The sequence below is a fragment of the Salvelinus alpinus genome, chromosome 3 (assembly GCF_045679555.1).
Source record: "Salvelinus alpinus chromosome 3, SLU_Salpinus.1, whole genome shotgun sequence".
Taxonomy (NCBI): Eukaryota; Metazoa; Chordata; class Actinopteri; order Salmoniformes; family Salmonidae; genus Salvelinus; species Salvelinus alpinus.
The window spans coordinates 16,528,412-16,583,263 of record NC_092088.1 but is presented as its reverse complement, the minus strand read 5'-3'; the positions used below and the strand labels follow the sequence as shown (position 1 = coordinate 16,583,263).

Here is a 54,852-nt window from a genome sequence, read left to right as displayed (position 1 = left end):
ACGGATCTACACAAGCATTTAGTTTCACCCGCAATAATATCTGGTAAATATGTGTATGTGACCAATACATTTGATTTTGATTTGTATTTTTTAGCTACTTCACATTTTCAAAGAGAAATTTGAAATTTTCTGAAATTAATAAAAAACGAAGAAGTCTTGATTGGAAAGATCTTCACACCCCTTCCTACACATATAAAATACTTTTAGTAGCAAATACTTTAATGAAAAAAATGACAATTTGTTGAATGAGATCCATCTGTTTGCAAAAGTAGTGGTTCTCGTGATTGAATAACAACTCCCCCTGTCTGTGTATGGTCCCTCAGTTGGATAGTGAATGTCAAACAATGATTGAACCTCAGCGCTACCGATGAGATTTATGAGCATGTCTGGGATACATTTTTATACAGGCATAATGTAACCTTTATTTAACTAGGCAAGTCAGTTAAGAACAAATTCTTATTTACAATGACGGCCTAGGAACAGTGGGTTAACTGCCTTGTTCAGGGGCAGAACGACATATTTTTACCTTGTCAGCATGGGGATTTGATCTAGCAACCTTGCTAGGTTACTGGCCTAACGCTGTAACCACTAGGCTACCTGCCGGGGGAGGTTAAGAAATAACTCCAAGCCACCTTATGATTACACCCTAGATCAGGCAAGAGTGTGCAAGGCGGTATTGAAGGTGTCACTGCTGTCACTTTGACTACTCCAATTTGTTTCTTGACATGCACACACACCTACATTATAAACGTTCATTCGTAGGCTAGGTTGAAGCAACCTCATGATGGGTATAGGGAATGGTCGAGAATGGGAATATCACCGACAGTGACTGGGGAGTTCGTAAGGATCAAAGAAACTTGAAACACTAGAATGGTTTTCCAAGAGTTGTGTGCTTCTGAGTGGTCCAGTCTCAATGCTGCCTTAAATATGTTTGAAAATCAGAGTTTGTCAGGATCAAAAGAAATATGAAAGGAGCAAAGCCCAGGTAAAAAGTTAGAGGAAAACCTACCTCAGTCTTTTGAAAACCCTGGGATAGAGTTTTATTTTTAGGGACAGTTGCACAAATCTGTATGCAAAAGACACACCAGAATGGCTTTCCAAGAGGTGCTGGGTGTTCCTTAATGGTCTAGTCTCAGTGCTGACTTAAATCTGCTTAAATATCGCTGTCCATCAATGACCATGTCCATCAATGACTCCCATCAAAACTGACTGAGCTTGAGCAATATTGACAAAAACAATGGAAATACATGTATGTTGCCCTAACAGTTGTGCAAAGTTGGTGGAATCTAATTCAAACTGATTCACTGTAATTGCTGCTAAAAGTGCTTCCACCAATTATGAAATCTGGAGTGTGAAGACCTACGCAGTCAAGAGACCTTTGTTTTCTTATTTAGTATTAATTTAGAAAATTGTATATATTTTTTGTGGAGTAGGTTGTGTAAAAATGTGGAGTAGGTTGTGTAGATCAGTAGGGGAAAATCTAATTGAATAATTTTTTACATAAAAATTGAAGGCAGCTAAATTTAAAAACTGTTCAAGGGGTGTGTAGACTTTCACTAGGCTCTGTATATTGCTACGTATAGCGTACTCACTGAACTGTATATCAGAGACTTGCAGATGGACTTTGGCATTCCTGTACGACCACTTTAACTTCCAAATGTCATGGGATGCCTTTGATTATAGAGACTAGGCATAACCTCTGATTGACCACTGAAACCTCTGGTAGTCCAGCCTCCATTTTGTTCTGACTTCACTTTGTTATGTTATGGAGTGAGTGGTTCAGGGTTCTTTTGGGTGTGGCACGTTATGAAAACAGTGTTTTATGATGTGTGTGTGCGCCCGTGGGGTTGGGGAGTAACTGATTACATGCAATCAGTTACATGTAATCTGATTGGGTGTGGCAAATTATGAAAACTGAGTGTTTTATGTTGTTTGTGTGTGTGTGTGCGTGCGCCTGCAGGGTTGGGGAGTAACTGATTACATGCAATCAGTTACATGTAATCTGATTACAAACAAATCTGTCACTGTAATCAGTTACGTTACCAGCAAAAATATTGTAATCAGATTACAGATACTTTTGAGAAACTGGATGATTACTTCTTGGATTACTTTTAAATTCAGAAAGGAGTTTTGCAAAAAAAAAAAGTTTAGTTTAAGTTTGCTCCACCTGAGTGAGTCTGACCACAAGTCAGAGACCACTATAATAACACACCAAATGCTTTTGATGGATCCTTTTTGTCTTCTTCTAATGCCTACTAAGGGGAAAGTAATCCAAAAGTACCTGAAAGTAATCAGATACCGTTACTGAGTTTGGGTAACTAGTAACTAGAAAGTAACCTTCCCAAGCCTGTGTGTGCGCACGTGTATGCAGGTGTGTGTTTTTGTGTTGGAGAGGTCTGCATGTGCCTGAGAGCTCCTTGAAACCTTTTTTTGTTGAGCATTTGCACACCCATTGTGTAATAAAGTATTTACTAAAAGAAGAACGTTTCCTTTCATTTTTTCCAATATGTCAAAACATGACTATTACAGCCCCCTCCCTTCAGGAATTTGGGGGCTAAGGAATGTGCTATCTTATTGTTTGTAACAAGTACAAAGACGAATTAAGGTGTTATACAGTATGTGGGGTTGTTTGTGAATGGAAATTTGAACGGGTTAACTCTGTTTCAGCTATGAGTATTTAGAGAATGTATCTGTCCTCGTCTGTCCCCTATCTGTTTTGCAATCCATCTTGACATACCATGCAGATAGCCTACATTGGTAAAGACACTCCTCCTATGATTTCACGTTACATACGTATTGTGGCTCTGTTGATTAAAGAAAACATCTGGAAAAAATAATGTTTGAATTATGCAAAATGTAAATCAATATGAGCCCTTATTGTTTGTTTTCATTTAAGGAGATTATTCTGTTCCACAAAATGATGTATATAAAATGGCGTAATTTATTCACATGATTTCGAAATAAATCTAACCATTAATGTTCCTAAAGACATATTAGGAGGATATAACCATACCGGTTGCTTGTACATAATGTTAACTCGCAGGCCTTACAAAATGTGAGCGGTGGCTGTATTAAATTCAAATAAGAGCTCTATAGGAACAAGCAAATAAAATTATTCAAAAGTTTAAATGTTGACTGAGTAGTGTTAGCGATAAAGTGGTCTTACTGAATATTGTTACACCTGGAGAAAACAGAACCAATTCCTTTGAAATTATTCCCAGTTCAATACATAATAACTTTAAATACGTCAACACCAGTGAAGGCTCCGCAGAGGAGGACCATCCTACTCAGTGAATTTCATGCAAATTAAACTAGAAAAATATTTAAAAAGTAATCCTTTTTAAATAAAAATATACTAAATATATACATATGTCACCAAACAATATACTAAAACACACTGTTTTGCAATGAAGGACTACAGTATCCTCAACTGCACTCTCTGGGGAGGCACCATGGTGTAGCTGGAGGACAGCTAGTTTCCATCCTCCTCTGGTCACATTGACTTCAATGCATAACCTAGGAGGCTCATGGTTCTCACCCCCTTCCATAGACTTACACAGTAATTATGACAACTTCCGGAGGATGTCCTCCAATCTATCAGAGCTCTTGCAGCATGAACTGAGATGTTGTCCACCCAATCAAAGGATCTGAGAATGAATCTATTTCTGAAAGCATAAACTCCAGTTAGCTAGCAATGCAGTGCATACAATGTGGTGAGTGGTAAACTCCAAGAGAGATTTCTAGTAGCTATGTTTACTATGATATTAGCTAATATGGTGATAATGATGTAGGCTATGTGTAGCAGTTAGCGGTTATGGTATAAAGGTTTAGCTTTTAGAGGTGTTTTTGCCTGGTCACAGACAGTTGTTGTATTGTGCATTGAAGTACACAAGCAAATGCAAAAGGTGAGAGGAGGAATTATACAAGGAGCAAAGTGATGATGCTGTTTGCATGTGGCTGCTATGAAAGTAAACTGTGTGTGTGGGTGATCAGGGGTGTATTCATTCCGCCGATTCAGTTGATTTTTTTTTCTTAAACGGAAGCAAAAGGAACGAATCCGGGATAGACCTATCTGAATTTGTCCAATAGAAACTCTCCTCAAAATGGAACATTTTGCAACTGTTTGGACTAATGATTACACCCCAGATCAGCTAGATGCAGGCAAGAGTGTGCAAGGCGGTATTGAATGTGTTACTGCTGTCACCTTGATCACTCCAACTTGTCTCTTGACATGTGCACCTACATTATAAACTTTAATTTGTAGGCTAGGTTGAAGCAACCTCATGATGGGTAAAGGGAAAATTTGAGTATCATGTACACACAGTGCAGTGCTATTGAATTTGACATATGAAATGATCACCAGTAAACTATTGATCTTACAGTATCCGGTATTCATCGATGTACAGTCGGATATTCATCACCACTTACATTTGGTTTACCAAGCGTTGTGGACATGGTGTTTAGAGAGTATAACTGCATAATTTATTCTCACGTGTTGAGAGGAGTGCAGGAGGAGGGGGGCATCCAGCCAGGGTGGAGGTTAACAAGTTCCTCCTGTTCGCGCACATGAGTCTGGGGTCTGTCCCAAGCCTGCACACCCCCCCATCTGCGCAGACTTTTCACTTATCCCTAAACGTTTTTGATGCCAGAATACATGCAGGATCAAAGGTTCTGTAGTGGATTGTGAGGTCACTTAATGGCACAGAACAGATACTGTGTACGTTTTGATTAATGAACAGGGAGCTGCAAACGACTTGACCGAACTATGCAACTGAACAACAGCTGGATGTGTGTGACTTAAAGGTAAGAAGCTTATTATTGCTGAATCTTAGAAACTGTGGGGGAAATTATGTTTAAAAATATATATTTTTTCGAAGCTTTTTACTGTGTGTATTAATTCCCATTGATTGTTTTTCAAACATTTGTAGCGACGCAGCCAAGAGCCTTTGATGTTCAAGTAGCCTATTGGAGCTTTCACTGATGATGATGAGAACGAAACGTATTCTATCAGAACAAAATGTAACAGTCTCCAAAATGGTTGATTCTGCTGAACCGTTGCATGCTTACTGATTCACAAGTGTTGTATTATATAAACTGTAGATTATTGCAGTCTTTAAGATAACACAAATAACAAAAAGAGAAAGGAACTACATGGGTCAGTGTGTTTTACACGTTTCCCCTCTCCACGTTTTTCACAACTGTTGCATCTCGTCATGAAGAAATGTGGCGAACATTTCTACACTCATTTAACTTGCAGATGTAAGGCTAACTGGTTTTCAAAAGAAGGTGCATGTAATTCAAGAGACGTAAAAGTAGCAACTTTTTTTAGGGGGATATTTCATTACGGACCCAGTCCAAATTGTCGACATTTCAGCCGCGTGATCCACCATAGAATGTCAGCCCTCTGTGACCTATCCATTGCCATATTGTCATATTTTGTCTATATTGTGCTAGATGTCCTTGTGTGATATTATATTTTCTGCAGCCTTAATTATACGAGTCTCAAACATATTGTTGGATAACATACACTACCGGTCAAAGGTTTTAGAACGCTTACTCATTCAAGGTTTTTAAAATGTTATTACTATTTTCTACATTGTAGAATAATAGTGAAGACATCACAACTATGAAATAACACGTATGGAATTATGTACTAACCAAAAAAGTGTAAAACAAATCAAAATAAATGTTATATTTGTAGTTCTTCAAATAGCCACCCTTTGCCTTGATGACAGCTTTGCACACTCTTGGTACTGAGCACTGAGATGCAGTGCCTTAGACTGCCGTGCCACTTGAGAGTCCAGGAAGGATTGTGATGAAGTGCTGCATCAAATGACCTGGCCTCCACAATCCCCCGACCTCAACCAAATTGGGATGGTTTGGGATGAGTTGGACCGCAGAGTGAGGGAAAAGCAGCCAACAAGTGCTCACCATATGTGGGAACTCCTTCAAGACTGTTGGAAACACATTCCTGTTGAAGTTGGTTGAGAGAATGCCAAGAGTGTGCAAAGCTGTCATCAAGGCAAAGGGTGGCTATTTGAAGAATCTCAAATATAAAATATATTTTGATTTGTTTAACACTTTTTTGGTTACTACATGATTCTATGTGTTATTTCATAGTGTTGATGTCTTCACTTTTATTCTACAATGTAGAAAATAGTAAAAAAAGAAAGAAAAACCCTTAAATGAGAAGGTGTTCTAAAACTTTTGACCGGTAGTGTGTATTCACGTATACATTTCAAGCGCAATATTGAATGTTCAGACATCTCCTGAACTTGATATCCTACTCAAAACTTTGCTGACTACATGTCTTAAGGTCAACAAAACAATGATAAACAAACAAGGCATGAAATTATCGTATTTTTTTATCAAATCAGCTAAATTTAGATGGACAGTTTCTCCACAGTAGGCTATGTAAGATCTAGTTATAGTTGGGATTTAATGAACTCAAAGGGATATCGGATTTTAATCTCTGCTGTGCAATAATGTAGAGGTGGTCTTGGTGAACCAGCAGCCTGGTCTCATAGACTAGATGTAACATGGTAAACGTAATTCTGAGATACTCAAATTAGTATGATATATTACGTTTGGTATCATGCGAACGTCTGGCAACTCAAAGATTGTGTACTCGAATCTCATCATGGACAACTTCAGCATTTTAGCTAATTAACAACTTTGGAATTACTTACTACTTTTGAGCTACTTTTCAACTACTTACCATATTAGCTAAACCTTCCACTAACATTAACCCTTTAACCTAACTCCTAACACTAACCTTAACCCCTAACCCTAATATCTGGCCTAGCTAACGTTAGACACCTAGCTAACGTTAGCATTAGCCACCTAGCTAACGTTAGCCTCAACAAATTGTAATGTGTAACATATCATACATTTTGCAAATTGTAACATATTTTATGAATTTCAATTCATAACATATTGTACGAATTACAATTCCTAACGTACTATAATATTAATTGTAATTTGTAACATATCATACAAAATGGATGATGGATATCCACAAATTAATACATACTATACGAAATGTCACATAGCATACTTACATTTAATATCTTACGTTTACCCCTTAGTCCAGTTTGGAACCAGACATGTGGCTGACATAGGCTCAGCAGCTGGAACAATGAAACTATACAATTAGCCTTTATGGAGTCAAAAAATGATGCAACTTTATATCCTCCACATTCTTAGTTTAAAAAGTTATTTATTTAGTTTCCATACAAAGATATCATAGATATAGTGTGTTTGGTATCAGACTGAAATTCTGATTTAATTAAAGGAAAATACCACTGGTATTTTTTTCATTATTACATTGTTGATACAGTCGCAAAATGTTTTGCATGTCAGCAGTCCAGTTTTCAAGATATAGAATTCTCAAGATGCAAAGTGATGATGAAGCATTTTGCATCATGTGATTGGTGACCAAAAAAAAACAAAAAAACAAAACAACCGAAATATAATTTGAGTGGATTTTTCCTTTACGTATTGACATTAACTGACATTCATCAATCAAAACATGATTGTCGTTTGTTGCTACATGCTTAAGTACATTTCAGAGAATTGCTGTTAAACTAATGGAGGGTAGCCAAGTCAAGTTCCTAATGGAACCAAAGCTGAAGAGATGTGTTTCTATAGGAAGTGTTTTAGAGCAGCACATGCCACGAGCTCAGAGAGGTCACAATAGCAGAAGGCAGCTAGGGTCTGAAGTTAATATTGTAATCGCCCCGAGTTATCCCTGACACCCTGGCAGTAAACACATCCTCTCATGGACTCCTATGTCAATAAACCTGTCACCTCACTGTTCTGCTTGGGCTGGGGGAGTAAAGTATTTCAACATGCACATCAACAGTGACTCGTCTTGTTTGTAGGCTGAGTCCTCAACAAATGCTGAATGGGCTGGACACGTTTCAGACCCAGACCCAGAGAAGATGTCTGAGGTGTTTTTGTTGATGCCTGTTAATGATTCCGAGCCGCCTTTTGACCTATTCATAGAGTCTTAGCTAGTATATGTGCTTCTCCCTGTGTTCTACAACAGTGTAACTGAAGTGAACTGAACAGCCTCTTCAACAACCAGTGCAATCCCATGCTGGGTGTGACTGTGTGAGGCTGTCTGTCTGCGAGGTGTCCCTGGGTCTTGACTGAGAACAGGAGAAAAACAGAGGGAACCGAAAAAGGATCTGAGCATGGTTCATGCTGTGGCTATGGCTCAGGGGAAAAAGAGGCCAGCGGTCCCCTCTCCTGATGGGGGCTGGGGCTGGATGATTGTGGCCGGCTGCTTCTTGGTCACTGTCTGCACACGTGCCGTCACCAGGTAAGTCTGGCAGGAAGAGAGGGTCATGGAGTTCCCCTGGCTTGGTCCTGACACAACTCTGAGAACTGTGGAATGATAAACCTGTGTGTTTATTTTACAGTATAAGTGGGCGTCCCATCAAATCAGACTATTAGCTTATTTTTTTACGTGTTTGAGTACAGTTAAGTTTGTGGGGCACGTTATAATATCAAACAAAACTTAACCATACTATCAGGTATGAAGGTAAGATGCAGATGCAGACCATGTTGAATAATCAATAGTTTAATATTCCAACAGGGGCAGGAAATAGACAGGACAAGGCAGGCAGGTAGGGGTCAGTAAACCAGAGGTGGGGCAACGGTACCGGACGGCAGGCAGGGTCAGGGTAAAGCAGAGGTCGGTAATCCAGAGGGGGGTACAGGTCGGCAGGCAGGATCAGGGGCAGGCAGAGTGGTCAGGCAGATGGGCTCTGAATCAGGACAGGCAAGGGTCAAAATCAGGAGGGCGAGAAAAGAGAGACTGAAAAAAGCAGGAGCTGAGACACAAAACGCTGGTTGACTTGAACACACAAGACAAACTGGCAACAGACAAACAGAGAACACAGGTATAAATACACAGGGGATAATGGGGAAGATGGGCGACACCTGGAGGGGGGTGGGGACAATCACAAAGACAGGTGAAACAGATCAGGGTGTGACAGTACCACCACCTGGGGTCCTACCTGGGCACATACCTGGATGACCGGGGTGTAGCGCTGAAAATCCGCAATGAGGCCTGTGTCCAGGATGTCCCTGGCGGGGACCCAGCACCTCTCTTTCGGGCCATAACCCTCCAGGTCAACAAGATACTGGAACCCCCAGCCCTGATGACGAACCTTCAGGAGACGCCTCACCGTGTAAGCCGGTTGGCCGTCGATGAGATGGGGGAGAAGGTTGGACCTGGAAACGGGAGACAAAGGGCTGTGAGACATGGGTTTGACTCTGAACATATGAAATGTGGGATGTACACAAAGGGTACGGGGCAACAGAAGATGAACAGCAGAGGGGCTAATGATCTTGGAGATGGGGAACGGGCCGATAAACCGGGGGGAGAGTTTGCGGGATTCCACCCGGAGGAGCAAATCCCGGATGGATAGCCTTACCTTCTGCCCGAGACGATACCGGGGATCCGATGGCGATCCGCTTGTTGTCTATACCTGGAGGTGGTCTTGAGGAGGGCCGACCGGGCTCTCCTCCAGGCATGACGACAGTGGCGGACAAACATCTGGGCAGAAGGTATGCCGACCTCCTCTTCTTGCTCAGGGAAGAGCGGAGGCTGATACCCCAGGGAACACTCAAATTATGATATGCCCGTGGCAGACCAGGGAAGGGTGTTGCGGGCGTGTTCCACCCACACCAGCTGCTGGCTCCAGGTGGTGGGGTTTGGTGGACACCAGGCAGCTCAGGGTGGTCTCGAGGTCCTGGTTGGCTCGCTCCGACTGGCCGTTAGACTGGGGGTGGACCCCGGAGGACAGGCTGGCCAACGACCCAATGAGGGTGCAGAACGCCTTCCAGAACCGGGATGAGAACTGAGGGCTGCGGTCGGAGACCATGTCCATGGATCCGGAAGATGTGCCGCACCATGTCCTGGGCCGTCTCCTTGGCAGAGGTAACATGGAGAGAGGAATGAAGTGGATGGCCTTGGAAAAGCGATCCACCACGGTCAGGATGGTGATGTGCCATCAGACGGGGGGAGACCTGTGACAAAGTCCAGGGAGATGTGAGACCAGGGAGCTTGTCGAGGGGTCTTGTTCCGTGCACAGACCATGCAGGTGGTGACAAAGGCGGTGACGTCCGGAAACATGGTAGGCCACCAAAAGCGTCCGCCGGGAGCCCGGGTGGCAGGCAAGCCTGGAGGAATGGGCCCACTTCAGGACCGCGGAGTGGAGAGCATCAGGCACGAACATCCGGTTATCTGGGCCTCCTCCAGGGTTCGGCTGGGACCGCTGCGCTTCCCGAACCTGTTTCCCAATACCCCAGCTGAGTGCCATCACCAGGCACGAGGAGGGAAGGATGGTCTCGGGCTCCGGGGTGGTAGCCGTGGGGTTATAGCGGCGAGACAGGGCATCCAGCTTGACGTTCCTGGACCCCGGCCGGTAGGAGATGGAAAAGTTGAACCGGGAAAACAGCACGGCCCATCTCGCCTGCCTGGAGTTTTTGTGGTTGGTCCAAACATCGTAATTCATCTCCGTGCAGGTGAGGCAGTGGGAAAAGAAGGTGCAGGGATGCAGCTTAAGTTCCAGGGTAGAACGTTGAGACAGAACAGCCCCCACTCCGACATCCGAAGCGTCGGCATCCACCACTAACTGATGGGAAAGGGTCTGGATGAAGCAGGACCGGAGCCGTGTTGAAGCGGTGTTTAAGGTCCCGGAACGCCCAGTCCGCGGCCGTAGACCACGTGAACGGAACCTTGGTAGAGGTGAGGGCAGGGGGAGGCCAGGGCTCTGTAACCCCGGATAAAGCAGTGATAAAAGTTGGTGAACCCCAGGAAGCATTGCAGATGCACACTGGACGTAGGCTGAGGCCAATCCACCATCGCTTTCACCTTCTCGTGGCGCTCCCAGCAGAGATGATGTAGCCCAGAAAGGGAATGGTGGAGCCATGGAACTCGCACCTTCCGCCTTAACAAACAACTGTTTCACCAGAAGGCGCTGGAGAACCTGCCAGACATGGAGCACGTGTTCTTCGGGGGAGCGGGAGAAGACAAGTATGTCATCAATGTAGACGAAGAGGAACCTGTTCAGCATGTCGCGGAGAACATCATTCACCAGAACCTGGAACACGGCAGGGGCGTTGGTGAGGCCAACGGGCATGACCAGATATTCGTAGTGGCCGCTGGCCGTGTTGAAAGTGGTCATCTACTTGTCCCGCTCTCGTATCCACACCAGGTGGTAGGTGTTACGTAGATCCAGTTTGGAGAACACAGTGGCCCCCTGGAGCGGCTCAAAGGCCGAAGAAATAAGTGGTAGCGGATAACAGTTCTTTACAGTGATGTCATTGAGTCCCCGGTAATCAATGCATGGGCGCAGGGTCTTGTCCTTCTTCTCCACATAGAAGAACCCTGCGCCAGCTGGAGAGGAGAAGGGATGGATAAATCCAGTAGCTAGGGAGTCCCCAATGTAGTCCTCAATAGCCTTGGTTTCAGGTCCCGACAGCGAGTACAGACGCCCCCGGGGCGGTGTGGTGTTAGGGAGAAGGTCAATCCCCCAGTCATAGGGGCGGTGTGGTGGACGGGAAGTAGCCCGGGACTTGCTGAACACCTCCCGGAGATCCTGGTACTCCGCGGGAACGGAAGAAAGACCTGGAACTACCTCCGAGGACCCAGGAAGATGTCCCGGGGCAGGTAGCGCCAACTTCAGACAATGGGTTTGGCAGCCCATGATGGCACCCGTAGACCAGTTGATGAGTAGGTTGTATAGCTGGAGCCAGGAGAATCCCAAAACCACGGGATCTGGGGGGACTTGATGAGCAGGAACTGAATGGTCTTGCTGTGATTCCCTGACACACGTAGGTTGATGGGAGTGGTGTTATAGGTGACCTGACCTAAAGAGTGCCCGTCCAACGCTCTAACATCCAAGGGGATGCAGAGGGGCTGAGTGGGGATGTTCAGCTCGGAAGCCAGTGTGGTGTCCAAAAAGCTCTCATCGGCCTCAGAGTCAATGAGGACACGGAGAAATTTGGACTGGTTTCCCCACAGCAGAATGGCATGAAAAGGGGTGTGAGTAAGGGAAGCAGAAAAGTTCCCCATATGGCCCACCAGAGTACTCACTCCTACCGGTGAGCCTGGTCTTTGACTGGACACGAGGACACAAAATGTCCAAAAGTCCTGCAATACAGACAGCTCCTTGTGCTGATCCAGTGTTGCCATTCCACTGGCGACAGCCCAGCTCTGCCTAGTTGCATGGGCTCAGGAAACAGTGCCTCGGCCCTCCTCGGTGACTCTTGAGGACGGTCGGGAAATCTCGGGTGCTCTCGGCCACGGGACCGTCGAGGTCTTCCAGGATGACTCGGAGGAGAGAGTGAAATCGAATTTCCTCTCCATCCGTCGTTCCCGCAATCGCCCATCGATGCGAATGGTCAAAGCGATGAGGGAGTCAAAATCTGTGGGTAACTCCCGAGCTGCAAGCTTGTCCTTAACATCCTCTGAGACGCCATGCAGGAACATGTCGAATAGTGCTTCCGGGTTCCACGTACTCTTCGCTGCCTACGTACGGAAATCCACCGCATAGTCGGCCACAGTGTGGGAATCCTACCGGAGCTGGATTAGCTTCCGGGCAGCTTCTCTCTCGGAGACCGAGGCATCAAAGTCCTTCCTCACCTCTCCCATGAACCCCTCCATGCTCGCGCATATGGCCGGCTGCTGTTCCCATACAGCGGTAGCCCAGGTGAGAGCCCTTCCAGACATCAGCGTGATGAGGTAGGCTATTTTGGAGTGATCAGAGGGGAAGGAGGAGGGCTGAAGCTTGAAAATGAGGGTACACTGAGCTATAAACGCCCGACACGTGCTCGGCTCTCCATTAAAGCATTCCGGATCCCGGGAAGGTGAAGTGGCCAGTGGGACGGCACTGCTATCTGCCGAGTTGCTGAGGGGTATGAAGTGTGGTAGGCTGCCCCCCAGACGACCCGCGGAATTGCTCCAGCAGCATGTCCAAATCAAATCAAATTGTATTAGTCACATGCACCGAATACAGCAGGTGTAGACCTTACAGTGAAATGCTTACTTACCCCTAACCGACAGTGCAGTTTAAAAAATATGGATAAGAATAAGAGATAAAGTAACAAGTAATTAAAGAGGAGCAGTAAAAAATAACAATATATCCAGGGGGTGCCGGTACAGAGTCAATGTGCGGGGGCACCGGTTAGCTGAGGTAGTATGTACATGTAGATAGAGTTAATTAAAGTGACTATGCATAGATGAGAGGGGCAATGTGAATAGTCTGGGTAGCCATTTCACAAGATGTTCAGGAGTCTTATGGCTTGGGGGTAGGAGCTGTTTAGAAGCCTCTTGGACCTAGACTTGGCTCTCCGGTACCGCTTGCCATGTGGTAACAGAGAGAACAGTCTATGACTGGGGTGGCTGGAGTCTTTGACAATTTTCAGGGCCTTCCTCTGACACCGCCTGGTATAGAGGTCCTGAATGACAGGAAGCTTGGCCCCAGAGATGTACTGGGCCGTTCGCACTACCCTCTGTAGTGCCTTGCGGTCGGAGGCCGAGCAGTTGCCATGCCAGGCAGTGATGCAACCAGTCAGGATGCTCTCGATGTTGCAGCTGGAGAACGTTTTGAGGATCTGAGGACCCATGCCAAATCTTTTCAGTCTCCTGATGTGGAATAGGTTTTGTCGTGCCCACTTCACACCTGTCATGGTGTGTTCGGACCATGTTAGTTTGTTGGTGATGTGGACACCAAGGAACTTGAAGCTCTCAACCTGCTCCACTACAGCCCCATCGATGAGAATGGAGGTGTGCTCGGTCATCCTTTTCCTGTAATCACAATCATCTCCTTTGTCTTGATCACGTTGAGGGAGAGGTTGTTGTCCTGGCAATACACACGGCCAGGTCTCTGACCTCCTCCCTATAGGCTGTCTCTTTGTTGTCGGTGATCAGGCCTACTACTGTTGTGTCATCGGCAAATTGAATGATGGTGTTGGGAGTCGTGCCTGGCCGTGCTGTCATGAGTGAACAGGGCATACAGGAGGGGACTAAGCACGCACCCCTGAGGGGCCCCTGTGTTGAGGATCAGCGTGGCGGATGTGTTGTTACCTACCCTTACTACCTGGGGGCGGCCCGTCAGGAAGTCCAGGATCCAGTTGCAGAGGGAGGTGTTGAGTACCAGGGTCCTTAGCTTATTTTTGAGCTTTGAGGGCACTATTGTGTTGAACGCTGAGCTGTAGTCAATGAAGAGCATTCTCACATAGGTGTTTGTTCAGTCCAGGTGGGAAAGGGCAGTGTGGAGTGCAATAGAGACTGCATCATCTGTGGATCTGTTGGGGCGGTATGCAAATTGGAGTGGGTCTAGGGCTTCTGGGATGATCGTGTTGATGTGAGCCATGACCAGCATTTCAAAGCACTTCATGGCTACAGATGTGAGTGCTACAGGTCTGTATTCATTTAGGCAGGTTACCTTAGTGTTCTTGGGCACAGGCACTATGGTGGTCTGCTTAAAACATGTTGGTATTACAGACTCGAACAGGGAGAGGTTGAAAATGTCAGCGAAGACACTTGCTAGTTGGTCAGCGCATGCTCGCAGTACACGTCCTGGTAATCCGTCTGACCCTGCAGCCTTGTGAATGTTGACGTTTCTAAAGGTCTTCCTGTACAGCTGGTGCTGTGTTATTTGCCTCGAAGCGAGCATAGAAGTAGTTTAGCTCGTCCGGTAGGCTCGTGTCACTGGGCAGTTCTCGGCTGTGCTTCCCTTTGTAGTCTGTAATGGTTTTCAGGCCCTGCCACATCCGACGAGCGTCAGAGCCGGTGTAGTACAACTCGATCTTAGTCCTATATTGACGCTATGCCTGTTTGATGGTTCGTCGGAGGGCATAGCGGGATTTCTTATAAGCTTATAAGGTTTAGAGTCCTGCTCCTTGAAAGCGGCAGCTCTAGCCTTTAGCTCAGTGAGGATGCTGCCTGTAATCCATGGTTTCTGGTTGGGGTATGTATGTACGGTCACTGTGGGGACGACGTCATCAATGCACTTATTGATCAAGTCAATGACAGATGTGGTGTACTCCTCAATGCCATTGGAGGAATCCCGGAACATATTCCAGTCTGTGCTAGCAAAACAGTCCTGTAGCTTAGCATCTGCTTCATCTGACCACTTTTTTATTGATCTAGTCACTGGTGCTTCCTGCTTTAATTTTTGCTTGTAAGCAGGAATCAGTAGGATATAATTATGGTCAGATTTGCCAAATAGAGGGTGAGGGAGAGCTTTGTATGCATCTCTGTGTGTGGAGTATAGGTGGTCCAGCGTAATTTTCCCTCTGGTTGCAAATTTAACATGTTGATAGAAATTAGGTTAAACTGATTTAAGTTTCCCTGCATTAAAGTCTCCGGCTACTAGGCGCGCCGTCTCTGGGTGAGCGTTTTCTTGTTTGCTTATGGCGGAATACAGCTCATTCAATGCTATCTTGGTGCCAGCCTCTGACTGTGGTGAGATGTAAACAGCTACAAAGAATATAGACGAAAACTCTCTCGGTAGGTAATGTGGTCTGCAGCTTATCATGAGACACTCTACCTCAGGCGAGCAATGGCTCAAGACTTCCTTATATATCGTGCACCAGCTGTTGTTTACAAAAATACATAGACCGCTGCCCCTTGTCTTACCAGATGCCTCTGTTCTATCCTGCCGGTACATCGTATAACCAGCCAGCTGTATGTTGATATTGTTATTGTTCAGCCACGACTCCGTGAAGCATAAGATGTTACCGTTTTTAACGTCCCATTGGTAGTTTAATCTTCCTAATAACTCATCCATTTTATTGTCCAAAGATTGCATGTTTGCGAGCAGAATTGAGGAGAGTGGAGGTTTATTCGATCACCTCCTACTCCTCAGAAGGCAGCCTGCCTTCCGGCCTATCTTTCTCCGCATCCTCTTCACGCAGATCACTGGGGTTGGGGCCTGTTCCCAAGGGAGCCGTATATCCTCGGACTCGTCAGAGTCGTGAAAGAAGAAAAAGGATTCTGCTAGTCCGTGGTGAGTAATCGCAGTCCTGATGTCTAGAAGTTATTTTCGGCCATAAGAGAAGGTACATTATGTGCAAAAATACAAAAAAAATGAGTTACAAACAACGCAGATAAATGAACAAAAAAACACAATCAGACACGTAAAACGTCTGCCTTCTGCTCCGGTGTCCGGTCATGGTGCTCAGCCAACGTTTGGACCCCCTCCATCAGCCCACTAAGCAATTCCTCATGCCTACCAATGGAGGCTCCTTGGGAGGAGATGGCGTTGCGCAACTGGTCCGGGTCTGCTGGGTCAGTCATGGCCAGTTCGTACTCTCAGGTATGAAGGTAAGACCCAGATGCAGACCGCGTCGAATAAACAATGGTTTAATATTGCAACAGGGGCAGGCAATAGACAGGACAAGGTAAACCAGAGGTGGGGCAAAGGTATCGTGCGGCAGGCAGGCTCAGGGTCAGGGTAAGGCAGAGGTCGGTAATCCAGAGGGGGGCAAAGGTACAGGTCGACAGGCAGGATCAGGATCAGGTGCAGGCAGAGTGGTCAGGCAGGTGGGCTCGGAGTCAGAACATGCGAGGATCAAAACCAGGAGGGCGAGAAAAGAGAGACTGAAAAAAGCAGGAGCTGAGACACAAAACGCTGGTTGACTTGAACAAACAAGACGAACGGCAACAAACAAAAAGAGAACACAGGTATAAATACACAGGGGATAATGGGGAATATGGGCGACACCTGGAGGGGGGTGGAGACAATCACAAAGACAGGTGAAACAGATCAGGGTGTGACTCAAACTTGATGCAGGCTATCCATCCACTCTATAATGGTGGGCTATGTATTTAGTGTATGAGGTGAAGGGTATTCAAAAATCCGTATTATCTTACACAGAAACATTGTACATCCTTTTCAATACAATTATTTTCAAACAATAGCACGGTTATAGTATGATAAAAATGTTATTACATATGATGTAATGTTTATTTTATATGATGTGGGACTGGGGGAAAAATGCTCGTAACGTAAAGAACGCTATAAACCATTTCTAATACTTTTAAAATAACAGTTCTGTTCGGAAACAGTAAAGATCACTTTTGTTTTCGGTTCTGTTCCCTGAACTGGTTCCAAACAGTGTATGTAAAATACATTACCAGTCAAACGTTTTGACACACCTACTTATTCAAAGGTTTTTCTACATTTCTGCAATGATAGTGAAGACATCAAACCATATGGAATCATGTAGTAACCAAAAAAGTGTTAAACAAATCAAAATATATGTTATATTTGAGATTCTTCAAAGTAGCCACCCTTTGCCTTGATAAAAGCTTTGCATACTCTTGACATTCTCTCAACCAGCTTCATGAGGTAGTCACCTGGAATGTATTTCAATTAACAGGTGTGCCTGTTAAAGGCAAAGGGTGGCTACTTTGAAGAATCTCAAATATAAAATATATTTTGATTTGTTTAACACTTTCTTGGTTACTTCATGATTCCATACGTGTTATTTCATAGTTTTGATGTTTTCTCTATTATTCTATAATAATAGAAACAAGTTAAAATAAGGAAAACCCTTGAATGAGTAGGTGTGTCCAAACGTTTGACTGGTACTGTAGGTCAACTCTATATATAGTGCAACTTGGACTCAGTATGACATGAGAACAAGACTTACTAAAGTGACAAGAGGTATCTTTTGCCATTCCACTCTCCAGTTCAGGTTACACTGGGTGCCTGGTAAACAACCTGCAGGTCAGTAGCAGGTCTTCAGTATAGGACTACAGTGAAGCACTACAAACCCTGACTGAGGATGGTTGTGTTTGAACATTTCCTCTAAAATGTAGTTTTTCAAGGTTTCACAATGTTTCAAGTTTTGTTACCGAGTGTACCCTCTAGAGTCTAAGCCCTGTCTAAGCTGGAGGAGGAGGGTTCTAAGCTAACATATGGAATTATTTTAAGATGGTCATACCTAAGATCATTTAGCTATTTGATATTGAATTTTAAAACCCCTTAAGGTATAAAAAAATATATATACAAAAATGATTGAATGAAACATTGAATTTGGCATTTCTGCTATTAACCAATATAAACCCATTGAATAACAGATTCACTACATGGAAGTTTGTTCTGAACTGTCTGTCTTATATCATCTGAGAGATATAAGAATGAGAAGACTGATTTTCGGGATGTCTCATGGACTGAAAAACACACTCTAGCTCTGCCACCTTTAATTGCAGATGCTGAAGGGCAATATTGGCAGATGCAGTGGATTGAGATGCAGCAAAAATACACATATCTCTAGTTAAACAGACGGATTTTGTTGGGGACATTTTGTATTATGTTAATTGGATTTCCTCGGGAGCGCGACCATTATAGGCCAAGGGTTAAATGGGGTTTAATGAATTGCATTACTGAAAAAACGAGTTCAGTCAGGTTGCCTGTTGGGTGAGGGATAAAGAAGGAGATTATAGTCTCACATTTCCATCATGCAATCCTTTGTGTAGAATAGAATTAGAAAACAATCAAACAAGGAAGAGCATGTTTGTCCCTCCAACATTATTCAATAATTTGTAAACTGATTTTGCCTGCTCAGATCGTCACCTTGAGCCTTTACCCTATTGCACGTTGTGACTCTGCCAGAGATAATTTAAAGTAGTAATTGGTCAGAATTGGAAGGAATGGGGGAAATTCCACCAAGGGTTTGAAAGTAACCTAATGTAATAAATCTAGGCAGTGAACTCCTCACTTTCTCGATATGCATCAGTGATCCTGAGGTTCTTTTAGGTCTAGTGAGGGAGTTTAAACCCCTAAAACAGCTGTATCAGACAGCGTGCGTACATGTTTTTGTGTGTGCGCGTGTGAGGAAACAGCAGGCTGACAGAGGCCTGCCGTGTGTTAGGACCCCCATGTGCGTACTCTGGCCAGTGCTGGAGAGGACGTGAAGATCAGATGGCCGTCACATTCACACTGAGTGATTTGTCCCATATCGTCTGCATGGTGCTAGTCCTGTACAGTTTGTACAGGTGCAGCCTTGCTGCAGACTCGGACGGAGGAGCTTGTGGCTCATTAACCCCCAAGCAGGCGTTCTTCCCACACGTCCCAGGCTTTTTACAGCTCTCCCCTCAGCTCCATGATTACACAATTCATTACAATTGCATCACTCCCTCTGACCACTCAGGTCATCACCATGTCTAGCTGGAGAAGAGTAATTACATAATTGAAGAAACCTCAGTGTGTTCTGAGAACATGTGCTGTGTGTGTGTGTGCACCATTGTAGCGTGTCAAATTTGTGTCAAAACAAACCACTAGGAAAAATATACCTATTTGAAATGTGCAAGATGGTTGTTATTTGTCATGATTTTGCTTCATCTTGAGCCTTTTCTTCTGTTCCAGATGCATCTCCATCTTCTTTGTGGAGTTTCAGATGCACTTTGGAGCGGACTATTCAGGGACAGCCTGGATCCACAGTCTGGTGGACTGCACCACTATGCTGTGTGGTAAGTCATCATGGCCCTCAGTCAAGTGCTGCTTCAGCAACAGTGATCTGGTTTCACGCTGGGCCTGGCATTGACTTGCAGCGCGTGGTCTAGACAGGTTGCTCAATGCCCAGGGTAGTGATAAAATTAATTTGGTTCATTGGATGTAAACATAAAAGCTGTTGAAGGACTAAGGAGAAGTTAACTCAGTTTGACAACTAAAACAACTAGGTGTGATATTTGGTGCATCATTTCACTTCCAATTAGGACACATGATCAATCAATCAAATGTATTTATAAAGCCCTTCTTTTATTAGCTGATGTCACAAAGTGCTGTACAGAAACCCAGCCTAAAACCCCAAAGAGCAAGCAATGCAGTCGTAGAAGCACGGTGGCTAGGAAAAACTCCCTAGAAAGGCTGGAACCTAGGAAGAAACCTAGAGAGGAACCAGGTTATGAGGGGTGGCCAGTCCTCTTCTGGCTGTGCCGGGTGGAGTTTATAACAGAACATGGCCAAGATGTTCAAATGTTCATAGATGACCAACAGGGTCAAATAATAATAATCACAGTGGTTGTAGAGGGTGCAACAGGTCAGCACCTCAGGAGTAAATGTCAGTTGGCTTTTCATAGCCGATCACTCAGAGTATCTCTACCGCTCCTGCTGTTTCTAGAGAGTTGAAAACAGCAGATCTGGGACAAGGTAGCATGTCCGGTGAACAAGTCAGGGTTCCACAGCCGCAGGCAGAACAGTTGAAACTGGAGCAGCAGTACGGCCAGGTGTACTGTGGACAGCAAGGAGTCATCAGGCCAGGTAATCCTGAGGCATGGTCCTAGGGCTCAGGTCCTCCGAGAGAAAGAGAGAGAGAGAGAGAGAGAGAAAAAAAAGAGAGAGAGAGAAGGAGAAAAAGAGAGAGAATTAGAGAGAGCATACTTAAAATTCACACAGGACATTGGATAAGACAGGAGAAATAGTACAGATATAAGACTGAAGACAATGTCATGTAAATGTGCTTTTTATAATCACACAGCAAAGTTACAGTATGCTTCAGTTGATAAAGTCACAAGCTGCTGACAGGCAGTGTGTAACTCAGCCAACCCATCGGTCAGTTTTAGCTGCTTCTTCTAGATTGGGATGTTTAACCCCTCTTACGTAGGAAAGTAGTGATGTTTTGGCTCTTTTAGTTAGTCTCACCCAACTCTCCAGGATACACAGCTTTCTCTCATCTCCACCATGGAAATGTTTCTTGGATCTTTTGGACATGTTGATTGCCCTTTAAAAACCTTTTTGGTTGAAGGCATAGGATTGTTTCTTGTTAGTTTGTACACATTAGTGCAGTAGTATTTAAGAACAAAGTACTGACAATCCCTTGTCTGACTAAAGTAGACAGAGAGAGGAGGTTGCTTCTTTCCCTGTCGATTTAGCTCTTGAGAGAACAATGTTAACAACACACAGGGAACATCTTGAAATACCAAAACAGTGTTACAACACTATGATCCCAACACATATGGAGTTTGTTTATTTTGCTTGCACCCAGTGAAATGTGACACTATGATAGAGACGGTAAAGGCATGTAAAAATAGACCTTTATGCTGACTCGTATCAGCCTTTATCAAGACTGACTTAGGTAACATGTTTAAGCAGGCGTATGCCAAGGCCAGTCAGCATAGGTCACAGAGGACTGCTGCGGATCACAAACCCCTCTCATGGTCTTGTATTAACTCACAGTATCAATGGTCCAAAGTGACACACATTTCAGTAAATGTTAACTTGCAACTATTTAATATGTGTTGAAACTAGCAGTGGGGTATCTTTTTTGGAGCTGAACTTTTTGCTGAATTGGTGTTACTCTCTCTGTTCCTGTATCTGCATGTGTTTGTTCATGTCGAGGTGTGGGAGCTGTGTTAAAAGTCCTCATATTACCCCCTGCGCTATGACACATAAGCTTTTCAGTTATCAACCTGGATGAGTATTTTTCCCCTGCTGATTTTTACTCAGCACATTACTCATCATATTTGTCAAATCAGAGTACAAGATGTACTTGGCATTGTACACCAACCACAAATCATTCATGATACACCTGTCTTTGGCAGAGGTAAAACAACTAAGAACATACTGTACTGAGTTTTGTAAGACTGTGTTCCGGAAACTATGTGCTCGGGATCCAGTAACTCTAGTGGTATGAAACATTATATTCACAGTTTGCAATGTAACAATTTGAATAAGAGCGTTCAGAGCTAAATCCATGACTAAACCTCATTAGTTATCTTACTGCCCCCCAAAAAACATAAATGTGAAAACACAGAGTTTCAGCCCGAGCATGATATTCTGAGAATTGATTAGGGCAGCCGGGACTTGGTTTAGGCTTCCACAACCTTGTAGACTAGGTTACAGTTGCTGTGGTGAAACAGAAAGAGAACGTGCATCTGTAGCCTATCATTTTCTCTGCTCTGATAGACAACACTTTAACATGTATCTAAAATGATTTAATATGCCTTTTAGTTGTCTTTTTTTCTTATAGGATTGTTCTGGTATGCAACATTATTTGCGGTTGAATATATGGCACGTTGTTGGCGGTAGAATGATGGCCTATAGAGCGCAGACGCGAACGCATCTGCGGTTTGATAAAAACAGACAGTAGCCCATTTAAGCCACCACATTTAAAACCAACTGAAATCTGTTCGGGAACATCAATATTGTCGATAGAGTCTACCCTAACCAACCCATACAGTATATGCATAATAATGCAGTCCACAGTCAACGATGATAGGCCTGATAGAGTTTGTTTCAGTAGCCTAGACCAATATTTCCCAAAGACCTCTTAAATCGGTGTGCTTTTATGTTTTGTTGCGGTGCGTAATATGCGGTAGGGCAATATATTGTACAAACATTACGCCACAATCATGTTTTGTAATTTAGGCTTGGGCTCATAAAATATGTTTTATGTAGGGCCCTGGTAGGGTCTCATAAAATATGTTTTATGTAGGGCCCTGGTAGGGTCGGGCTTGAATTGTCCGACCAGATCAAAGCTCTTTGCCTATGGCATTTTTTTTCTCATGTGTTCCGGTACCTCAGAACCACCAAGCCATCCCCTCTCACGAGCACTGACTGTACTACTGTAGTGCAGCAGACAATCCCATATTAACATGTGTACTTTGTTGTGATTGACAGCTCCGCTAGGCAGCTTCATTGGGAACCGTCTGTCGTGCCGCATCGCTGTGATCCTTGGTGGCTTTCTGTCCTCCATCGGCCTGGTCCTCAGCTCTTTCGCTACCAGCCTGGAGTACCTGTACCTCACCCTGGGGGTCCTCACAGGTGGGTCGCCCCCCACTTGTATTTGGGGAGTGCATTCGGAAAGTATTCAGACCCCTTGAGGTTTTCCATGGTACAGCCTTATTCTAAAATGTATTAAATAGTTTTTTCCCCTCATCAGTCTACACACAATACCCCATAATGACAAAGCCAAAAAAAATGTAGTGTGTTTTTTTTGTGCAAATGTATCATTAAAAAAAAACTGAAATATCACATTAACATAAGTATTCAGATCCTTTACTCAGTACTTTGTTGAAGCACCTTTGGCACGATTACAGCCTCAGGTGTTCTTAGGTATGACACCACAAGCTTGGCACACTTGTATTTGGGGAGTTTCTCCCATTCCTCTCTGCAGATCCTCTCAAGCTCTGTCAGGTTGGATGGGGAATGTCGCTGCACAGCTATTTTCAGGTCTCTCCAGAGATGTTCATCTGGGCTCTGGCTGGGTCACTCAAGGACATTCAGAGACTTGTCCCGAAGCCAGTCCTGCATTGTCTTCGCTGTGTGCTTAGGGTCTTTGTCCTGTTGGAAGGTGAACCTTCGACCCAGTCTCAGGTCCTGGGCGCTCTGGAGCAGGTTTTCATCTAGGATCTCTCTGTTCTTTGCTCCGTTCATCTTTCCCTTGATCCTGACTAGTCTCCCAGTCCCTGCCACTGAAAAACAGCATGATGCTGCCACCACCATACTTCACCATAGGGATGGTATTGGCCAGGTGATGAGCGGTGCCTGGTTTCCTTCAGACGTGAAGCTTGGCATTAAGGCCAAAGAGTTCAATCTTGATTTCATCAGACCAGAGAATCTTGTTTCTCATGGTCTGAGAGTCCTTTAGGTGCCTTTTGGCAAACTCCAAAAGTTTGGCCGGGTGGCCAGCTCTAGGAAGAGTCTTGGTGGTTCCAAACTTCATTCCTATGAGAAGACTCAATAGCGCATTTGAAGCCAAGGAAGTTGGTTGAGATGGCGTCTCATGTAGGAGGTTTATGTGGACACAATAAGCGCAGTTTGAGTTAATCCAGGAAGTGACGTTGCAGGCTAGCTCAGTGCTGTCCCCTTTAAAGTGCTTAAATCCAATGTATTATTATTATTATTATTATTATCATTAGGGCCCCTATAAATCATGCAAATCATGTAATTCAGGGACAAAAGGGATGCCCTAGTATGTCTCATAAAAATAAAATAAAAACCTTATTGTCTTTCGATTTACAGGTATTGGATTTGCCCTCTGCTACACCCCTGCCATAGCCATGGTGGGCTCATATTTCTGTGAGAGGAAAGCCCTGGCGTACGGGATCGCCATGTCAGGCAGTGGCATCGGGACCTTCATCCTGGCCCCTGTCGTCCAGATGCTCATAGAGCACTACTCATGGCGTGGGGCCCTGCTCATCCTAGGGGGTGTCGTTGCCAACCTGTGTGTTTGTGGGGCATTACTGCGCCCTATCACTCTGAAAGAAGAAGAGGAGGCTCATGGTCCAGTCCCGTTGGACACTGAGTGTGGATATGGGGTGAAAGCTCCGGTGGTAAGCATGTTAGAGGAATCACTGGCGATCAACAACAACAACAACAACAGCCACCGCTGCTTCTGCTTCCAGTCCATACAGGAGTACTGCTTCCTGCTCATGCCTGACTTCCTGATGCTGGCAATGAGCTTCTTGTTCCTAGCCAGTGGCTGCAGCCTGCCTTTCGTCTACCTGGTTCCGTATGCACTGGACGTGGGTGTGAGCCACCACCAGGCCGCCTTCCTCATGTCCATCCTGGGGGTCATTGACATCGTGGGGAACATCACCTTCGGCTGGCTCGTAGACAGGAGGTAAGCCAAAGTTTTAAAGATGTTGTTCCATTGAGTATGCCAACACAATATAGGTATTTTCATTCCATATATAGTGCCTCAGTCACCTTTGCTCTTTAATAGGCCGGCCTTCCTTTATTCGGACTGGAAGACAGGTTCAAAACGTACCTTTATTCGGACTGGAAGACAGGTTCAAAACGTACCTTTATTCAGACTGGAAGACAGGTTCAAAACATAACTTTATTAGGACCAGAAGACAGGTTTAAAACATAACTTTATTAGGACCGGAAGACAGGTTTAAAACATAACTTTATTAGGACCAGAAGACAGGTTTAAAACGTACCTTTATTAGGACCGGAAGACAGGTTCAAAACATAACTTTATTAGGACCAGAAGACAGGTTTAAAACATAACTTTATTAGGACCGGAAGACAGGTTTAAAACATAACTTTATTAGGACCAGAAGACAGGTTTAAAACGTACCTTTATTCGGCCCAGAAGACAGGTTCAAAACATACCTTTATTAGGACCAGAAGACAGGTTCAAAACATACCTTTATTAGGACCAGAAGACAGGTTCAAAACGTACCTTTATTAGGACCGGAAGACAGGTTCAAAACATACCTTTATTAGGACCGGAAGACAGGTTCAAAACATACCTTTATTAGGACCGGAAGACAGGTTTAAAACATACCTTTATTAGGACCAGAAGACAGGTTTAAAACATACCTTTATTAGGACCGGAAGACAGGTTCAAAACATACCTTTATTCAGACCGGAAGACAGGTTCAAAACATACCTTTATTCAGACCAGAAGACAGGTTCAAAACGTACCTTTATTCAGACTGGAAGACAGGTTTAAAACGTACCTTTATTCAGACTGGAAGACAGGTTCAAAACATACCTTTATTCAGACTGGAAGACAGGTTCAAAACGTACCTTTATTCAGACCGGAAGACAGGTTCAAAACATACCTTTATTAGGACCGGAAGACAGGTTTAAAACATACCTTTATTAGGACCTGAAGACAGGTTTAAAACATACCTTTATTCGGACTGGAAGACAGGTTTAAAACGTACCTTTATTCGGACTGGAAGACAGGTTCAAAACATACCTTTATTCGGACTGGAAGACAGGTTCAAAACATACCTTTATTCGGACTGGAAGACAGGTTTAAAACATACCTTTATTAGGACCGGAAGACAGGTTCAAAACACACCTTTATTCGGACTGGAAGACAGGTTCAAAACGTACCTTTATTCGGACTGGAAGACAGGTTCAAAACATAACTTTATTAGGACCGGAAGACAGGTTCAAAACGTACCTTTATTCGGACTGGAAGACAGGTTCAAAACATACCTTTATTCGGACTGGAAGACAGGTTCAAAACATACCTTTATTAGGACCGGAAGACAGGTTCAAAACATACCTTTATTCGGACTGGAAGACAGGTTCAAAACATACCTTTATTAGGACCGGAAGACAGGTTCAAAACGTACCTTTATTAGGAACGGAAGACAGATTCAAAATGTACCTTAATTTGTTGCGTTGTCTCTTTCTTTAGGTCTTTGTGTGAAAATCAGAAGCTAAGCATTAACATAGATATGGGTCCAGGCTTTTCTTATCCAGTAAAGATTCATATTCAGAGTGTTTAACAGTCACATGTAGAGTTTTCAGTCGTTTCTTGTAATCTCACCTTTTAGTGAACTGTTTGTCACCCAGTTTTACTCTAACGAAATGGAGCTGTTACCCAATTGTATCTTGAAGATAAAGCTGGTTTCCTCTGACAAGCTATTGGATGTTAAGCCGCCAATCGTTCAGATGGTCAACATGAAAAATCTGTGTTTTTAGACTGATTGTGTCCACTGTTTTTCTCACCCCCAGGTGCCTGAAGAAGTATCGTAATGTGTGCTACATGATAGCAGTGGGCATGGAGGGACTGTGCTGCCTCTTCATCCCTCTCCTGCGGACGTTCGCCCTGCTGGTGCCTTTCTCTGTGTTTTATGGGTACTTTGATGGCGCCTACGTTGCCCTCATACATTGTGGGGACACATAACCTCTCCTCCGCCCTAGGGATTGTCTACTTCCTACATGCCATCCCTTACCTGCTCAGCCCTCCAATAGGAGGTAAGTACTAACCAATCGTAGAACAGGAGGTGTACAAAAGAGATAGCGGTAAATGTCTCCACGTTGTTTGCTGATCGCAAAAGTGGTCTTTATGAAAGCGTTTAGTGGTACAAGACCACATTTGCAAGTTGTAAACAATTAGTAGACATTTAACTTTTTTCTGGACCGCCCATATACTTCCTCTGATCAAGTAGAGCAAGCCTGCTGGTCTCTTTGAACTAATTCAACAGAAAACAATCTCACTTACAGTAACCTTATGTAATTCTAAAGTGACCCAATTATTCAGTCTTGATTCTGAAATGATTTGTAGTTGCTGACTAAACCTATTCCTGGACTATCTATTTCAATGGAGAACTTCCATCTGTGTCTGGGAAACTGGCCTGAAGAGTACACCATCTTTTGTTGCAAAAGTTTACCTTTGGATGATAATGTTTTGTCAAGGGTGTATCTTGGTATGAACAATACACCATCAATGCTTGATTGGTCAATTAATGACAAAAGTTGCAAATGTTCACGTGACGTTACTTTGAAAATTTTGTTTCATGGATGCACAAATGTTACATTAAGTGCAGCAATAGTTTGTTAAATTACCCACCAGTGTACTTTTACTGAATAAAATGATTAATTATGAATGTATTAACACATGCATTAGTCAGGAAGTCCACAAGACATGCGTTTTTTTCTTCCACCCATCAAGTGAAAGCCAAAGTGAATGTTCATACCTCCTTCCTCCTCCTCCTCCCTCTGCAGGCTGGCTGGTTGACACCACAGGCACCTATACGGCCACCTTCTTCCTCAGTGGCTTTGCCCTCATCTCCAGCTCCCTGGTCATCAGCACGGTGACGGGGATACGCCACTGTCGCAGGACCCAAAAGCACAGAAACAAAAATAAAAACACAGACCCCAAACAGGAGCCTTGCCGATCAGACTTCTACACAGCCTTAAGTAAAGATGTGAACCCTTCAGTCAACACAGCAAATTCTTAACATTGGACGCTTTTATGTAATTATGCATTTGTTTTGTTAGAATACCAAAGTACATTGAAGATTATGAGAAACGGTCATCAATTGGTACACATAATCTAGCGTGATAGTTCAGAATTGGGAATTACTTTCCTCAGATGCTAAATGGACACTAAATGGAAAGTAAATAATTCTGCTGTAACCAGATAAACTTTAGCCAAAATATGGACTTAAAATAATCTCTCTATCATGCCTGTGATGTTATTGCACCTTTTATGTGCCTTTCTCTTTCAGGGTTGACATGACTGCCAATTTAAATGTAACTAAGGAAGCTGTCATCAAGGCAAAGGGTGGGTACTTTGAAGAATCTCAAATATAAAATATATTTTGATTTGTTTAACACTTTCTTGGTCACTACATGATTCCATATGTGTTATTTCATAGTTTTGATGTCTTCACTATTATTCTACAATGTAGAAAATAGTAAAAAATAAAGAAAAACCCTTGAATGAGCAGGTGTGCTCAAACTTTTGACTTGTACTGTATATATATGGCAGCATTTGCGCAAAACTGAAAGCACGAACCATTGCTTTTAATCAGGGCAAGGTGACCGGAAACATGACCGAATACAAACAGTGTAGCTATTCCCTCCGCAAGGCAACCAAACAAGTTAAGTGTCAGTATAGAGACAAAGTAGCGTCGCAATTCAACGGCTTAGACACCAGAGGTATGTGGCAGGGTTTACAGTCAATCGCGGACTACAAAAGGAAAACCAGCCCCCGTCGCGGACCACCATATCTTGCTCCCAGACAAACTAAAAAACTTCTTTGTTTATCTTGCTCACAACACAGTGCCGCTGACACGGCCCGATACCAAAACCTGCGGGCTCTCCTTCACTGCAGCCAACGTGAGTAAAACATTTAAATGTGTTAACCCTCGCAAGGCTGCCGGCCCAGACGGCATCCCCAGCCACGTCCTCAGAGCATGCGCAGACCAGCTGGCTGGTGTGTTTACGGACATATTCAATCAATCCTTATCCCAGTCTGCTGTTCCAACATGCTTCAAGAGGGCCACCAATGTTCCTGTTCCCAAGAAAGCGAAGGTAACTGAGCTAAATGACTATCGCCCCGTAGCACTCACTTCCGTCATCATGAAGTGCTTTGAGAGACTAGTCGAGGACCATATCACCTCCACCCTACCTGACACCCTAGACCCACTCCAATTTGCTTACCGCCCCAATAGGTCCACAGAGAACGCAATCGCAATCACACTGCACACTGCCCTAACCCATCTGGACAAGAGGAATACCTATGTAAGAATGCTGTTCATCGACTACAGCTCAGCATTTAACACCATAGTACCCTCTAAACTCGCCATTAAGCTCAAGACGCTGGGTCTCGACCCCGCCCTGTGCAACTGGGTCCTAGACTTCCTGACGAGCCACATTTCTAAGTGACCCCAAACTTTTGAACGGTAGTGTATATGTATATATACATATATTTATATATATATATGTCATTTTTTTGCTCAGAAAACTTGGTGGGCCAAATAAAACCACCTACGGGCTGCCTGTTGGGCCCTGGTCTGTGATCTATCAAAAGGGATGATAATGGACACCTCTTTATGACTGGAACTTCTTATGAGTTAATGATGAATTAGTCATTATTCGTTTATAAAGGTTGGTGATGTACATTTTCATACCAATTTCATATACAGTAATTGATGACATTAAAGACGGGATGATTTTCGCTTTATACTGTAAGTATTGTGTACACCAAATTGCATAGTTGTGTAAAGGTATACAACATTGATTATTACACTGCCACTTGATGCAGCATGTTACTGTGTAGTTAAGCCAGAGGGCTAGGAGGACAATTCTCTTGTTTTATATTAGAACAACCCTTGTTGGACCTTTCTGAGCTTGGAATTAAAGGTGTACTCAGCCATATGACATCATACAGAATGGGTAATGTCATATTTGTTGATTCTACCCATAATGGATTAAGATGAAAGGGGAGGTGTCCTGGCACCCTTGGTTTAATTGCATGAGGGACCACTGTCATTGACAATATACATTTTGACTCTGTAAGGCCCTGAAAGCTGTTACAACTTCAAGAAGACTCAGACTAGCACTAAGAATTTTGATGTTGATTGTTTTTTCTTTCAATTATTTTTTTGTCATACGGTAGTGGAAATAATAACTTTTATTTTATTTATTAAAGTGTATTGTAAAGAGTATATGTTTATTCAAAATGTCTTACTTCAGGTTGCTCAAGCACCACCAGGATGGCTACTGGCTGGAGGAAATATTTATTTTTGTTTAGATACAGTTCTTGATATGTCCTCTGATAAACCCTCCCCTCGTACCAAAGCTGCTAAGCTCACCATGTAATTCTTGAAGGATCTCAATTTACTAGACATCTGGAGACAGATGCACCCACAGGATCGGGACTAGTCTTTTTATTCACTCCCACACAACAAACACACACACATACTGTAGATAACTTTTTGCTATCAACCCAACTGCTTCATAGAGTGTTAGATACCGATTATCTCCCCAGATTGCTTAGTGAGCATTCTCCTCTGGTATTATCATTCTCCATTCCTACCAAGGTAAACGGAGCATATAGATGGAGACTAAATTCTACACTCCTGAAGGAACCTGAATTTTGTGCATTCATCATAGAGCAGATCAATAGTTTTTAATTTGACAAACAAACCCTCCTCTCCTGACAGTTTCATTCTTTGGGACGCATTGAAAGCCTATCTGAGGGGACAGATCATTGCCTATACTAAAGGGTTGAAGAGAAAACACGGGGCCGAACTGAATGTCCTTGAATCTGAAATATCTGAACTAGAGAAAACCTACCAAAGAGGCCCGACTAAAGACCTATACCTGCTTTTGGTAAATAGAAAACTGAAATATAATATTCTGAACACATATCAAGCTGAGAGGGCCATCACTAAATCAAAACAGCGTTATTATGAGCTTGGAGAGAAAGCACACAAAGTATTGGCATGGCAACTGAAAGCAGAGGAAAGTAGGAGGACAATTAATGCTATAGAAACTCTTACTAACAAGATATCTTTCGACCCTACTGAAATGAATGATACTTTTAAGAAATATTACGAGGATCTCTACACTTCCCAATCAAGTGATGATCTATCACTCCTTTCTCCTCTCTCAACCGCCCATGTCTGTCAGAGGGCGCCTGAGTGAACAGTTCTCAGTCCCTGAATTGTTGGAGGCCATTACATCTTTACCTTCTAATAAATCTCCTGGGGAGGATGGCTTCCCTCCAGAGTTTTATAAATAATTGAAGGAGGTGTTGGTACCCTACCTTATGGAGGTACTTAAAAATGCTGGGGAGAACTACTGCTTCCGAGGGTCTTTCTCTCAAACTGTGATTACAGTAATTCACAAGAAATCGAAAAACCCACTAAAGTGCACCTCCTATAGACAAATCTCTCTCCTTAATACAGATTGTAAACTGGTCACCAAGATGCTATCTAAGAGTCTGGAGTCATGTCTCCCCCTGTTGGTCAACCCAGATCAGACTGGCTTCATAATTAATAGATTGTCCTCCAATAATCTCAGAAGGTTCTTTGATATAATTCACCTTGCTAACAAAAACAAAATACCTAGTGTCGCAGTCTCCCTCGACGCCGAAAAGGCCTTTGATAGGGTCAAATGGCTATACCTCTTTCACGTCTTGGAAATTTTGGGCTTAGGCAGCTAGGATTGCTACCAATGGGATTACTTCGTCCTCTTTCCCTCTCTATAGGGGGAACAGACAAGGTTGCCCAAATAGCCCCCCACCATCGAACAGTTGGCTGAGGCCATTAGAACATGTGCTGACATACATGGCTTTGAGGTAGGCCCCCATACCCATAAGTTATCACTTTTTGGGGATGACCTTATCTTATTTCTAACAAACCCAGAACATTCCCTCTCTCACTTACAGAACCTATTACAGTATTATAGTTATATCTCTGGATATAAGATCAATTTTGATAAAAGAGAAATCTTACCATTGTCTGTATTTGACCATCATACCATTAGATGGTTGCCTGTGGGCTTCACATATTTGGGCATAATGGTGGATGATAACATGAACAACCTCTATAAATTCAATCTGGACAGTTTGTTGCAAAAGGTGGAGGGTGACCTGTGTAAATTGACAGATTTACCTCTCACTGTACTTGGTAGAATTAATATAATTAAAATGAATGTCCTGCCGAGATTTCTATATTTGTTTCAATCTCTCCACATCCCTGTGTCCGCAGCATTATTTTCCTCTCTCGACAAGCTGACCAGATGGTTTATCTGGCACAGCAAAACCCTTATGGTTAGCCTGGACAAACTGACCCTTTGTCAGACCCGGATCTGTTTCACCTGTCTTAGTGATTGTCTCCACCCCCCTCCAGGTGTCGCCCATCTTCTCCATTATCCCCTATGTATTTATACCTGTGTTCTCTGTTTGTCTGTTGCCAGTTCATTTTGTTTCGTCAAGCCTACCAGCGGTTTTCTCTCTGTTCCTGTCTCACGGTTGTTCCTGTTTTCTAGTTTTCCAAGTGGAATGTGGAAGGAACATTCCTTCATTCCACTTGGCAGTGTTCAAAACTATACAATTTCTGGCAACGGGTATGCAATACCATTTCCTCAATTCATGGGGCTGCATTCCCTTTAGACCCGAAGGTCTGTCTACTGGGTAACTTTACTAATTCCAATCTTAGGCCAAGTCATACTATAAAGCTAACAGAAATATTGCTCGCGATTGCCAAGAAATGTATTGCCTTGAAATGGAAATCGGATTCCTCCCTGCCAGTTGCAATGTGGCTATCGGAAGTTAATAGTTTTATCCCACTGGAGAAAATGACTTACTGCTTGAGGAATAATTTGGAGACATTTCACAGAATTTGGCAACCTTTTATTGATTATATGGAGAATCTCCCCTCACATCACATTGATTGTATCTCTATATAATCCTCACGTAATGTTTCACACTTAATGTATAATACGTAGCTTATGGCCAATGTCTCATTCTTTAAAAATGTTTTATTATTTCACTCACATTCTTGTCTGTCGTCTTGAAAGGTTATTGTCACTTTGTTATATTGTTGTCCAATATCTTCTCATTTTTGTTTTGAATGTTCTTAATCGGAAAATGCAAAAATAAACTATAAAAAAAGTGTATTGTGAATAAAAGTGCAGTAAATGCCTGTAAACCTAAAAGCACATGTAGAATACAATAATATATTTCAATTTCATAACTATCTCTTCAAATGACCCAAACCACATTTCCACACACAAACATAAAGCAATTTCATTTTTTTTGTTACTATGCTAAATCATATCAATCTTGAATCAGGGAGAATTTAAACTAAGTCTAACAAAGATTAAGTGGATGCATGCACACTTTCAGGCTTTATTACTAGATTACTGAGTGCAGATTCATGTTTGACTCTGGTGTATTATTGCTGAAGAGACAAGCGAAGTTCACAGAGTGCAGAGAGGTATTTGTCATTGCAATCATGCACCACAGCCTTATCATACCACTGTACGGCCTGTTCTTTCTTCCCCTGCATTCTACAGACAAACCCCAGAATACCACAGGCCTCTCCATCCATGGGGTCTTGGGAGATGCGCCTCTCTGCGATCATCTTCAGTTTCTGGGCACAACTCTTCCCTTCAGCAGTGTCTTTCTGTAGTTCCAAACCTTCTGTGTAGTGCTTGATGGCCAGAGGTTCACATTTGTTGTGATACTGCTGGAACTGGCCATAGTTCAAGTTGACCACCTGCAGACTGTCATTCTTAGCTAGGGCTTTCTCAAAGGTTTTCTTGAACAGTTCCTCTGCCTTGGTGTTGTCTTTATCCTCTCCGTAGAGCAGTGCCAGCTCAGCCATGGCATAGATGAAGGAAGACTTCAGTGAAGTAGCCATCTCCAGATGTTGAATGCACTTACGGAGTAGCTGCTGGATCTCAGCACCCTTACCATGGAAGCTTCCACTCTTGCATACTGAGATCTTTTTCCTCTTGTAGCAGAGAGCCAATTGATGGTGTATTATGGCAGACTGGCTTGTACGCTTTAGTGCTCTGTTCAACAGAGCAATGGACTTGTCAACGTGCCCCTGCTGTCGGAGAAACTTCCCTACATAACGTGTCACGTGCGGACAGTCTGGGGACATATCCAGAGCTTTCTCCACCAACTCCTCTGCCTCCCCAAATATTTTATAGACAGCCAGTTTCAGGCCCAGTAGGACCATGAGGACGGCGTCTTGTGGGTTAATCTCTATGGCACGTCTCAGTTGTTTAATAGCTGGTGAGTCATTAACACTCGAGAGCTCTTTTTCTGTACGATACAATGCAATAGCGTAACCTGCATTCCACTCACTCTCCTCAATCTCCAGTTCCAGAGCTTTCTTGAAGCATTCTATTGCTTTGTCATAGTATTTATAGGAGAACTTGAGGAAGGTCCAACCCTTCTCGCCATAGACCTCAGGATGGAGGACAGATGTGGAACTAGTTGGAAACTTCTCTTTCATCTCCTCCAGTTTCTCTAAGTAACTCTGGCACTTGATGTAATCACCCACATGGTAATGTAACCAGGAAAGGTCTCCATAGGTGACAATGAGATGTTTCTCACAGTCCTCTCCATGGTACTCTCTCGTGAGCTCCTCAGCCTTTAACAAGTTAGCCATTGCCTCTTCTGGGTAACCCTTCAGGTATTTGATATAGGCCAGATTGCTGAATGTCCGTGCAACCCCTGCCTCTTTCCCGAGACCTAACTCAATCTGGTCCTTGAGCCTGGTCTGTAGATTATCAATATTATCAATGTCATCTTGCTTCAAATCCCAGGTGAAGCGGCACTCCAGTTGAAGTAGTTTGGTTAGAATGGAGCTGAAAATAATATATTTTAGTGACTATGTTATTGACAATTTCACACAGCTCATTATTTCAAAATCATAGATTTTGGCATGTGTTCATTCAGCATCTACTTTGGTTCACAGTGTTACCAAGTGCTTAGTAAAGTAGTCATACAAAGATATAAGATGGCAAACTTACCTCATTTCAATAGTTGTAAAGTTGCACCTGCACATAAAGAAAAAAAGCTCAGGTGGCCACACTCCGATAATGAGCACCTTGTGTGCTGGACTGCTGTCACACCGTGCGCGTTCCCTGCCCAGGTATAATATTTGTTAATATTAAGCGCGTTCCCTGCCCAGGTACAATAATTGTTTGTATTAAGCAGAAGTATAAAGTAGCCTACGGAAGTTGACACATTTACAACAATAGTACCAATTGGCGTCCCTATATGAAGCGAAATGATGAGTATCGTCACTCTGGAAGACAAGTACAGCAGCCTAAGTTTCGTTTCTTCTCAGCCAGTGAACGATTACCTCACGTGGGAGTGTCCTTGAATGGATAACGCGCGCGGCCTCAGTGAGAGGGCTATGCGCAATAGACATAACACGGCACATATTTTGTGTTTGTATTTATTATGGATCCCCATTAGCTGCTGCCAAGGTAGCAGCTACTCTTCAAAATTAAGGCAGTTTATACCATTTTAAAAACATTACAATACATTCACAGACTGTACCCTCAAGCCCCTACTCCGCCACTACCACATACAGTACAAAATCCACGTGTACGTGTGCGTAGTGCGTATGCTATCGTGCGAGTGTCTGTGGCTATGTTTGTGTTGCTTCACAGTCCCTGCTGTTCCATACGGTGTTTTTTTATCTGTTTTTTTACATCTAATTTTACTGCTTGCGTCAGTTACTTGATGTGGAATAGAGTTCCATGTAGTCATGGCTCTATTTAGTACTGTGCGCCTCCCATAGTCTGTTCTGGACTTGGGGACTGTGGAGACCTCTTGTGGCATGTCTTGTGGGGTATGCATGGGTGTCTGAGCTATGAGCCAGTAGTTCAAACAGACAGCTCGGTGCATTCAACATGTCAATACCGCTCATAAATACAAGCAGTGATGAAGTCAATCTCTCCTCCACTTTGAGCCTGGAGAGATTGACATGCATATTATTAATTAGCTCTCTGTGTACATCCAAGGGCCAGCAGTGCTGCCCTGTTCTGAACCAATTGCAATTTTCCTAAGTCCTTTTTTTGTTGCACCTGACCACACGACTGAACAGCAGTTTAGGTGCGACAAAACTAGGGCCTGTAGGACCTGCCTTGTTGACAGTGCTGTCAAGAAGGTAGAGCAGCGCTTTATCATGGACATACTTCTCCCCATCTTAGCTACTGTTGTATCAATATGCTTTGACCATGACAGTTTACAATCCAGGGTAACTCCAAGCAGTTTAATCACTGCTTGGAGTTACCCTGCTCCACATACATTCTGTTTTAGAGATATTATGAAGAAAATATATCTTCAATTTGAAATAAATGGTGTTGTAAAACTTCAGAAAGTAAATGTCAATTTAATAACAGTTGAGTGCAGGGCATTCATCCAAACCTTGAGATATAGACAGACCATATTTTACTCTGGTATATTATTACTGTACTGAGAGTTTCCTATTCTCTGACAATGATGTTCCAGTCTGCTTATAAGCCACCAGATACAGTGCACGTCAGATGCAGGTAACTGGCAAAATAACGGAAACACTTAAGTAGATAAGAGATACAAAGTATTTTGAAAGCAGGTGCTTCCACACAGGTGTGGTTCCTGAGTTAATTAAGCAATTAACATCCCACCATGCTTAGGGTCATGTATAAAAATACTGGGCAGGCCATTATTTAGACTATCATGGCTATGCCTCCATAGGATCACAATGCCCCCATCCACAGGGCACACGAGTGGTCACTGAATGATTGATGAGCATGAAAATGATGTAAATCATATGTCATGGCCATCTCAGTCACCAGAGTTCAACCCTTATGGGAGATTCTGGATTGAGCTCTGCTACCCGACCCGAGCCCGAAATTATACATTGGGTCAGGGCCAGGTAGGGCCTGATTTTTTTATCAATAACTAGGGTACGGGCAGTGCTCGAGTATCATTAAATTAATCTCTAACATTTTGAAGCTGAGCCATTTGCTCGTGTTCTGCTGCGCCGTATAGTCATTTCTGACTAAGATCATGAGATGGTGTCAGAAGTGCTTCAACCTTGACAAATATTAAACAGGAGAGATTATTTCACAAAAATTATCATGTTCCTTGAGTTTAGAGGTGACAAAAAGTATCTAACAGCTAATTTCTCTCACGTGTCTCAACATTGAGCAGAGCAGCTCAAGCGGAGCAGTTGCCATGGATACTCACAGACTCAGCGCCATCATGAGCAGAGCGCATGCAGAGTGAGCAGCGCGCGTGAGCGAGTGATAGACAGAGAGGAGCAGCTAATGGATTTAGTAATGGAGGAAGTTATTTCTGGTTTCGGTCAAGCCCGGGCCAGGCCTTAAATTTGGCAGAAGCAATCGGGTCTGGGTAGGGTAGGACCTGAACGTCACGGGAATGGGTAGGGCTTGGGCTTAAAATTCATGCAAGACTCAAATTCTGGAGCGGCGCCTGTGACAGTGTTTTCCACCACCATTAACAAAACACCAATTGATGGAATTTCTTATGAAAGAATGGTATCTCATCCCTCCAATAGAGATACAGATACTTGTAGAATCTTTGCCAAGGTGCATTGAAGCTGTTCTGGCTCGTGGTGGCCCAACGGCCTATGTAGACACTTTATTTGAGTGTTTCCTTGATTTTGGCAGTTACCTGTATTTTATAACAATAACAGAAGTGCAGAATATTGGTGTGCAAAGTAGATATTGTTATAGCAGATCAACCAAAGACTAACCAAAGGCCTAAAACTAAGACTGTAGCCAAATTAGGGCCTTTTAACCAGTTGTTGGCCAATAAACATGAGTTTATTGAATCGCTGCTTTGAGTTGCTTTTCAAAGTTGAATTTCCTCTGACAATGTCATCAGGTAGTGAATGATTATAACTAGGCGTAGGGTTTACTGAGGACAGGCTTTTAACTGTAAATACCCATAGGCCTACTGTTCCATACAGACAAGTTGAGGCCCATTCTTCCTAACTGCCACACAGATTTATCTCATTTTCATCAAAGCTCATGTTTCAGGAAATGTGATGATGGATCCATTTGCATTTGAGATACTGTAGCCTATGTATCTTCAACATGGTAGAGCTGCATTTATTGATGAATACTTAACCATTTAATAAGTCATAACATTTTATTATAATATAAAAATGACGTTGGCCATAATACAGAAGCTGTCTTCGGGTGATTATAGTCAGCATACAAATGTCACGGTCACGAGAGCCTTATTTTCCCTGTCTGACTGCATTACACACAATAGTTCTGTAATAAGAATAAATGTCATGCAGTCAAGGAATTCACAAGCAATGTTGACTTTTGTAATCAAGTAGAAAATAATGTTAATGCGCTCAAAGATGTTGGTAATATGTTTTATTATCTCTACACAATGTTAATGTCAGTTACAAGAGCTACTGCAGTTGAATGGTCATATCTAATTAACCTGAAATGGGACACATCCAAAGACATAGAAACATGTTTTCCATAGGTAATATATTCTAACTCTATATTGATTTTGAAATCAAACTTAAGAAAGGTACACACTACTTGAAGTTACAGTTACAGAAACACATTTAAATGCATACAGCAGTATTTCAATGTAAAACATGTTGTGTTACAGTAAGGTTTAGCATGGAAATATAATCTGTGTTTCAAATAAAATAAAATCAAATGTTATTTGTCACATGTGCCAAATATAACAGGTGTAAACCTTACCGGGAAAAGCTTAGTTACAAACCCTTAAAAACCCTTAACCAACAATGCAGTTCAATAAATAGAGTTCAGAAAATATTTACAAAATAAAATAAAGTAAAAAATATCAAATAAAATAAAAGCAACAAAATAAAATAACAACAACGAGGCTATATACAGGGGGTACCGGTACAGAGTCAATGTGCAGGGGTACAGGTTAGTCAAAGTAATTTGTACATGTAGGTAGGGGTAAAGTGGCTTGCAGAGTGAATCTTAGCTCTCCTGGTGTACTCCTCAGCCGTCCTCTTTGTCCTCAGGGATGAGGAACGCCAAAATCTCAAATGCTTCGCAGACTCTCTTCTTGAGTACACCAAGAAGAGTCTTGGTGGCAGATCCCTGTGATCCACTTAATCCTCTTCCTAGCCTGCTTCCTGTCCCAACTCTCAGTCTGAATCTGGTAGGCCTTTTTGAAGTATGTCACAGCGCCATCCTGGTGTTTCTTCCTGTAGAACAGAAACAGGCCGAAGCCAGTGTAGCAGCGCTGCTTGTCATTGCGGGAATCATCCTCTAACAGGACAGTGAACATCATCGGAAGTTGCATTATGGCCTACATACAACATGCAAGTAGGGGAATTTTCAGCCAATTGGCTATATCCCAATAGTATTTTCAAACCCAAATCTAAAATAAATGGAATAATGTTGGCCATCATAACATCTGTCTTCAGATGGTGATAGTCAGCACTACAATGTCCCTGTCACCAGAGCCAAAGCCTACCCCTTTATATACAGCCTACTCACTACACATACTAATATCTGTCATGAAATATGTTTTATTTAGTTAAGAAATGTATCTTTAAAGGTGAACAATGTCAAAATATTATTGTCTTATTGTTCCTTTTCGACTAAATGAAAGGTCAACTCACTGTCAAACTTGCAGCAACTCCCTCCAAACGTCTGGCAAAGTGCCAGCATGGAAATACTTAGAGGGAACAATAAGAAGATTTAATATTTGGCCTTTAGGTTGGTTTTTGGAGCAAAGTAGAAAGAAGCATGTCAACAAGCTCAAAATCATCACGTTTTTGGCATTATGTTTTATTATCTCTTTCACAATGTTAATACCAGTTACAAGAGCAACAACAGATGAACGGTCGGTGAAGATATCTAATCAACTACCTGAAAGGAGACACATCCAAAGACATAAAAACTCCTAAAGCAATACATTCTAAGTCATTTTTTGTTGTTGTTGCAATAGAAAAATAAAAAAATAACACAAGAAACATGCACGCAACTTGAAGTTAATGTTACACTTTACAATTAAAACCATTCAAATGCATGTAGCAGTATTCCTATAAGCCATGCGTTGTAAGATAGGGGTGGTTGGTTGTCACACTTTTTACTCTTGTGTATTTCTCAGCACCAGTATATCTTACAAGACTCTTTTTGATGTTAGGAGAAAGAACAAGGTCAAGGGTTGAAATCAGAGGTGGAAAAAGTACCCAATTGTGATACTTGAGTAAAAGTATCTATACATTAATAGAAAGTTACTCAAGTAAAAATTTAAGTCACCCAGTAAAATATTACTTGAGTAAAAGTCTAAAAGTATTTGGTTCTAAATATACTTAAGTATGAAAAGTAAAAGTATAAATCGTGTTGGTGTGTGACAGAAAACATATGTGAGAGAAAGGCAAAGAAGGGAGCTCTTTATATCACAAGAACAAAATAGCTTGGGATTTATTGTATACTGGCAGTTGCAATGTTAAAAGTGACAACCAACCCCGTATTCCATGTGACAAACATCCCCAACGATCCTCCCAATGCTAATTAAGATGCTAGTTAGCTTGACCTAGGAATTGGTTTGAAATATATATTTCTCTCTTTCCTCTTTTCAACACACATTGTTCATGCATAGTCCGATAAGATTTTTTTTTTTTTTTTTTTACTTTTAACTACGAAAACCTAAATTCCGCTCAGCCCAATGTTTTGTCATTCTGAAATGGATTGTTATTTCAAATAATTCACACATTTTTACCTTAAAATTATTACACAGCTCCATTTCAATTGGGAGTAATTAGCACTGTGACAACCATCACCGGTCTCCCTTATATCATTTCAGTTTCATTCCTTTGCCTAGGGCATCTGTAAGGTCATCTGTGTCTGAAGAGTGCACCTCGACTCTCCTTGGCTCTTCAGCATTCCTGCCTTTTTTGTCTTCAGTGGCGAGGAATTCCAAAATCTCAGAGGCCTCGCCAACTCTCTTCTGGTAAGCGATCTGCTTCAGCCTCATCCTAGCCTCATTCCTGTCCCAACTCTTAATCGGAATCTGGTAGGCCTTTTTGAACTGGGTCACAGCACCATCCACGTCTTTCTTCCTGTAGAACAGAAACAGGCCGAAACCGGAGTAGCATTGCTGCTTGTCTGAGTCACTAAGGGACTCATCTTTCAGCAGGTTGGTGAAGATCTTCATCGCCTCCTCCAGCTGGTAGTTGTCTCCGTAAGCCTCAGCTAGGTTCAACCTGAATTGGACGTTGGATGGCTTCAGTTCCACAGCTCTGGAGAAGTGATGGATGCAGAGCTCCATCTGCTCTTTTATCTGGCGTGCATTGACCCATCTCCCTTTCCTCTTCTGCTCAGACATCTGGTTGAACAGATTTTTGTGACACCGGCCGATTTGGTAATGCATGAAGGAGGAGTTTGGAGACAGTTTCACAGCTTTCTTCAGAACCTCCAGGGTCTCATTGATGCTCTCGTGACTGAAAAACTCAGCCACGTAACGTATGACGTGAGGCACGTCAGGAGACAGTCTGAGGGCCTCTTTGATGAGTTTCATGGACTCATGTCTACTTTGGTTTTGAAGCTGCAGGGCTAGCAGGACCATGACTTCAGTGTTATCGGGCTCTAAGGATTTCCTTAGCTGAGTAGCACCTTCAGTATGCGCCAACCTCTCTTTTCCACCAATGGCTAACCCCTCCAACCTGTACAGGACCATGGCATAGCCCACGTTGAAGGATGCATTGTCTGGTTCTCCCTTAAGAGCTTTCTGAAAGCTCTCCTTTGCCCCCTTGTAAAATAGCCCGCCAAGCCTTAGAAAAGTCCAAGCCTTCTCACCATGTATTGAAGGTAAGCTGCCTTGAATAGCAGTCGTAAAGCCCTTATTGATGTTTTCCAGCTTTCCAATGTAGGCATCCACATCATTCATGTTCCCTGAGTGATAGTGAACCCATGCAAAGTTAGCATAGGTTACCAGTAACTCTGTATCATCCTGTCTATTCTTCAATGCACTCTCAGCCTTGTGGAGATACTCAAGAGCACTAACATTGTTTTCCTCCAGGTGGCTCAGAAAGGCTAGTAAGTTGAAATATGCGGCATGGTTCGAAGTGCTGAACTTCATGATGCGATCCAGAAGTTTTTCAGGGAGGCTGTCCCGGTCCTTGATGTCAGCCTTTTCTATTCCCCATGTAAAGTGACACTCAAGTGCTTTCAGCTTCACTTCCATATCTGTTGTGACAGAAGCGCTATGAGGAAAAAGAAAAATAACCATTAGTATTTGTTATTATAATATTATTATTAGCCCATCATTGTTGTCGTTGTTATCAGCCATCATCATCCTCATCATCATCACAACAGCATGGACAGTACCAGTCAAAAGTTTGGACAGACCTACTCATTCAAGGGTTTTTCTTTATTTAATTTTTTTCTACATTGTAGAATAATAGTGAAGACATCAAAACTATGAAATAACACAAATGGAATCATGTAGTAACCAAAAAAGTGTTAAACAAATCAAAATATATTTTATATTTGACATTCTTCAAAGTAGTCACCCTTTGCCTTCATGACAGCTTTGCACACTCTTGGCATTCTCTCAAACAGCTTCATGAGGTAGTCACCAGGAATGCATTTCAATTAACAGGTGTTAATTAAAAAGTTAATTTGTGGAATTTCTTTCCTTCTTAATGCTTTTGAGCCAATCAGTTGTGTTGTGACAAGGTAGGGGTGGTATACAGAAGATAGCCCTATTTGGTTAAAGCTCAAATATATATATATTATGTGAAACCCCACCTCTTTAAGGAATACCTAGGATAGGATAAAGTAATCCTTCTAACCCCCCCCCCCCCCCCCTTAAAAGAGTTAGATGCACTATTGTAAAGTGGTTGTTCCACTGGATATCATAAGGTGAATGCACCAATTTGTAAGTCGCTCTGGATAAGAGCGTCTGCTAAATGACTTAAATGTAATGTAAATGTATATCTTTTTTAAATCAAAAGCTCAAATAAGCAAAGAGAAATGACAGTACATCATTACCTTCAGACATGAAGGTCAGTCAATACAAAACATTTCAAGAACTTTTAAAGTTTCTTCAAGTGCAGTCAAAAACAACATCAAGCGCTATGATGAAACTGGCTCTCATGAGGATCGCCACAGGAATGGAAGACCCAGAGTTACCTCTGCTGCAGAGGATATGTTCATTAAAGTTAACTGCACCTCAGATTGCAGCCCAAATAAGTAACAGACACATCTCAACATCAACTGTTCAGAGGAGACTGTGTGAATCAGGCCTTCATGGTCTAATTGCTGCATAGAAACCACTAATAAAGGACACCAATACTAATAAGAGACTTGCTTGGGCCAAAAAACACGAACAATGTACATTAGACTGGTGGAAATCTGTCCTTTGGTCTGATGAGTCCAAATGTGAGATTTTTGGTTCCAACCGCCGTGACTTTTAGACACAGAAGGTGAACAGATGATCTCCACACGTGTGGTTCCCACCTGTAAAGCATGGAGGAGGTGTGATTTTTCTTCATCATTTTCCTCCAACCCTACCACCCCTCCCCTAATTGGAGTAAACTAATGGACAACAACACTTAAGCTTCTATTTCCAGCTTATACATACTATATACATTTTACGGACACAATGTATTTTACAATAGTTATCTTTTGTTTGTTTTTAACCCCATCCTTCAGCTACTCTTACCCCCTCCCATCTATCTCTGAAGACCATCCAGTTTGATTTATATTTGCCATATATTTTTACTGTGCTGTTTAACAAAAGTTCTGAATGCCACACCCTGATCTGTTTCACCTGTCTTTGTGCTTGTCTCCACCCCCCACCAGGTGTCTCCCATCTCCCGCCATTATCCCCTGTGTATTTATACCTGTGTTCTCTGTTTGTCTCTTGCCAGTTTGCTTTGTTCGTCAAGCCTACCAGCGGTTTCCCCCTTGCTCCTGTCTGGTTCTAGTTCCTGTTTCCCGGTTTTACCATTTTGCCTGCTCTGACCCTGAGACTGTCTGCCCGTTCTGTACCTTTTGGACTCTGATCTGGATTACTGACCTCTGCCTGCCCTTGACCTGTCGTTTTGCCTGCCCCCTGTTCTAGTAATAAACCTTTGTTACTTCGACACTGTCTGTATCTGAGTCTTCCCTAAAACGTGATAGGCAAGGCTATAAGCAAATAGGTAAACCGGGATATGACTAAAGAGTTAATCAGGGTGATTTTTCATAAAAATAGACAGGTATTTTCCTTTCCATGGTAGCAAGATCTTATCTATTTTTGCTAACATTATATGAAAATGTACTGTAGGGAGATCATTTCTTTCTTTCAGGATATGAATACCGTGTTTGTCCACATTTTATTTTTATTTATCCTTTATTTAACTAGGCAAGTCAGTTAAGAACAAATTCTTATTTACAATGACGGCCTACCCCGGCCAAACACTAACCCGGGCGACGCTGGGCCAATTGTGCACCCCCCTATGGGACTCCCAATCACGGTCTGTTGTTATACAGCCTGGAATCGAACCAGGGTCTGTAGTGACACCTCTAGCACTGAGAGGCAGTGCCTTAGACCGCTGCGCCACTCAGGAGCAGTGTCAGACCATTTTATACTACACGGTAATGTAAAAGTTGTATTTTTTTGTGATCCATTATGTAATATAGTACACATAATTTGTTTGTAATCCAGAGAGGTTAGAAAAAGTATCTAGATCCTCTATGAGGTTGTGCAGGGATACAAATTGTGGATTTAAAGAAAACATGAATCATCAGCGTACAATGACACCTTTGTTTTTAAGCCCTGGATTTCTAGCTTTGGCTTTGTAGGACCAACCCTGCCAGGCAGGCTCAGAATCTTGAGGGGGCAGTGCTGCTTTAGTTGGTCTCTGACTGCATTTATCTTAGTGTCTTGGCTGCGTATAGGCTACTTGCAGTAAGCCTATAAAACAGATAAGGACTTCTCCTTACTGTATGGGTCGCTCAGGTGGGTGTTGAGGGTTGGGGACCGTTCCATCATGATAGGACAATAAATAAACTATATTTATAATTTATTTAACGTCTATATCTCATATCTGCACAAAATTGAAAGCTCTCTCTGTCACAACTCCTGCTCGCAGACACACATGGGCTATGGCATTTGCAACCAATATACCAGCACATACCCACATACTGTGCCTTCTATGTCTTCTGTTTGCTGTGTTTTATCCATACCATGTTGATTCCTACCTATTTTCAGGTTTTTGAGTACTTTTGAGTACAGTTCCTTATATTTGAAGATGTATTATTTCAATAATTATGCTTTCTTCTCATGCTATCTTATATATTTATAAATACTATAAATAGAACGTCAAATACTAATTATTTTACAACATTCCCTATCTTGAAAGGTATAACGTATTTGTAGTTTATTTTTTAAATCAATTGTAGTATTTTATTGTTTTCTTTTTTTAAATTACAACCCTACCATGAATAGTATTGGGTGTTCCATTATTCGACTACTCTATGGGAACTTTTAAATATTTAGAATAGCCATGGAGTAGTCTTGGTGTCTCGGGAACATTTGGTTATCAATATACAGTTTATCGACTATGAGAGCTACACGTTTCCCTTGTAATTAATACACCGTTCCACAGTTTCCTTCGGGAACTGATCATTCATGCCTATTTTCGTGCCAGCGAGTCTTTTACCCAGGCTTTTAACCATTATTTCATCTTTAAAGAATGAAAATCTGGTAATGATTGTGCGCTCATATCTCTGTCCGAAAGTGTACACGTTCGAGTTTGATTTTGTCGACAGTATCGCCATGGATCAGTAGCACTGTAAGAAATAATTATTTCACCACACTTTCAGGATCTTCATCCTCTTTTTCTTGGATAACATTAAGTACCAGACTTTCTCCCATATATCTAGTCTGTATTTCAAGTAAGGCTTCTCTCAGAAATATGTTCTCCTTTTTAAGTTCTTTAACGTCCGTTTTAATCGTATTGACTGTTAGTTTCTTTCTCCATGGTCTCAGTTTTTTCGTCACTCATCTCGAGTTCGTTACTACTTAGTTCAAGTATGCCCAGTTTATAATTTATCGATTTAGGCAAGTCGATTTCCACACTTACCATTCCCGGTGGTGAAAAGCATAAATCGTCTGTGTCCGTCGTTTTCTTTTTTGGGGATTGGTTCTCAATGCTTACTTTCCAACATGTTTGGGTGTTGATTGTATTGGTAATATTGGTCGATACATTTCTCTAGCCTTATAATTCGTTTTGTGTTATCCAGATTGAAGGTTATTGCACACGAGTAGGTGGAGTGAATTGCTAATATTTATTTTGCTAATATTTATGTTTGGGTGTTGATTGTATTGGTAATATTGGTCGATACATTTCTCTAGCCTTATAATTCGTTTTGTGTTATCCAGATTGAAGGTTATTGCACACGACTAGGTGGAGTGAATTGCTAATATTTAGTCAATTTACAAATATTGAATATTCCGTTTTTATCTTGAGGCGTTCTGTAGCGCTGTGTTCAGTCCGCATTGACCACTCTCTCTCTTGCTCTCACCTAACACAACAACATTGTTTATTATTGTGTTATATTAAGTACATTAGAGAGAGAGATTATGTATGTGCATGTCATTGAATTATGTTATAATTTCTGTAAGAATCTTACCTCGTTTTACGGTCGATGGCAGATAAGACAGGCTACAGTATCTAGATGATAACACTCAGAGACACTACCCACTTCCAGGTATATCAAAGCGTTTCATTTAGCAGAAAGGAAAACGAAACTGATACAGGTACGTGCTTGCCATATATGTCCATTCTGCCAACAAGCTGTGAATGAAGGACAACAGTACCATCAACAACTGAATCAAAATGTATCTAGAATGTGCACCATCCTAACGGCATGCATCTTTTTTTCATGACTTGTTTTAACCAATTGATGGCGATTTGTAGCTACACTCAAACAAAATGCTGGGTTAAAAACAACTCAATTTGGGTTATTTGGTAACCCAGCGCTGGATAAATATTGGACAGAACACATGCTGAGTAATTTTGACCCAGCCAGTTGGGTTGCGTGAATAACCCTGTTGTAAAAGGAAGCAGAGCAGAAACTGTCTGCTCTTTAGTTGACTGATGTAGCTGGCAAGGTAACTGCTGTTTAACTTAACAGAAAAAAACGAAGCAAGTGTTTATTCGCAGTGCTGAGCTAGTATTGTAACTGACATGTAACGTTAGGTAATGTTTTATCCCCTCGACTTAGGTAAATTAATAAGCTACGCTAGCAAGTAGCTACCACAGCCAGATCAGCTCTAGCCTCTAGTTATCTGTCAGATAGGGATATGAGGTTGCTATTATTACTATCTAACAGCTGTTGTTTGTATGGAAATATTTTGTATCCTTTGTTTTGTCCCGTTTCAGAAGTAAATGAACTTGGCAACCAGTTGATGTACATTAGAGAGAGAGCTGGCCAAAAGTTGGCTAACATTAGCTCTTATTTTTGCATCAATCAAACGAAGCATGAATCAAACATGAAACCATCAGCCAAACGATTTAAGATTGATTATGTGACGTTTTTTCAGTGCAATGTGAGTTGTATTCGTCAGTAAGGTTATTGATCTGTCTGTTTCCCTAGCTAATTCTTTACTTTTCACACTGACACAGTAATTGGATGCAGTCTATCACAGTGCCATCCGTTTCGCAACCAAAGCCCCATATACCCACCACTGCGACCTGTATGCTCTCGTTGGCTGGCCCTTGCTTCATATTCCTCGTCAAACCCACTGGCTCCAGGTCATCTATAAGTCTTTGCTAGGTAAAGCCCCGCCTTATCTCAGCTCACTGGTCACCATAGCAGTACCCACCCGTAGCACGTACTACAGCAGGTATATTTCACTGGTCACCCCCAAAGCCAATTCCTGGCCGCCTTTCCTTCCAGTTCTCTGCTGCCAATGACTGGAACGAATTGTTGCAACAATCACTGAAGCTGGAGACTCATATCTCCCTCACTAACTTCAAGCATCGGCTATTAGAGCAGCTTACAGATCATTGCACCTGTACATAGCCCATCTGTAAATAGCCCATCCAACTACCTCATCCCCATATTTTTATTTATTTATTTTTTGCTCTTTTGCACCCTAGTATCTCTACTTGAACATTCATCTTCTGCACGTCTATCACTCCAGTGTTTAATTGCTAAATTGTAATTATTTCGCCACTTCTGCCTATTAATTGCCTTAACTCCCTAATTTGACCTCATTTGCACACACTGTATATATACTTTTCTATTGTGTTATTGACTGTATGTTTGTTTATTCCATGTGTAACTCTGTGTTGTTGTTTGTGTCGCACTGCTTTGCTTTATCTTGGCCAGGTCACAGTTGTAAATGAGAACTTGTTCTCAACTGGCCTATCTGGTTAAATAAAGGTTAAATAAAAAAATAAACAGCTCTAATGTTACAGGCTTCACTCTCATGGTGCATTGTAAAAGTCTGCGCAGGACCGATTTCTTCATCCCTCTCCAGCTGTACCTGCTGGATTCCTGTCAGACTGACTCCCCGCCCGCTACTGCAAGAACTGTATGGAATCAATATCATGTCAAATGTATTGTGAACACACAGCATGCATTTTGTAGAAAAAGACTTGCACTTTCTCTTGAGCTATACCCTTTACCAGAGGGACGATTTTCGGACAGAGAAATAATGGGTGACCAATATTTAGGCCTATTTCTAGGCAATGTAGTAAACTAATCATAGGCCTATTTAGGCAGTACATTTCCTTGGAAAAATAACTGCCCCGTGCTTCTGCGCACACGCATAGGCTATAGCCTACTCTATTTAATAGAGACCACACGCGCACCTGTTCTCGCTTTATGGCTACTGAACTGGAAGCAGCACGAATGATGACAGCAACACTTGCTACGTTTTTCACAGTCCTATATGATATAGCCTACCTTTTAGGAGGACGATTTGCAGGCAGAGACAAATAAATGAGTAATCAATACTTATTGAAACTGAAAAGGCGCAACGATTGCACACCATAGTAGCCTAACCGATGTGCGCTTTGTGCCTTTTCCTTTTAAGTTATGATTTTAAAAAATCATTGCACTTGGTTGAGCGCCCTCCACTTTCCATGATCAATATTTATTTACAGACACTGTAATAAACTACAGTCGAAACATATTTAAATTAATTTCATGTTCAAGTTAACTGCTACATTGTTCTCCGCCCATTTAGGCAGACTACTCTATATCAATGAGACCACACTTACTAGGGCACTTGAACTCTCATGCCCAGCTAGGAGTAGTAGGCTACTGAATTTGATGCAGCAAAAAATATGTGCTTTTAATACAATAGGTAGGCTAACGCATACAAAGCAGAAAGAGGACCGTTTCCAAATAATCTGTGGGACAACAAAACTATTTTCCTCCCAAAGTTGTCTGTCTGACTGCCAGCTCCCGCCCACTGCATCACAATGATCTCTGTCAGGACCTGCAGGTCCCGCAGGCTCGCCGCAGGAATGCAGCCCTCTAGTGCAGTCAGTACACAACACTATGCTCATCATGTTTTAGCACGATTCGATGGTGACAGCAGGGTCAGACAGCCAGGGAAGATCAGTCTACTGAGCTCAGGTGAATTTTGCAATATATTAACAATACAATTGAATGATACAATGTTCCATCTATAATTGATGTCTAGACCTACAGTAGTTACAGGACAGCAGTTGAATCTTAAAGCTACAGTCTGGGATCTGGGAATAATGGTCATTTCAATTATTGAACCATTGATTCTATCCTTGGATAATATAATGTATAAATGTACTGCCAGGTAATTATTTGTCATTCTTTTTTTTTGTTTTTCTTCTAATTGTATCCCCTTTTCTCCCCAATTTTCGTGGTATCCAATCGCTAGTAATTACTATCTTGTCTCATCGCTACAACTCCCGTACGGGCTCGGGAGAGACGAAGGTCGAAAGCCATGCGTCCTCCGAAGCACAACCCAACCAAGCCGCACTGCTTCTTAACACAGCGCGCCCGGAAGCCAGCCGCACCAATGTGTCGGAGGAAACACCGTGCACCCGCCCCCCTCGGTTAGCGCGCACTGCGCCCGGCCCGCCACAGGAGTCGCTGGAGCGCGATGAGACAAGGATATCCCAAACCCTCCCTAACCCGGACGACGCTAGGCCAATTGTGCGTCGCCCGACGGACCTCCCGGTCGCGGCCGGCTGCGACAGAGCCTGGGAGTGAACCCAGAGACTCTGGGTTCTCTAGACCACTGCGCTACCCGGGAGGCCCTGTCATGCCTCATTTTAGGAGGATCAGATGGTGACAGGGGTCTCAGCAGGGTCAGGCAGCCAGGGAAGACCAGCAGATACTTCACTTTATTCACTCTGTGTAGCAAACACTGGACAAGCCTGATGCTATTTTAAGGCAGTCTGACAAACCTCCAAAGTTGATTTCCAAACTGTATCAATGGTTGATAGAGGCTTTTCCCGAATAACACTTAACATGTAAAACAAAAATGTGAGGAAGACCTGGTAGAAGCTATTGATGATGATACAGATTTGATGTAATGCTCAGTCATGTTCATATAATCTCAGACATAAATTACTGCAGTTTAAGGCCATCCATAGAACATCCTATATGCAAGTGAAACTGAATATCACGCATTCAGAAATGCAATACCTCTGCTGGAGGTGGAAAACACAAAAGGGGACATATTTGCATATGTTATGGTCTCGTGAAGGCTGAATGAATTCTGGCAAAGAGTATGTTCTTTTATCTGAGCATGTCTACATATTCTCTTTTCTCCCTGTTTTTGTTTGCTTGGAAATATTGATACTGGAGGCATTTACAGTGCATTCTGAAAGTATTCAGACCCCTTCCATTTTTCCACATTTTGTTACATTACAGCCTTATTCTAAAATGAATTCAATAGTTTCCCCCCCCATCAATCTACACACAATACCCCATAATGACAAAGCAAAAACAGGTTTTTAGACATTTTTGCAAAATTATAAACCCCCCCACCCCTCTGGAAATATTACATTTACATAAGTATTCAGACCCTTTACTCAGTACTTTGTTAAAGCACCTTTGGCAGTGATTACAGCCTCGAGTCTTCTTGGGTATGGGAATTTCTCCCATTCTTCTCTGCAGATCCTCTGAAGCTCTGTCAGGTTACATGAGGAGCGTCGCTGCTCAGCTATTTTCAGATCTCTCCAGAGATGTTAGACCGAGTTTAAGTCAAATCAAACCAAATCAAATTGTATTTCTCACACGTGTTTAGCAGATGTTATTGCGGGTATAGCGAAACGCTTGTGTTTCTAGTTCTAACAGTGCAGTAATATCTAACAGTAATATCTAACAATTTCACAACAATACACACAAATCTAAAGTAAATCTAAAGCAGCCTCTAATGTGATAGTGACGGATGGTTGTTGCTAATGTGACAAGAATGACGTTGTAAGTAACAGCCAACTTTCCAGGACATATGCATGTCTTAAATGTGCAGAAAGCTTAACTTCCTGTTAATCTAACTGCACTGTCCAATTTATGGTAGCTATTACAGTGAAAAAATACCATGATATTATTTGAGGAGAGTGCACAACAACAAAAAACATTTATCACGGCAACTGGTTTGATACATTCACCTCTGAAGGTAAATGGTAAATAATGCACTTACATTCAGTAATCTTGCTCTGATTTATCATCCCAGGGGTCCCAGAGATAAAATGTAGTATGGTTTTGTTTGATAAAACCAATTTTTATATTCAAATGTAGGAACTAGTTTCTACAGTTTTAACCCCGTCTGTCAGATCCTTAACAGTCTGATGGCCTTGAGATAGAAGCTTTTTTTCAGTCTCTCGGTCCCTGCTTTGATGCATATGTACTGACCTCGCCTTCTGGATGATAGCAGAGTGAACAGGCAGTGGCTCAGGTGGTTGTTGTCCTTGATGATCTTTTTGGCCTTCCTGTGACATCGGGTGCTGTAGGTGTCCTGGAGGGCAGGTATTTTCCCCCCGGTGATGCATTGGGCAGACCGCACCACCCTCTGGAGAGCCCTGCGGTTGCGGGCAGTGCAGTTCCCGTACCAGACGGTGATACAGCCCGACAAGATGCTCTCAATTGTGCATCTGTAAGAGTTTGTGAGGGTTTTAGGTGCCAAGCCAAATTTCTTTAGCCTCCTGAGGTTGAAGAGGCGCTGTTGTGCCTTCTTCACCACACTATCTGTGGGTGGACCATTTCAGTTTGTCAGTGATATGTACGCTGAATTTGAAGCTTTCCACCTTCTCCACTGCCGTCCCATCGATGTGGACACAGGGTTGCTCCCTCTGCTGTTTCCTGATGTCCACAATCTACTCTTTTGTTTTGTTGATGTTGGGTGAGAGGTTATTTTCCTGGCACCACACTCCCAGGGCCCTCACCTCCTCCCTGTAGGCTGTCTCGTCATTGTGGGTAATCAGGCCTACTACTGTTGTGTTGTCTGCAAACTTAATGATTGAGTTGGAGGGAGTACAGTAGGGGGCTGAGCACGCATCCTTGTGGGACCCCAGTGTTGAGTATCAGCGAAGTGGAGGTGTTTTTTGCTACCTTCACCACCTGGGGGCGGCCCATCAGGAAGTCCAGGACCCAGTTGCACAGGGCGGGGTTCAGACCCAGGGCCTCAAGCTTATTGATGAGCTTGGAGGGTACTATGGTGTTGAATGCTGAGCTATAGTCAATGAACAGCATTCTTACATAGGTATTCCTCATGTCCAGATGGGATAGGTCAGTGTGCATTGCGATTGCATCATCTGTGGATCTATTGTGGCGGTAAGCAAATTGAAGTGGGTCTAGGGTGTCAGGCCAGGCTCTGTCTGGGCCACTCAAACACATTCAGAGACTTGTCCCGAAGCCACTCCTGCTTTGTCTTGGCTGTGTGCTTATGGTCGTGGTGCTGTTGGATGGTGAAACTTTGCCCCTGTCTGAGATCCTGAGCGCTCTGGAGTAGGTTTTCATCAAGGATCTCTCTGTACTTTGCTCCGTTCATCTTTCCCTCGATCCTGACTAGTCTCCCAGTCCCTGCCGCTGAAAAACATCCACACAGCATCATGATGCTGCCATCACCATGCTTCACCGTAGGGATGATGTCAGGTTTCCTCCAGACGTGACGCTTGGCATTCAGGCAAAAGAGTTCAATCTTGGTGTCAATGTTCAATGTCAAGAGTGTGCAAAGCTCTCATCAAAGCAAAGGGTGGCTATTTGAAGAATCTCAACTATAAAATATATTTTGATTTGTTTAACACTTTTTTGGTTACTACATGATTCCATATGTGTTATTTCATAGTTTTGATGTCTTCACTATTATTTTACAATGTAGAAAATATTACAAATAAAGAAAACGTCTTGAATGAGGCGGCAGGTAGCCTAGTGGTTAGAGTGTTGGACTAGTAACCGAAAGGTTGCAAGATCAAATCCCTGAGCTGACAAGGTAAAAACTGTTGTTCTGCCCCTGAACAAGGCAGTTAACCAACTGTTTCTAGGCCATCACTGAAAATAAAGATTTGTTGCTTAACTGACTTGCCTAGTTAAATAAAGGTTAAAAAAATGAGTAGGTGTTCTAAACCTTTTGACCGGTAGTGTTTGTAAATAAGATATTTCTGTTTTCTGTCTAAAAACTATTTTTCGCTTTGTCATTGTGGGGTATTGTGTAGAATGATGAGGAACATTTTTTTATTTAATCAATTTAAAATAAGGCTGTAAAGTAACAAAATGTGGAAAAACGGAAGGGGGCTGAATAGTTTCCGAATGCATTGTATAGTGACTAAGAAATGCATTCCCATTAATTAGAAGGTTGTCACAATGGATTGCAGTAATGTCAAGTTATGTATACTGGGCAACTTTCATAAGGCCTGGATGCCTTTTATGGAATACAGTACAACTAAAGGAGTCTGTATTGAAAACATGCCCATGTTAGGGAAGATACTTATTTAGGCAATCCCAAGCTGCTGGGCTGCTCAGTCCTGGCCCTTGGGGTCTTCCATCCTGTGGGTTGTCACTCTGGCCTTGGCCTAACACACCCAAAGTCAATAATGAATGTTTCCCTAAGATCCTAAAGCTGAGTCCCTAGGGACAGGACGTGGTGACCCAGCTATATTGTGTGCACGTAAAAAAAGAGCTCTACAGTACTATTAGTCCTGTGAGATACATTTTATGGCGGATTTGCTGTTCCTGTGTGTTAATGTACTGTATATTTGAGGTGTGTGTTTTTTTTAATGGTGTTTTTTGTTTCCAATTTAAAAAATGAAAGTTGTGAACTGGGATGGAAATTGTGTTGCGAGGGAGTTGAGTTATTGACTAAACTGGTGGGGGTTGGGCGTGCAGGCGGCTAGGGCTGGCTGGTCGGTCTGGGAGAAATTTGATATAGAGTTGTCTTAATAAAGACAATCAAAAGTCTTTGTCTTTTTTTCAAGAGTTCATTTGTTAGGCTCTTGGTCAAAGGTGCAACACAATATTTATTATTGAATTACCTTTGATCTAGTTCAGTCTTATTAATCACGTAAGCATTTTGAATAATGATCTCTTACTTAGCTTGATGACTGTGGGTATTTTTGCTTACTTTTTGTTCTAAATGGAGACGGCATTTTGGATTGTGTAAAAATCTTTAAATTACCTTTAGATGCTCGACAAATTCTGGGGGAGGACCCCCAGACACACTGCCAGGTTAAGGAACTTTTAGGGAACTCGTACTCTTCTGTAAGCGTCATTGAAACTACAACATGATCAATGTTCGACCTTAACATTTGATAACTATACAACAGAACAGATGAATAGGAATGACATTTACTCTCATTGGTGGCTAAAAATAACTATCTGAAAGCCACACCCCTACTAAACTACCCCTCCAGTGTTCTGATCTCAATAACCCATCACCGACAACCCAGCACCCAGCATCAATAACCCAACAGTTTTTAAAGAGAACAACCCAACTAAGTGACCCATCGCCTGCAAACCAGCAGTTGGGTCTACCAAACAACCCAGTATGTTTTGGAGTGTAGAAGGGCAAAGCTATTGAGATGTTGTAAAAACATTAGTGTGCTTATAGTTTGGGCTCCATCCGTGGCAAATGCTCAGTCAAAATAGAGCAGAAAACACAGCAGCATTCTACTTAAGATATTACAACGTTAAG

At 42.6% G+C, this 54,852-nt stretch overlaps 2 protein-coding genes and 1 pseudogene across 2 annotated transcripts; 1 reads left to right on the top strand and 2 right to left on the bottom strand.

Annotated features, from left to right (window-relative positions):
- The first annotated feature begins 4,533 nt into the window (after positions 1-4,533).
- On the top strand, positions 4,534-28,192 carry LOC139570118 (monocarboxylate transporter 12-B-like; annotated as a pseudogene).
- A 4,385-nt stretch (positions 28,193-32,577) lies between these two features.
- On the bottom strand, positions 32,578-35,045 carry LOC139570117 (interferon-induced protein with tetratricopeptide repeats 5-like). The gene is made up of 2 exons (XM_071391674.1): positions 34,728-35,045; positions 32,578-34,562 (listed from the first exon to the last, which is right to left on the bottom strand). The coding sequence occupies exons 1-2, from the start codon at positions 34,760-34,762 to the stop codon at positions 33,137-33,139; spliced, it is 1,461 nt and encodes a 486-aa protein (XP_071247775.1). The 5' UTR covers positions 34,763-35,045; the 3' UTR covers positions 32,578-33,136.
- A 4,446-nt stretch (positions 35,046-39,491) lies between these two features.
- On the bottom strand, positions 39,492-46,441 carry LOC139570116 (interferon-induced protein with tetratricopeptide repeats 5-like). The gene is made up of 2 exons (XM_071391673.1): positions 46,353-46,441; positions 39,492-41,932 (listed from the first exon to the last, which is right to left on the bottom strand). The coding sequence occupies exon 2, from the start codon at positions 41,911-41,913 to the stop codon at positions 40,525-40,527; it is 1,389 nt and encodes a 462-aa protein (XP_071247774.1). The 5' UTR covers positions 41,914-41,932; positions 46,353-46,441; the 3' UTR covers positions 39,492-40,524.
- Positions 46,442-54,852: the final 8,411 nt, after the last annotated feature.

Bases quoted from the DNA above. Each gene is read 5' to 3' on its own strand.
- LOC139570117 (XM_071391674.1), bottom strand. From the start codon at position 34,762: ATGTGCAGGTGCAACTTTACAACTATTGAAATGAG. The intron at 34,563-34,727 runs GTAAGTTTGCCA...TATTATTTTCAG, and splicing joins TTTACAACTATTGAAATGAG to CTCCATTCTAACCAAACTAC.
- LOC139570116 (XM_071391673.1), bottom strand. From the start codon at position 41,913: ATGGAAGTGAAGCTGAAAGCACTTGAGTGTCACTTTACATGGGGAATA.